General features: G+C 37.6%; 1 long non-coding RNA gene across 1 annotated transcript; it reads right to left on the reverse strand.

Annotated features, from left to right (window-relative positions):
• Positions 1–22465: 22465 nt before the first annotated feature.
• Positions 22466–53789, reverse strand: LOC120526027. Its single transcript, XR_005633062.1, has 4 exons — positions 53666–53789; positions 24492–24654; positions 23020–23706; positions 22466–22573 (listed from the first exon to the last, which is right to left on the reverse strand). It is a non-coding gene; the product is annotated as an uncharacterized LOC120526027 (long non-coding RNA).
• Between the last annotated feature and the right edge of the window lie 18300 nt (positions 53790–72089).

Genomic DNA, 72089 nt, shown 5'->3' on the forward strand with positions numbered 1-72089 from the left:
TGCTGTCTCAGTGAACACAGAACAAAATCAGTCCTAAGCTTAGCTAATTCACATCTAATCTTGTTTTAGCCTCGTGCCTTCTTGATTTTCTCCGCTGGCCTTCTGATTGCCTGTTAATGGTGGTGCACTGACAATTAACGTCTTGCCCTGTCTCAGTTAATGATGGGCTGCTACACAGTCCTCTCAATTTAAAGAGACAGAGCACAAGGAAAAAGTATATCATCATGTAAACGTATTAAAAAGTAATTGCAGTCGTTAAGCTATTTTAGATTGAAATGAATGCCGCTGACGTCATTGTAAATGTTTTTCACCTCAAGAAAGGCCCTAAAATCCCTATATGGAAAGTAATGACAACAAGGGGTACATGTTAGAAAAATCATAACTGGAGCATAACTAAATTACTGCAACCCATTTCCCTATTACATAGATAATACAGAAGAGTGGATACTTGTCATTTATTATGTGCACAGCTTTTCCTAATACCTGCATTAGTCCAACAGTCACTAATGCGTATACAATAACCTAGTCAGAGGCTTAATAATATTCCTAAAGAATGTCTCATCATAGCCCAAACTTCACAGTAAAGCACATTCCCTATATAATACATACTGTATAGTGATATATCTCATAATTAGGTACACCAACCAAATCTTTTTACTAAAGATTGTTAACTGTATGTGAGAACATGAGAAACATAAGAAATTTGACAAACGAGAGGAGATCATTCAGTTTATCAAGCCCATTTGTTTAGCTAATAGCTAAGCTGTCCCAATATCTCATTCAGATTCCTGTGTGCGGAATTCATTTTGTAACATAACCCACTCTACTAAGTCCCTTGAACCTACTCATGACGTAGTCTAAGTCTAATACTTTAAAGTGATGTGTGTTATGGTTTAGCCAGGGTTTCCTACCTGGCTTTAATTTCTTTGATCAGTGTTTGACAATTATTTTTGGCGGTTTATTTTTGTAAACTTGCATATTATTCTGTTTCTTTCATTCTCCTTAAATTTTGTTTTACATCTATATCTTCTGTTATGTATTCTGTCATTTGGACATTGAGCCCAAGGGGGCAGAGCCTCTTAATGCTGCAGCTGTGGCTGATTGCCTAGGTTTATTTAAAGAACAAGTTCAGTGTTTTTCAAATGCAATTTGTTTCTTCACAAACATATGTTTATATACTAGCTGTGCAAGCTGTTGCTGTGCTGTAAAAAGCCTGGGCTCCTAGAAACCATGGATTCTGGCACTTCAATTAATAAATCACATCGGTTGTGCATTAGCATCTAAGCGAGGTTCTCTTTCCTTGGCGGTTTTGTTTTGCCGATGTGCTTGGCTCGCTTGTGTATTAGCAGCTAAACAATTTTCTCTTTTCTTGCCAGTTTCACTTTGTTGACATAGTTGCTTTCCTTGAGCTTAATGCTGTAGCCTCGCACTTCCAGGCCAGACAGACTCTCTTCCACATGTAGATGTTTATATATATATATATATATATATATATATATATATATATATATATATATATATATATATATATATATATATATATATATATATATAAACTGCTTAAAGATTAAAGGAAGACTTTGAAGACACATCAGTCCTCAATGGAAAAAAAAACATGCTGGATATCTATTCTGATATTTTTACTGTGTAATGTGTTAGGAACAGTGGACTGCTGACTGTTCCACCTTGGCCAAAGGAGCAGATACCGGTCCTACTGGTTGGTTAAGGAGCTTCTGTGGGCCTGCCCTGCTCACCCAGGGGAACTGTCTGTCTCCTGGAATCTCCACCATGCCCTTGAGACTGTGCTGGGAGACACAGCAAACCTTCTGGCAATGGCACGCATTAATGTGCCATCCTAGAAAAGTTGGACTACCTGAGCAACCTCTGTAGGGTCCAAGTATTGCCTCATGCTACCAGTAGTGACACTGACCATAGCCAAATGCAAAACTAGTGAAAAAACAGACAGAAAAGATAAGGAGGGAAAAATGTCATTGGCCTCCACCTGTTAAACCATTCCTGTTTTGGGGGTCATTTCATTGTTGCCCCTCTAGTGCACCTGTTGTTAATTTCATTAACACCAAAGCAGCTGAAACTGATTAACAACCCCCTCTGCTACTTAACTGACCAGATTAATATCCTGGACGTTTCATTGACTTGATGCTATACTCTGATTAAAAAGTGTTTCTTTAATTTTTTTAGCAGTATATATATATATATATATATATATATATATATATATATATATATATATATATTACTAGCCAACCAGGCGTACCATACGGCACATAATCAAGAAAAGCAACATTGTAACGATGCACGTGACTGAAAACTGGCAGACCGCCATCGTGCCTTGTCCTGCCAGACGTAGGGATGGGGGTGCATGCCGCGCAGTTGCGGAGTGTGGAACGGGAGGAGAGGAGAAGGACGTCCATTCAGCTCCCTCCGTCATGCTAGTCTGCTGATTTCTTGTTCAGTATGCACTGCCTGCTCATGCGCCCACCTCCAACTCGTCACTGGAGTCGTTGTCGTCTTTACACAGTCTAGATGCACCTGCAACCCGAATGGGGTTCAACGGCTTACCTATGCCTCTCTGCACCGGGTAAACACGCGCTCAAAATCATGCATGATTATTTATTGAATGCTAAACAGTTCTGGAAAGACACGGTTTTCTAAAACGGGTTGGTGTGAGAATACAACAGTAAGTGAATGAAAAGATGGAACTCTGGAGAGAGCAAAATACAACACAATAGTGAACCCGCGGCATAGCAAACATCGCATAATTTTTTATTGATGGTTGAACACTTTTGGAAAGTCACAGTTGTCTAAAAAGGGAGGGTTTGAGGATACAACAGAAAGTGAATGAAAAGATGGAACTCTGGAGAGAGCAACATATAATTGTCCGTGAGTGAAGAAGATGCATGTTTGTCGCGGATGCGAATTGCTGTATGTAGCGTGTAAAACAGTTTGCTATGGTGCATGCGGTCGTACGACGTAACCGAAAACTCGGTTTTTAAAGACTGCTTACTTCATTGTGTTTTAACCTCAGTTGTAAAGGATTGTTTTAAGGATCCATTTGGATACCCCTCGCAAACCGTTTTACATGCTGCATATGGCGACTCACCTCCGTGAGAAACATACCCCTATGAACAGTCAAGGTGGCTCGGAGGTACATGAGGCTTCTACGACAGACGAATATAAATGACGCCGTTCTTTCTGTGTCATTGCATCCGAGTTGGTGGCCGTGGCTCTGCGAGTTGTCGTATCCAATGGTCTTGGAGTTGGTGGGCGTGGCTCCTCCCTGCATGCGCCATAGGTGTCTTACTTGTTGGCGGCTTAGTGAATCCGCTTTCCATGGGTGTCTTGCCTTAGTGAATTATATATATAGATATATATACAGTGCAGGCCAAAAGTTTGGACACACCTCCTCATTCAATGTGTTTTCTTTATTTTCATGACCATTTACAGCACTCCATCACTCTCCTTCTTGGTCCAATAGCCCTTACACAGCCTGGAGGTGTGTTTGGGGTCATTGTCCTGTTGAAAAATAAATGATCGTCCAACTAACCTAACTTCTGCATAACACAACTGCTGGTCCCAACCCCATTGATAAAGCAAGAAATTCCACTAAATAACCCTGATAAGGCACACCTGTGAAGTGAAAACCATTTCAGGTGACTACCTGTTGAAGCTCATCGAGAGAATGCCAAGAGTGTGAAAAGCAGTGATCAGAGCAAAGGGTGGCTATTTTGAAAAAACTAGATTATAAAACATGTTTTCAGTTATTTCACCTTTTTGGTTAAGTACATAACTCCACATATGTTCATTCATAGTTTTGATACCTTCAGTGAGAATCTACCAATGTAAATGGTCATGAAAATAAAGAAAACACATTGAATGAGGAGGTGTGTCCAAACTTTTGGCCTGTACTGTATATATATATATATATATATATATATATATATATATATATATTTCCTCCCACAGTCCAAAGACATGCAGGTTAGGTGCATTGTCAATTCTAAATTGTCCGTAGTGTGTGCTTGATGTGTGGGTGTGTGTGTGAGTGTGCCCTGTGGTGGGCTGGCACCCTGCCCGGGTTTGTTTCCTGTCTTGTGCCCCGTGTCAGCTGGGATTGGCTCCAGCAGACCCCCATGACCCGGATATAGCAGGTTGGATAATGAATGGATGGATATATATATATATATATATAATCGCTTTCTATGTCTAGCCATGACATTTTTTTAGTTTAACCTTGAAATCACAGATGACATGTGTGTTAGTGGATTGTCACTGTGTACAGTTAACATAAAGCAGTTTCATTCTCAATAGGTACCCTTGCAAGTTTAGGAAAACAGGACACTGCTGCAAATTGAATTTTTATATTGGCCTGTATACGCACAACATACTGAAATTGAAAATAGTACCTCATCAGTTGGTTAATTGCTTCCAGCTAAATGGGCATGATGGACTTGAAATATTCCTGACCTGTCAGCTAGTTACTTCGAGTATATGCCTTGTGAGAGATAGGGGGCGCTAGTGTCCCCTTGAACCCTCAGACCACATGTCAGACACCAGATAAAAGTCCAAGAAATTAATTTAATAATTCTATAATGTGCACAAAGCACCTCCACCTCCACTATACACAATAAACAATCAATAATACAATCAAATACAATAATCCTCCACTCCCAGACGATTCGTCACCCTTCCTCCCAACTCAGCACTCTCTGCTGTGGCTTCCCAGAGTCCTTTTAAAGTCCATGACCCGGAAGTATTTCTTCTCCGGGTCAATACCACATCTTCTTTCGTCAAGTGCCCTGGAAGTACTGCGGGCTTCCATCCTCATGACCCTGAAGTACTTCTGGGGTGGCGTAATCTTTAAAGTCCCCGGATTCTTGGTGAGCTCCCCCTGGTGGCACCCACAGCACCCAACAAGGCTAAAGAGACGGACTCCATGTCCCATGCTGCCCTGCGGGAATCCGAGGAGCCATTTCCATTCAGGGGAGCTGCCATCTAGAGTCCCTGGGTATATAATGCCCTGCTTTCTTCTGTAGAGGGATGTCCCGGCCGGACTGAAACACCGGCTGTCCATCACAGCCTGCTAGCAGAAACAACATCGTGGGCAAAAAAAATCCTGCTGGACAATTTGCCTAGTCTTCAAGCAGTGCTAGACAAGCCATGTTGTGTTAAAGCATTAGTCTATGAATAGATTGTGAGACATATTTATAGACCTCGACACTTGTGTTTTTACTTAATGCAATTGCTGACAAAAAGTGATTGCAATGGTTTTTAATCCTGAGACGTGACAACAGGTAGCTTACATAAAATGAAGGAAAAAAAAAAGTTTTTCATTGCAAATATTCAGCATTAGCTTTCTTAGGAGGCAGCTGAGAGAGTATATGTCATTTTCATCACTTTGAAGGTTTAATATGTTTGTCACGTCAAAGCAGATTATAATAACAGCTCGGTGATATGAATTATTGTGCACATGAGTCATCAGTTGACTGGTTTGGCTGCATTTCCCTGCCTAATCAAGGGGGTTGTCATTACCCAGTTTCTCCAAAACGTTCTGTACAGATGGGGCAGAGCTAATGTGAAAATAAGCAAGTCTCCCATCAAGTCTTCTTTTGCATGGAAAGTTGCATATGCACATTTCAAGTTTTTATAAAATGGACCCCTAGACGAGATACCAGTCTATCATTGTACACATTTTGTTTTTATTCTAATCTGCTCAAATCTGTTTTGTTTTTCTTGGTATAGGTCCCTCTGTACTCATTTTGCTCACTAATCAACCATCTCCAAATGTAACCTTTATTTAGATAATATACAAACAGTATAAAGAGTTGTGTTCACAGCACTGAAACCCAGAGCACCATAATACCACATAAAGAACTATTAGCATTAATGGCCGAGTCAGACTGAATGTTGCCTGCTCAATAGTCTCTCCTTCCTCCACCTTTCCCTTATCATTCCAAAACACCAAGTAATCAAGCCTTTTCAACAAAGACATTTTGATTCAAAACATCATCCTAATTTCCTTAATTAATCAACTGTTCTTTATAGGATCATTCTTAAAAATTCTTCATTTTGTTAGAAACATCCTTTTCCATGTTGTAGACACACATCATAGGAGCTATTTATTCATTCTCATTCCTTTTTCTGTGTTTTTTGCATCACAACGATAACAGATAGCCCTACAAACATGTTTTCCTCCAGTGAATCTCTTATGCTTCTTTTCATGTCTTCAACCACAGAAACCACTTTATCATGACCTGTGACCTTAACTGATTCTGCCCTCTTCCTGGTTTCTTCCAGACAGCAACAAGTCAAATCCCAGCTGTCTGCATTTCATCACTACACTAAACACAAAACTAAATTCTGACCTTGTCAGTGAATGACTAGAAGCGCTGTGGTCCCTCATCCTAGTTGAAATCCATATGTACATTATTAAAATATAACAATAATGATGGAGATGTTTAATTTTTATTTTCGTATGCAATCATATACAAATCTTTGTTCTAGGTTTATCAAATGTTTAGCATCTCCTTACTTCAGCACATGCAGTAAAACTAAATTTTTGTGTAATTAATTTTTTCAGGTAGTATGTTTAAAGAATAATCTGTATGCTTGGCATCTTAATGACATTGTCCTGCTTTTCTCCTCGTGCTGAGCAGATATGGTGTTAAAATGATTCAAGGTTAAGGGGTTAATAACTTAGAAGTAACATTTAAGCTTTATTTTCAAAGCTCCCTGCTGTGTGAACAAACCGTGCTTCAGTCACTGGATATAAAAGACTGTTAGCCACAAGATCTTGCTGTCAGATACTTGCTGAGCAGCTGACATCCAGTGGGGAGAGGAGTCATTTCCCCTCTTTGTGCAGCTCAGCTGTCACACTGGATAACAAATGGGTCCCCACTACAAAAAGGATGCAAGGTCTTAAATGAACCATCCAAAATTTAAAAAAAAAAAATCAGTTAATGATGTAAAAGTACAGATTGTAAATACATTTATTAAAAGCAAAAAAATGAAGTAAAGTTTACAAGGCATGCTTTCTCACAATTAAACTATTGTTAAATCATGTTTTGTGTGTAATTAACATTTATACAAATTAAAATCATATATGCAGTGAGTCATATTTTTACTATGTCATGTGTAAGAAACACAAATTTTGCTCTTTTATAATTAACTCAGAAAAACACAAACAGGCAAAAGTTTATGGAAACAGATGATTGGTCCTTTACTATATGAGTCCTCTTGTGGAAGACCACCTGGACCCTCTGCACTTTGCCTAACGTAATTATCTATATACTCCACAACATTTATTCTTACCTGGACAAAGCTGGAATTATCAAGAGGATTATGTTTTTTGATTTCTCCAGTGCTTTCAATACAAGCCAGCCATGTCTATTGAGGTGTAAACTTAGAGATAAGCAGGTGGATGAGCCTATGGTGTCCTGGATAATGAACTATCTGTCAGGCAGGCCACAGTGTGTGACAATCAAGGACCGTGTTTCTGATTTGGATGTGAGCAACACAGGAGCACCACGAGGAACTGTCCCGTCGCCTTTGCTCTTCACTCTGTACACATCAAACTATAAATATAAGACCAGGTCTTGTCACTTGCAGAAATTCTCTGATGATATTGCACTTATGGAGTGTATTGATAAATTGCATCTGCATTTGCATTTCCAGATAAATTAAATACAATAATTTCTGCCAATTTTAATCTCACAGCCTCTAAACCTAATGTCCATTATAGCATATTTTACTCAAATATGGTACAAAAGAGAAAGGTAAATAGGCCCTACGCCCAAATGGCACACATACTTCCCAATATTCAGTAATAATTTCTTATTGATATCTTGTCACCTAAGTACTGTATCTGCCTGCTTGTGGCTTGGCATTTACATGTTACGTTATATGTTTGGTAGTTCTGCCCTCAAATCATTCCACAATCTCACTTTGGCACTTCTTCCTCTTATTTTTATCTTCTGTTTGCAACTGTTCTCCTCAGTGAGGGCGCACAAGGTCTCTCTTAAATTCCCTTATTTCTGTCTTTTAAGTTCCTCTTTCCCTATCAGAAAACATGTTTCAGTTCTCTACTTCTTGTTACATAAGTCCTTCTATAAACATTTTCTCCTAATCTGTCAAATTACCCAGGATTTTCCTTTATTTTCACCTCTTTGCTGCGGCACCATCTTAAAAAATTACAGTTTGGTAAAAGAGCTCTTATTAATTTACTAAATTTACGTAGGATTTACTCCTTACAAACTATGCTTAATGACACTTTGTCCTGTTCTTTTATGTCATCTTAGCTTCTTTTGGTGTTTCTGGCACATTAATGTATATGGACTGAAGTCTTTCTGGTCTGAAGCTTTGATCATTAGTTTCTTTCTCATAATGTCAGTCATAATTCTTTCTTTACATAAAATACTTTTCCTCCTGCACCTCCTCTTCCATACTTTCTCATACTCTTAGCTCATCTACTAGAGACATAGTAGCTCCTAAACTACTTTATGCTTCCTGATGGAAGACCCCTGGGTAAATCACTTGCTGGAACTGGCTGTACTCATTCCATAATTTTGATTCACTTGAAGTTATTTGCCTTATAAATTAACAATGCATACAGTGGTGCTGTCCAAAACTGCAATTTGTCTTTTTTCTATTTGCGAGTCTGTGGCTTCCTTGTTCCTTCCTTGTTCCTTGATACAATGTTGTGACGAGCTGGCATCATCAGTGTTCTTGGGGGTATGGCATGGGACTCGGGACAGTGGTGGGACAGGTGTGTGATGTGTGCCATTTTGATTTGTAATTGCTCAAATAGTTTTATAATTTCCTGTTGTTACGTATGATTTATTATTTGATTATTACATTGATAAAAATTTGATCACATAAAAACAAAGAATGATTTGAATTGTCAGTTCTAAAAGAGAAATATTGAAGCATATGTTTAGGAAACAGAAGCCTAACTTAGCAAATATAAAAGAAATTAAGCTAATATTGATACAATAATTTTAGTTTTCATTAAAAGAGTGGAAAACAAAATTTATAGCTTTATTAGAAACAATTGACCTATAGAGGATTTCATAACCCTTTGGAATAACAAAAGTGAAAGCCTTTCTGATCTGGGACAACTAACTGTATAGTAATTTGCTTTGGCACATGGAAGTGTCCATAACTGTGCTACCACAATAAGGTTGTTTGATGTTGCTCAAATTATTGTTTGACACTTTTGACTTCTTATTCTATAACCAGAAGGAGACTCTTGTTAAAGCAGGAATGACACCAACAAGAAGTAAAGAAAGGGAAAGAGTTAGCTTTCATTGCTTTCAGGATTTCAGCCTAATAACAGATGACAAAGGGTTAGTTACATTTCATATATTCAGTATATAGTCTAACAAAGGTTGAACATACCTAATTTGAAATACCTGGGACCAGATGTATAAATTTTGTAGCATTTGCATATACGTAATTGGGGATGGGGCCCAAATCTAAACAAAAAAATGTTTGTTTCATATACACATAATACACATAGCCTAGATGTAATTATATACTATTTTTTTTATAATTTTGTTCATGAAACAATGGTAGTGCACAGTAGCAACAGCAGAATACCTTTATCAGCTCTTAAACAGCAGATAATGGCAGGCTTTAGTTCCCAACTACAATTCTGTGGTTTGATTAAAAGGTTACACTGCATAGAAAATAATCAAAAAACACTGTTAATAGTGCACATAGGTCTGGCTGTGAATATGATTAATGACAAACTGGCACCAATGGATCATCAGAGCCTATGTTCCACGGAAGCTGGGTAGCTCAGCACTTGTGAATAATGCTGCTCACTCCCCTTCCCACGCAACAGTGTGGAAGTGCTGCACAGCTGTTATTGCACCTTACACCCTTTCGTAATATTCTTGAAGCTCCACCAGGGACCCAGCAGAGCTCTTCTTGCTGTTTGTGGGTAGATGCACCGCTTGAAATTCAAATGGAAATGAACAAAAATCAGTCAGAAACAGTAAGTACTAGCTCACATGTTGTTCACATCTGCTAATCAGTAAAAAAAAAAAAATGCAAGGAACAGAGCTCCACATAAGCACTCAAAAATGTGTATATTTTGGAACAACTGATTAGAGATGATCGATCTATATTTGTATCAGACAAAAAACAAAAAGACTAACAGATATTTTTTATTTTATGAACAGTTGATCTGGAATCTCTGATTAGCTTACATTATAATAAACTAACAGGCTGGCTGTCTATATTTTTATCAAAGAGATTCATAGGGCATCCCTTACATAAGCAGACAGATTATTTGAAGTTGGTGGGAACATGGAGCTTGGTACTCTGCCTTCCACAGTAGTTTAAGTATCCCTGGGAGTGTAAAAATGCCTTCTTCCTGCAATTGCAAGGCAAGCCCTGGAGTGTTACAAATTCTTTAATGTGAAGAGGCATGAAGTTATTACATTTTTGCTGAGAATTAATTTTTTTATATATCACATTTTATTGAATTTATTAAAAGCATGTAAAATTCCATACAAGCAAGTCAAACTTGAAAAAACTATTACCAAATCTGCCCCCACCCATGAGAAAGAGAGCAAGGCCAACAGCCAGAGTAAAACTTTAAGAGTAGAAAAACAGGGGGAGAAAATCATTTCCCACAATTTAAATCTTATTTTAAACAGTTATTGATTAGATCCTGCCCGGTTTTAAAAATTTTTTCACAGATCATCTAAGTGAGAACTAGATTTTTTCCAATTTAAAATAGTATATAACATCTGTTGCCCACAGATTTAAAAGAGGTGGATTAGGATTCTTCGAGTTGAGCAAGATAAGTCAATGTGCCAGTAGTGAAGTAAAAGCAGTTACAGTTTGTTTGTCCTTCTGCACTTTAAGTCCTTCTGGAAGTACACCAGATATAAATGGATTAGGAGGGATAGTGGCACCAAGGCTGTTTGAAAGGCATTTAAATAAATCCTTTAATAAATCCAGTTTGGTGTTGTGATATTACCGAAGGAAGCACTTTCTCAATCCTTCTAGCTTGAAATTTGGAGAGCATCTTAACATCATTATTCAGAAGTGAGATTGGTCTGTTTGATGCAGATTGTAATAAGTCCTTATTTTTCTTAGGAAAAAAGATAATTAATTATTGGCAAAAAGTTTGAGGCAGAATTTTATTGTCTCTGGCTTCTGTAAATGTTGCTAATGAACGTGGAGCTAATTTAATTAAAATGTTTTATAAAATGCGGCAGGGTGGCCATCAGGGCTTGCTGCTTTCCAACTCTGAAGTGAGTTTATAGCATCTAGTAATTCTGAGAGTGCCAGAAGCTTATCCATTTCCTTTGCACTGAGAGTATCTAGTTGTGGTATCTGTAATGAATCCAAAAACGCATTAGGATATGTCTTGTCTTTTTTAAACTAAGTAGAATATGAGGACTTATAGAAGTCTCTAAATGTGTGCATTATATTTTTATGGTCAATAATTTTTTCTCTGTCTGTGTTGGTAATTACTGGTATTGCATTGCGAACTTTCTGTTTGTGGATTTGTTGAGCAAAGATCTTATTAGCCTTCTCTCTGTGTTCATAGTAATGATGTTGTGATTTAAAAATGAGTTGTCCTGCTTCTTTTGTTGTCAAGAGTTTGAGTTCTGAATGCAAATCCTATCTTTTCCTATAAAGTGCCTCATTTGGAAACCTGGCGTGTTCTTGATCTATTCTGGTAATTTCACTGATTAAATCTGATGCCTTCTTGATTTTTGATTTATTTTTGTGGGAGAGATGTGGAATAAATTGTCCTCTTAAAAAGCCTTCAGAGTTTCCCAGAGTATTCCTGCAGAGACCTCTGAGTATAATTTGTCTCTAAAAAAAAAAATTAATTTGCTTGGATAAACTCTGTAGAGTTCTCGTCTGCTAATTAAAGTGGTTTAAGACGCCTGCTGTGAGATGAGTATGTGGGGCATAATGATTTGAGCTCCATGATGAAAGGGGCATGGTTGTAGATAACAATAGATTCGTACTTGCAAGATTTAATCGTGGGCAAGAAATTGTTATCTACTGTATAAAGAAATAATCAATTATTGAGTAACAGTGGAAGGAGAAGGAATATGCTCTTGAGTTTGGGCTTAGAAATCTCCAGGGGTCTGATAAATTGTGATCAATTGCAAACTCTGTAATTGTTTTTGCAGTGTTAGATGTCATCAACCCTGTGGCAGAGACCTATCCAGGTCTGGATTTAAAACAGAATTAAAGTCCCCAGCCATTATAGTTTTATGAGTGTTCACATTAGGATGGAAATATGTTTTGGATGAAGTCCCTGTCTTTCAACTTGGGTGCATAGATATTTATTAAAATCACTTTACAATTAAATAAATTACCCATGATGATCACATATCGCCATTCTGAAACAGATACTATACCTGATACTACAAATTAAATTGTTCTATGTATAAGAATTCCCACACATCTAGTTTTATTTGTATAGCTGGAGTGGAATATTTGTCCAGTCTAGTCTCAGTGCAACTGAAACTGATCCTTGCTTAATTAGTGGGTTTCCTGTAAAAGTACTATTTTAGCGTTTAGACCTGTTAGGTGAGAGAATACTTATTATATTATTCTGAAACCTTTTTTATAAGTGGAATGCTGTAGTTAACAGCATCAACATCTATATTTAAATCTTAAAAGTATTGTGATTGTATTATATAATGTACTAGAAAATACTATTTCTGTATCAGATCACAAATGCATTCAGATTAAAAATAAAATATGGATTGAGTTTATCATAAAGGACATGGCATAAATAAAATAGTGCCCAGTCTGCGATTTTGTTGAAGATCTGTTCACCTTATCTTTAATAATGCTTCTTTTTGTTTCTAATTCATGAACAACTTTCTTATAGAACCACTGACATAATACTGTATATTTTACTTTCCTATAAATCATTCATCTTTTTTGGTATTTACTTTCAAGGTGCTACTGGATAAGAAAGGTCAGAAACTAGATGGAATTATGGACTCTTTCAAAATGCAACGTCAGAGACAAAACTGAAATGTCCAAATATAGGTCTTTCCATAATCCTTTCCATCACAACTGCTTAGTAATTGGAGATAATTCTGAGAGACTAATGGGAACCAGACAACAGCCCTGACATATTAGTCAATCAGAGTATATCTCTCATGAACAGTAGCTCATACACTTCTATATTACTTACTGTTGGTTGGACATATGTGACAATTCCACTATATTCTATACAAATGTTAATGCCACTAATATTATTTTGGACACTTCATACCAAATACTTGGAAAAGCAAATCTCACATTTATGCTTCTGCGTGCCCTGACAATACTGCAGTGAAGAATGGAATATATTTGTAAATGGATGCCACTGCAGTACAACAGAAAAAAATCCAAATATTTGGCAGTGCTATGTATTAAAGATACCTAAACAGACAGGTGCTGCTTCTGTGCTCCTGTATTCCATTATTTAAAGCAGGAGTTCCCAAACTTTTTTCGGCCGCAGACCCCTTTACCAAAAACCTTTAAAACCGTCGACTCCCTAGTCACATGCAAAGGTTTTTCATGTCTGCACTTGCTTTGATACGTTCGTTAAGACAATGCACAGACATGTTTGTGCTACATGCATTTCATGCATTCTTACGTGTGACTTTTTTAATGACACATTTTACCTTTTCGTTCGCAAGTTTGGTATGTAATGTGTTTATATCAAAAAAGTGTTTTTTTTAAATTATTTTACTTCTTAATTTAGGTACCTATTGGAATCGGAAATATTTTGAAGTAACAAACAAATGGCAGTAGTAAGAGGGTCTATTTTTTCTGTCAACCCCTAGAAAGTTCAAATCAACCCCAGGGGGTCAATATCGACCACTTTGGGAACTCTTGATTTAAAGGGATTCTTAGTAACCTTATTGTCACTGTCAGGAATTAGATACACTTAAGACTGTTTTGTGTTTGATTTATTTATTTATTTTTATGCCTCTTAATTGTTTTAACCTTTGTTTCTTTACAGTGAGCCATTTATGTATTAAAGGCGTGTTTCCAATGTATGCACAAGGAGAACACTGCTTCTTTAGCAGATTTTTGGACATTGACAGCAAGGCATAACTTAACCCATCAGTGGAAAATTTGGGGTTTACGAGGGAAAAGATGAAAGCAAAACCTAGAGCTTATGGGACACAAGCACAGATATAAATGGGGTGCTTGGCTGAAAAAAGAAGACAAATTCAGTGCTCAGGGAAAACAAGTAATGCTTAGCAATTAATTAGTATAATCAAGAGCACTTTAGTTACCACATTTGTCCTGGAAAAACAGGGAATTTAGGAAAACTCTTTAACATAAAATAAATGTGGTATTTATAATTACATGTTGTTCAATTTAGTTATTGTATTTGTTTTTTTCCAAAGCTGATTGGATTGATTCCATCAAAGGTTTTGGCTAGGTTTTACAGCTGGTAGCCCTTTCTGACACTGACAATCTCTATCTATCCGGGCTTTGGACTGGCACCGGAGTAGTAGTTAGATTAGGCAGAAATGTCAATATTGAGATGGATGTGTGGAGTTACAAAAAAGGGCAGAATATGAAATGAGACAATCAGAGGTACAACAAAAGTTGGAGAGATGTCATAAAAGTGGATTGAAGTGGCATTGTCAGGTGATGAGGAGAGACAATGAATATTTGCATGAAAGAGTGATAAGAATAGAGGCCAAAGCGGAGGAGGATAGTTAAAGTAAAAGACGATTTATAAGAAAAGGGTTGGACTGGGGAGGTGGGACTTGACTGAGCTGTTTGGAGAAGGTTGATCAAGTACATTGACCCCACAAAGAAGTGGAAAAAGAAGAAGAATATTCAGTTTTTTCCCTTGCCATTCATTAGTTGACAAGTTTTGGTTTTCCTTTGAATTAGATGACTTTGTTTGAAAACTTCTGTTTGCTTTCATTGAATAAAGGAAACATATAAAAGTCTGTTGCTCAAGAAAATAAAAATAAAAATCTACCTACCATTGAGTAACTTTTTCTCCATCTTCTAGATCTAGAATTATACTGTATGTTCCTTATGTTTAAAGAAACACAATAACTTTGCAGTCTAAGAATAAAACCCAGCAGTAACATGGAGCTGGATAACCTCATGTGCCATTACAACATCATGTACCTCTGAATCTTTTAGTCAGAATAAAGGGCTCCAACTTTAATATGTACACTATATTGTTGTATGCCCAGTATTAAACATTACTTACTGTAATCAACTAAACAACATTTTTTTTGGTATGTGATTGAAGAAAATTAAATACAGCAGTGACAATGACAAGGACATTAACAACGTGGAAACTGAACCCTGACAGAAACTGGGCTAGACTTCAAACTCTGATTGCTGGAGCAGTAAAGCGGAGTGCTACACTTTGCTCTTTTAGTGCTCAATGCTAGTCAGTGAAAGTTTGGTTTGTTTGCTTTTTTACTTTTATAATATACCATTGCATTTTGCTATATCGGTGCTTGCATTTTTTATTGTTGAATGACAATCAGTATTTTGGTTTATTCATAGTCTGTCATAGCTACTGTACTTTGTGATAATTTTCACTTTGGAAGGAATTATGTGACAAATATATTCTTTTTTTCTATTGTTTACATTCCTACTACTGTAGCTTAAGAATGTTTTCTAAAATATAAAATGTTAAGTACATCCTAGGACCAATATAGCAATGTCAGTTCATCTGACCAGCGTGTCATTCGACTGTGAGAGGAAACTGGGTCACCTGGAGGAAAACTAAATGGACATGAATACTCCACACATGGAACACGTGTTAATTTCCAAATGTCTGTTCATTTATCAGTTGAATGGAAAAAAACAAACAAGATGGCTATCATATGCCATTGAACCACCAACCATTTCTCATGCTTTTGCTCAGATCTCTGCATATTTCTCACCTTAACCAAAGTTATCTTATGTTTGTTTTTTGCTTTTTAGAATATATTTGCAGAAAAATTCAAAACATTTAACATTGCTGCCAAAGTCTGCTACAAGTTGTGGTTATTTTTATTTTTAATATGGTTCAATTGAATGATACTGCTCAAACAAAGACCATATCCATTCAGTAACTGAATCCTTGTTAATAGTGAAGAAGCATCCCAAAGTAGCAAAAGAAGATAGACTGATCATTCATCTACATGTATTCAGGATGGCATTACACTAAAACAGCATCCTATAATATAACAAATCCTGTATCACATAGTCTTTCTAGGATGTTTCATAATGGGCTCATCATAGTTCTCTATTTGTTTGAAGACATAAACCTACAGAAGTATTTACAATTGTAAATAAAATAAGAGAGCTGCTGCTCATATAAAAGATATTACATTCCTAGTTCTAAGCACTTCTTTTAAGACACCTCTACTTCTTTGATTACTGCAGTCATTGGTGAAAACCACAAGTAGTACAGTATATCATTTTCTTAGCAGACTCAAGTATTACACCATCTATTAAATGGCTTAAGAAATTTGGCTTCTAAAATATAAAGCTAAATGCATGTTTGTACCGTATGACAAACCATTGAATACCGTTGAACCTAACCCTACCATATTCTCCAATTGTACGTGGATGGACCATAGGCTGCGTTCTGCTCCATAGTTTTCATCTTAAAAAATGTGATGAAATGTTTAGGGGTGTTCACATAATGTGAAAAACATTGACTGCGTTTGCCATGTCTATACGTCAATCTCATTAACTGCATGAAAGGACTTGGCTATCGGAAGACGAGTTTTGTTCAAGGAAACTAGTCAAAAATGTTCAATTTTCATTGACATATCTCATACAGACCACTGTACAAAGTTTTTAAAATAAATAATGAAACATGCTGTGCAACTTCAATTAAGGAATAATTGACTGTTTGGAGGTAACTTGAACTTGTATATTGTGTATATCTTCATCTTTACCCATCCAACAGCACTCCAGCTTTTGAATATAAATGAATTGATTGGTGGGAAAACCATGCATGCTGGCCACTCGTACATCAGCTACTTTGTTCCTGCATATTGTCATGATCCAGTGTTTCTCTGACACTGCAGTTTCTCACCTGCCCTCCATCATGGCCTGAAGTGAAGCCACTTTACATCTTGCCTGAAGAAGGGGCCTGAGTTGCCTCAAAAAGCTTGCATATTGTAATCTTTTTAGCTAGCCAGTTAAAGGTGTCATTTTGCTTGACTTTTCACTACTTAAAACTTTGAAAGAGTTTTTAAATTTCCATTAGGTAAATCTTTTAAATAGTTTATGTTTAAGGAATTTGAACTACAAATACTGTAGCACAGACCCTCCAACCCAACTAACAACAGGACACCAGTCAATGCCATTTCACATCATTTGAAATTTAATGTGCTGCCTATGAAATATTTTAAGTCACCAAATTCCTATTTTGGCAATCTTTTTAAATTGTGTGGCTTTATAAAAATACAAAGTACATAATTAATGTTGTCTACAAACACATTCAATTGCAATCTATTATCACTGTTATTTTTGATTATGACTCATTGTTACAAAAATAATTAACAAAAATGTGATAACTGACTCTTTGATAAATTAACAAAAAAAAAAAATTAAAGTGCTCCCACCTTCAGATCAGATAACAAAGTCCCTGAATCCACCTCAGTGTTACAAAATAAATGTATAGGTCTTAGCACATTTATGCAAAGTTTCTTCCCATGGTGAGTTTAGTCAGTGTAACTTTGGTTTGGGGCCAAAATATTTCCCCCCTGGAAATGAATATTTAATGACTAAAAATCTAGAACTTTTATTTCACCCTGGTCTGTACATTGTATCCCTGCTAATAATTTATAAAAACAGTTAAGCTATGGAACGCTTCTAAACTAACTTGTAGTCCTTAGCTTCTTTTTCTTCTGTTTACTGAATTAATCTCAGGCTTGGCTAGCTGAAAAATAAAGGGTGCACTTTACTATATCTAAAGAGGACCATTCTTAATTTCATACTAATTTATTTGGCTAAATATTTTTTAGCATATTGCATTCAGGGCAATTTAGTTTAATTGTTAAGAATCACTGTTTTGTTTAACATTTCAGAATTATGGTGTATTCTGATGGTGTGACAAAGCACATCTAGATGATTATAGCAACAATTTGTGTGTGACTCTAAAATAGCATGGTGGTCACAGTGGCTAGTGATACTGCCCGTCAGCTCCTCATTACCATTACCCATGTAATGCTACTCATATTACTTTGACTCACAGTCTGGGTTTTAAAAGACCTGTTTTTCCCTGTCCTTCTTCTTTTCATAAACACGCTGTTACTTTTAACAGACTGCTTCTATAGACTCAACAGTTGAGGACCATGATGGAAGTAAACAGGAATTTCTCAGTAATACTTACCATGGCTATTTTATGCCACTATACCTGAACCTGTGTTTTAAATGTAAAAAATCAAATTATACTTATTTAGAGCGTTTTATACAGTAGATAGATTGATAGATAGATAGAACTTTATTTGTCCCGAGGGGTAAATCTGGCTTTTTACAGAAGCTTTTTAAATAAATAAATATCAGTGAAAGGTGTATATTATAGTTGACACTAAATGGTTCCATATAAGTGAAAGTGTGTGTACACAAGTGATGGACTGGCACCCGATCTAGTGTTGAGTCCTGCGTTTCTCCTCACACTGGAGTAACTCAGCCTCCCAAAAATATTACAATGGAATCGTGGGTTTGATGATAGATGGATAGATGGACATAAGTGATCTTTAATTGTAATGAAAGTTATATGTGGATTTGTCTCTCTATTATATAAAAAAATCCTGTGATGAGACGAGACCTTTTAGCCTGGGACGAGACATGAATTTTTTCAGAGAGATACTTTCATGTCCCACAAGACGAGACTTTGTGCCAAGAGATTTAACCACACCCGGGGACAGAAATAAAAGACTAAGAGTAGATGACAAAGTAGAACGTTGTTGGCGCGAAACACATAAAGAGCAGGTTAGAGATAATGGAAGTACTAAAATTCAAAAAAATGATAGTAAAGATCACATTAGCACAAACAAATGGAAATTATTACTCAGTGAAATAACGGAACAGCGAAAAGAGATTGAATACATTGTTCAGATTTAAACTTTAAGTCGGAGACTTGTAGATCGTGTAATTTGTGTTGCCATTAGGTGTCTCTTCCTAATGAAGAGGCGTATCCGCAGAAATTAAAAGATTTGTTGATGGGTGAAAGTGAAATCCACATATGCGAGCGGCAGAGACACAAAGTGGCTGGTGTGTAGCTCAGGCCAGTGGGTGGCAAGTAAAGCGGGCAGGGGGCGAAGCCCCCTAGTTTATCTTAAAATTGACAGCTTTTAAATAAAGCCTGAACACCTGAAACACTGAAATGGCTGTGTGGGAGAGGAAGTAAGTAAATTCAATAACAGTACATTTGCTCTACAAGGACTCAACCATTTTAACCAGAAATCTTTGAGAGGGAACGTCTTCAGCCTATATCAAGACTACACCACCTTTAGCCATATTAATGGCAATGCAGCTTAGAAGCAATTGTGTACTAGACTATAATAGTGTGTTATACACTGTATTGAACTATGTCCTTATTATACCATTTTGGGCCACAAAATAATATTTTTTAAAGCAAATCTCTACATTAAATTTTTCCAAATAAAAGTGAACTACACATAGATCTTCAATATGAATTGAATGATGACTTTTGATATGGCCTCCTGTTCAGGTTTAATTTATATTTTTTATTCAGTATTATTGCTGTAGGCTCCAGTTACTATTGACACAGTAATTGAATTTCTAGCTTTACAAAATTTATGGAGGAAAATTGATTTTGTTTGTTTCCATACATTTTAACAATCATTCATATTTGAGCCCTAGGTTACCAAAGGTAGCTGGTATAGGTTTCTTCATTATGTGGCTAATGAAGTTTGGCAAAATGATCTGTTTCAGCAATAACCATGGTAGATGCGGGAATAAACTTGTCTTGAAGAATCTTTTGCTGTTTGGTGGAATTTCATGTTCCTAGTCATTGTCACTGAAGCAAACAGGATTCAGTATTATGAACAATCCCCTGTGCTCTTCCAGCTTCTGCCTAATCAGAGACTCTTTTTTCCCATTCTTTCCTGTGGTGCTTATTTGCTTTGGACTGCAATGGCATATTCCTAGCTTCTGTTCTTTTGAAAGAATTCCCTCAAAACACACATTACTATGATTTTTCCTCATTTCAGTATTATCTTCTGTAGTTATCACGGACAGATCTTACCAAAACCCTTCCTGCAAGTGTAGTTACTGACAGAGGCTTTCCTGGTCAATGATGTGCAGCTGTTGCTTTTTCCTGGTAGTATTTCTCAATAATTTTGTGCCCGAGACGAAAGGAAATGGTTAAATCTTTGCATATGACCTCTGAAATTGTTCAGAGTGTCCATTGCTATATATCACATATGCTCATCACTTATGAAATATTTGTATTTGAAACTGAACAAAAGGTCATGCCTGTTTAGTCATATGCCAAAAATCCAGTACTAGAATGCTAATTGTAAAATAGTGCTATAGTGTGCTGTAGATGATTAAAAGAACTTGCAGCAAGTTCCAGCCTAAGAGTGGGAAAACCATGAGACAATGAAGGGAGATCCCCGACATTTGTTTTTCTAGACAGGAATTACCAAATTATGTATAGACCAAGCTCCCGAACAGTAACAGTAACAGGGGTACTAGCATAATAAAATTAAGCATTATTTTTAAGGTTACATGGAACCATAAGTATTGTGTCTTAAGTGGTGACAGATTACAGCGTACCCCAGCAAGTTTCTAAGATTGCACACTTTATTGTAACCTTAATAGTTCATCTTCCTAGCCTCCACATGTCAGATAGTACTTGGGAGCAGAATGCAGAGGTTTTTGGGTACTGTTGGGTCTGTTGTTTATTGACATGGTTAGGATAGCAATTTCTTATTGTTTGGGAGGAGAGAGAATTGGATACTTTGAGGAGAAAGCAGAATAACAACCTGTCATGTTTGTGGGCACCTAATACCTACACTGATAGATCTGTATTAGTCTGATTGCTGTTATTGTTGTGTGTTTTTGTTTTATATTAACCCTATATGTCATATGTTATTATAAATAGCTTGTTTCAACTTGAAGATTTCATTGTCTCTTTAATTCAGTGCCAAGTTTAGATCATCTTGAAAGTTCTCACTAACAATTTAAAATACATTTTTATTATTTCTTTTTTAGAAATTCTTTACAAAACAAAATAAAAAACATAGCAAAGGAACTAACTAAAATATTCACTAAATAGCTTGCCAATAGAAATTCGCCAGGCAAATACGGTGGAGCACTTTAAAACACTGCTGAAAACACTTTACTTTAACATGGCTTTCTCATAGCTTCATTTTAGTTTAATCCTGATGCTCTGTATATTCAATTCATTATCATTATTATTCATGGCGGCTTCAAAATCCATACTAACCCCTACTTTCTCTTCTGTCCTTTTTCTGGTTTTCTATGGTGGCGATCTGCGCCACCACCACCTAATCAAAGCACTGTGATGTCCCTTCATTGATGGATTAAAGGCCAGAAGTCCACATGACCGTCATCATCAAGTTCTTCCATGTGAACCCTGAATACAATGAGGACTGATTGAGGTCATTTATGTTAGGTAGAATGCCTAGAGGTGGCTGGACGGTCTCATGGACTGGAACCCCTACAGATTTTATTTTTTTCTCCAGCCATCTGAAGTTTTTTTGTTTTTTCTGTCCTCCCTGGCCATTGGACCTTACTTTTATTCCATTTTAATTAGTGTTCCCTTATTTTAACTCTTTATTTATTTTGTCTTTTTTCTCTTTCTTCATCATGTAAAGCACTTTAAGCTACATCATTTGTAAGAAAATGTGATATATAAATAAATGTTGTTGTTATTGTAGTGATCTGTAGTGAGTACATTTAACAGTACTTGACGTACAGGCCTCTTTTGGACTGAAAATGTCTTTTCTTTCAAATTCTGAGAAATAACCTCTAAAACTAACATACAGACTAGTATCAGTACATACCAATTCTTTTTTTAATTTTATGAAATGCCCTTTACTTTTCACAATAATACATATAACTTTAAAAGACACTGACAGTTTTATTTCATTAAATTGTAAGAACATTTACAAGCCCAACAAAGCTCATCAATCCTGCTCACTTAATTTCCCCATTAAATATCTGAATAATTTCATGTTTTTTTGTTTCAGTGGCCTTTGTAAACAGCAGCACCATCAAAGTTCCATTGACAGAAGACTGAAACCAGTCCAAAGAGCTGTGCTTCTGCCCTGTAAATGGATAGATAGTACTTTGTTTGTCCCAGTTCTTCACTATTATCCCCTTAATTCCTATGGGTGAAGCCCTGTGCCCTTGAACCTGTGGCACAACCTTAACAATAGGGATCCTAGTAGTTCCCAGAGGTGCATAAAAACTTGAAAAAAACAACAATTAATGTCTTTTATTACCAAAAATTATTGTTCAAGTGCAAAACAATATACACAATAAAAGTTGACTGTCGTGAAATAAAGAAAAGCTTGTGTCCACAGCCACTCTGTTGAAAAATCAAAAACAACAATAAACATTTGAGGCGGAAAGCCAAGGTAATATTCACAATATATACAAGTTCTGCACATTGAATTTTGCAGGAGAAAGAAAAATAATAAAAGTTTTTTTCCTTAACCCAATGCAAGAAAACCTTTTTTCACAGCTCCTCACTCTTTACTCACAGACAGCATCCACTCTGTATCAATTTGGAGAGTTCTCTCTGTGTGCCTTCACGCTATCCATATTGCCACCTACTGACTCAACAAGTCAGATTTGGCCTGAAGACAGCTGACCTCTAACATCCACTTCACCCTTTTTATATGGCCATATGTTTCTTAGCTACCAAAAGTGGGTGATATTCCAGGGTGTCATGTAGCACAGGTAGCCATGTCTATGTGTCATTGGCCTCCCAATAACTTCTATATAACTTAGTATTACTTTTGCACACGATACCTGCAGCAGTGTTCCTGCACTCGTTGTACGGCTTCTTATTCCTCCAGCGGGCCCTGCTCTTTCATCTGTGTAAGCTGGCATTCTTTTTACGCGCATCTTGACTTCATTGCAGCTACTTCACCATGCCTGCCGTCTTGTGTTGTTGGCCACCCTGAAACTCTTTCTTCCGGGACTGGCAATTGGCATCACTTTTACCGGGCGTCCTCATGCAGCAACCAAAGAAAGAAAAAAGGCTAAGTGCACCATTGTATTTACATGGGAAAATGCTGACTATAAACATTCATGCTTTTGCCAACTGCCCTTAGTTTAGTGAGGTGCTAAGGCACTGCACCACATACCGATACATAAGTCGACACTGGCGGGATTGGCCAAACACTTCTTTTTTCCCGACATATGTCTCACCTTGAACCTATATGACTGAAGCAAAGGTGACATTGAGCATTGCAAGTGTTTATAAATGTCATCCTCTATATATGCTGCAGCGCTCTGTGGTCACTCTCCACCAGAAACTCATTCACTACAATTTTAAATTATCTATAGCCCATTTTATTACCAGTGCCTCCTTCTCTACCACTTCATAATTTTTTCCCTCGTAAAAAAATTGCAGTTGATAAACAGCACCAGCCTCCATTTTCTCCTTCCTCCTTGCAGAAGTATTGCCCCTAAATCTTCCCCTGATGCATCTACCTGCAAAATAAATGGATATTCAAAGTCTGGACAATGCAAGATTACATTTTTACCAAATACATTTTTCATCTGTTGGAATGCTCTCTCACAGAATGTTATTTATTTTATTCCTGTTGGTGCTGCTTTTATTAACAGGTTGGTCAGGGGAGCTGCCAATGTAGAAACGTCTGGGACGAACCTGCGGTACCACCCTACTAATCCTAGAAAGGTTTCTTTGTCGTGGGACAAGGATGACTGGTGATAGCTGCCACTTTGTTGACCTAGGGCTTGATCACAACACCCACAATGATGAAACCCATGTATTGCATTTCTTTCTTAGCTATCACTGTCTTATCTGGGTTTGCAACTAACCTGGCTGCTTTCAGACGATTACAAACATCTTTTAAGTATTCCAAATGCTCCTCCCATATCTTACTATAGATGACATCTATGTACACGCTTGCATATTGTTCGGCACCTTTTAGCACTTTCTCCATAAAGCACTGAAAACTGGCTGCAGCTCCATGTAGTAGAAAGGGTAGCACTATGAATCAATATATTCCTATTTCTTCAATTATAATATTATACAGCCAAAACGTAAGTCATCATCAGCCCAGCTTTTCCATAGGACAAAACTCATACATCCCGTGATTAGCAATTATTCTGACTACATTAATCTGTTTAGTTCTGTAGACCCCTTAAGAGAAAAGATTACTTATAACAGTTTAAACACAGATGTTTGAAAAATGGCAAAGTAGACTACTTATAAACTTGGCAACTTCTTGTTACCCTTGGTATCAAATTACCAGAAAGCTGTAATCCAAAACATATGCCAGTGGATCATCCTAAAATCAACTGGGAGTGGATGAACCTTCTGGGATGACTTATCATTCTTCAGTGCTGGAATAGAGTCTTTCTTGTATGATTGGTTCAATAATGCACATATCTTCTGCAAGAATCCAATAAAGGCTGTAAGGAAACAACAATAATATAGTTATGCAGTTCAATAATATCAACTCTAAAAATCAGAATATACAAAGTAGTGATGTGTGGTATACAGGTGCTGAAAAAGTGCCAAAATATCACATTTTTAAATGGTACTATTACTATAGCAATTTTGGTATGGAAGTAAATGGTTATGTAATGGCAACTTGCACGCTGCCATCACCTTCATATACCCCCCACCTGCCCCTTCAACCTTTGAAGCAATATTTGTATATTAACACCCCTTGCTCCACGTTAGACTGTGTGTATATGAGCACTAGCACAAACTCCTATATTATGTGTTTATCAGCACGCTCCTGCTCTGAAGGGGACCAGCTCCTTGTTATGATCTGCGTATACCAGTGCGCTCAATAGCGGCGATAGTATGGTAGTTGAGTTGCCTTTGACCACGGACAAGCAGTGTGCAGCAGAGCAGTAAGACGCATGTGTATGTGGGAAGGGAAGGGAGACAAAGCAGCTCAGAGCCAGGTTTGAGGTAGAATGGTGAGAGTTATCCATTATTTGCTTTGGTATCATTTTGATATTGGTACTGATATACGAAAGCTTGTACTGGTACTGAAGTCAAAATGTTAGTATTTATCCAAGACTAGTATATATATATACCTGTTACTAGAAAGGAAGAAGAACTTGATTTTTATCAACTTGAAAAATCTTTGGTAAAGCCCAAAGGATCACAGAAATTACAATGAATTAATTTATGTATACAGAAAGGGTCAAAGACAACTTTGCATTGAGACTGCTGCTTGTTCTGTGCTGAAGTGGAATGCCCAGCTCTTTCACTTATGGTGTCCAGATCATTGTCATCAGGTTGCCAATTTTTATTGGATAGTTAGATTCCAGCCATGACTGATAAGAGAATGTTGTCTTTCAAATGCCTGTGAATGCAACCAAAACAAGGAGTAGTATGTTTTTTACCTACTAAAAATTTCAAAGAGGATGTGGTGCCGACATTGGTTATGTTAGTCACAGGCCGCTGCTGTTTGGCTAGTGTACTTCTTAGGGAACTGGTGGAAAGGGTGGCATTAGCTTTTTAAGAAAATTGAAAGGATATGCACCCTTTGCATTAAGCTTGAGAATTGACACTTAAAAGTAGGGTTACCAGATACCTGCAAACTCATAAAGCAGGACAAAGCCATGATAAAGGAGGAGAATGAGAACATGTCTATACACAAAACACAGCGTGAACTGTGTGTTACAATGAGAACTTTAAAAACAACTAATTTGATAGGTAACAAAACGAGTCATCAAAATTAAAAGTTATAGCATAACTATGCAGTTTCATATTTTTCAGATGAGGTGACTTTTCGCAGCAGTTCATTGTTCCTGGCAACTTAGGCATGGAACTCCAGACAAAAAACATTCTTAAAATTGTACTTTGTAAGAAGAATTCCTCTGAAAGAGTCAACAGACAGTCTTATTTCTTTCTTTTATCCACTGTGTGTTGATCAAGGAAAATGCTTTTTCAATGTTGGCATTATGCCCAGGAATAAAAAAAGAAAAATTTGCAGATTTTAAGCAGCTCTGAGTAACAGCTTCATTTGCACAACTTTGAAAGTATGCAGTGTTTCTGTGTTTTTCGCTGGCAACATTTTCTAAACCAGTGGTACCCTTGTTTGCAACGGAGATGTAAGAATCACAAACCAAACATTTTTCTTCTTTTTTGGTGCGTCCTTCACCAATCATGTATACTTTGTTTTCATGTTGTCAGAGAATTTGCATTTCCACATATTAGTGTTACTGCTGGATGACATTTTTAAATAAAAGATTACCGCATATTCGTATAACAAGTATGTACAACACAAAATGGAAAAGTGGGTGTGATGTGTAGCCGTATTTTGTTTTTGATAAAACGTAGATGATTTATGTAAAACATAGAGATGACGGCATACAATTTCAGCCAATAACACGGTCAAGTCAGTGATTGATGAAAGTCAGCCATTTTCACCTTTTTAGGCAATGCCTGCCGGATGGAGGACACAATGCTGAAAATGAGGACGAGTCCTTCTTTTGCCAGACGTCTGGTAACCCTACACTAAAAGTCAATACCCTGGAAAAGTGGAATATATGTCAAAATGATTCCGTCTTACTGTACACCCAAGTGACAACAATCAATTTCCTATGAATATGGCAGAAAAGGTTGTGACAGAAATCAAGGATGGAACAGGGCAAGCCAAAGGAAAGGGGATCATTTATAGAAAGAAACCTCTAATTAGTAGACAACTGGTTGTGTTAGTTGTGAAAACAGAATTGTTCTATAAGGCAGCGTTTCTCAACCTTTAAGTATTTGCGACCCGAGTTTTTATAACAGTTTTAATCGCGCCCCCCCTAATGTTTTTTTGAAAGGAGCCCACTAATTCCAATTCGTTCTTTTTAAATTAATGATACAGTTGTGCTTGAACGTTTGTAAACCCTTTAGAATTTTCTATATTTCCTCATGACTATGACTTAAAACATCATCAGATTTTCCATCATGTCCTAAAAGTAGATAAAGAGAAACCAGTTAAACAGATGAGACAAAAATATTATACTTAGTCATTTATTTATTGAGGAAAATGATTGAATATTACATATTTGTGAGTGGCAAAAGTATATGAACCTCTAGAATTAGCAGTTAGTTTGAAGGTAAAATTAGAGTCAGGTGTTTTAAATCAATGAGGTGACAATCAGGTGCGAATGGGCGCCCTGTGTTATTTAAAGAACAGGGATCAAATTCTGCTCTTCACAAAACATGTTTGTGGAAGTGTATCATGACAAGAACAAAGGAGATTTCTGATGACCTCAGAAAATGAGTTGTTGATGCACATCAGGCTGGAAAAGGTTACAAAACCATCTCTAAAGGGTCTGGACTCCACCAATCCACAGTCAGACAGATTGTGTACAAATGGAGGAAATTCAAGACCATTGTTACCCTCCACAGGAGTGGTCGACCAACAAAGATCACTCTAAGAGCAAAACGTGTAATAGTCGGCGAGGTCACAAAGGACCCCAAGGTATCTTCTAAGCAACTGAAGGCATCTCTCATATTGGCTAATGTCCATGTTCATGAGTCCACCATCAGGAGAAAACTCAACAACAATATTTTGCATGGCAAGGTTGCAAGGAGAAAGCCACTGCTTTCCAAAAAAAACATTGCTGCTCGTCTGCAGTTTGCTAAAGATCACGTAGACAAACCAGAAGGCTATTGGAAAAATGTTTTGTGGATGGATGAGACCAAAATAGAACTTTTTGGTTTAAATGAAAAGTGTTATGTTTGGAGAAAGGAAAACACTGCATTCCAGCATAAGAACCTTATCCCATCTGTGAAACATGGTGGTGGTAGTATCATGGTTGGGGCCTGTTTTGCTGCATCTGAGCCAGGACGGCTTGCCTTCATTGATGGAACAATGAATTCTGAATTATATCAGAGAATTCTAAAGGAAAATGTCAGGACATCTGTCCATGAACTGAATCTCAAAAAAAGCAGCAAGACAACGACCCTAAGCACACAAGTTGTTCTACAAAAGAATGGTTAAAGAAGAATAAAGTTAATGTTTTGCAATGGCCAAGTCAAAGTCCTGACCTTAATCCAATCGAAATGTTGTGGAAGGACCTGAAGCGAGCAGTTAATGTGAAGAAACCCACCAACATCCCAGAGTTGAAGTTGTTCTGTATGTAGGAATAGGCTAAAATTCCTCAAAGCCAGTATGCAGGAATGATCAAAAGTTACCGGAAATGTTTAGTTGCAGTTATTGCTGCAAAGGGTGGTCACACCAGATACTGAAAGCAAAGGTTCACATACTTTTGCCACTCACAAATATGTAATATTCAATCATTTTGCTTAATAAATAAATGACCAAGTATAATATTTTTGTTTCATTTGTTTAACTGGTTTCTCTTTATCTACTTTTAGGACTTGAGTGAAAATCTGATGATGTTTTAAGTCATATTTATGCAGAAATATAGAAAATTCTAAAGGGTTCACAAACTTTCAAGCACAACTGTATATCATAGATGCATATTTTATTATACCTACTTAACTTTTATTGACATTTATCTAACTCTATATTTATTTTTCTAGTACCAGAATGTAGTTTAAGTTAATTTGTTTTGGTTTCAATAGATGCATTTTTCATATTTTCGATTCTTGTTTTCTTTTTTTCACATTTTCGCGCCCCCATTTTTGTTACTTCACGCCCCCCTTGGGGGGCCCGCCACAGATTGAGAACCACTGCTATAATGCAAAAACCATATCTGATCAACATTATTGTCAGTATTTTGTTGTTTATTTTATGCTAAGGTAAAAAATAAAATTCATTCTGAGGGATTAAAGTTAGAATCCTTAAACAACCCTTGTGATTCGGATGCCATAATATTAATTAAAGTAAAAATAATACATTTCTGGAAGGTGTATAATATTAAAACTAAACAGCCAACATGTTAGCTTCTTATTCTATATACTCATTAACTGTCCCCCATGGCTCCTCCCATGTAGTAGTGAAATAGAACAAACTTTAAAAATCAATAAAAAAAAAAAAATGTATTCTGGACAAGCGGAAGGTAGGTACCCTCCAACGTCAAACGTTGGCACTGTACCTGATCGTGTTCAGCTCTGACGGGAGAGTGTCTCCCATGTGGGGAGAAAAGCACGTGGTCGTGATATCTCTACCAATCTGCAGCTACCCTCTAAAACAGACATCTCTCAAAAACATCAAACATTACTCCTTAACACCATCTAGATGATATTGTCTGCTGAACAAATTGGTTTTGCTAGCTAAGCAGAGGCAAGGTACGCTACAACACGTTGAAAGAGGTAGACCAACTCGAATAGATGCTGGCACTTCCCCCTTCCCACAGCCCGCAGCCTCTCTCTCAGATTCATGCAAATAAATCGGTACCGCAAACAAACTATGATACTTAGCGCGATGAGAGAAGTCGCAAAATCAACCAGAATGTTCAAGCAAATTATAATAAACAGCTTGATCTAAATCTGTTAAGTAGTTCTGTCGTGAAAAGTGGATAGTCATAAATACAGACAGACAGACGTTTTATTTCATATATCTCTCTATATATAAAAAAAAATCCTGGAATGGAAAAGCAAGGCACTGATACGTGATCTTCTCAGAAGTTCTCGGAAGACATTTAAAAAAACCGCAAGACAAAAAAGACTGGCCACGGAGCGTCTCGCAGGGACTGTAAACATGAGACTTGGTGCCAAGAGATTGTGCCAGGGCAGTCTCGTGGGGACGTGGAACATAAAATTCTTGCAAGACATGCCCTTCTTATCAAATAAGAGCACGGACAGCCAGCAAAACATTCAGTCATGTAAAGTCACGTGGCACACACAGATCCTGTGCTCTCAGCAAAGAAGAAAGAGCAGTGCAGAGAAAAGAGACCCAAGGCGCGATACACATGCAGAGAAAGGTATAGAATATGAAAGCAGTAAAATTCCAAAGTATTGTAGCATCGCAGCCAAGTTGAAGCTTTTTTTGTTTTAAGTGACTGTCAGGTCCAATCGAGGGAGGGCAGAGTACAGCACAGAAGACTGATAGCTGGGGGCTAATTGATGCGGTAAGGGGGAGGCGAGACCCGTGGGAGAAGGGGTTGGAGAGGATGCTAGAAAGTTCTGTTTGGGGTTACGCAGTCTGCGATTGTTAAAGTAGAACTTTTGTGACACTAATACGTCATTCGCTAAAGTATTAGAAAAAAAGATAGTACAGATCACATTGACGCAAATAAAAGGAAATTAGTTTAAGTCAGAGAATTTCAAAAACGGGGTTTAACTCACATGCATTTATTGGTTACTTTGCAAAAAAAATTATTAACTGCTGATGATGTGGATTGTTTTGTCTGTGCAGAAATTCCAAACAGAGAAACTTATCCTAAATTATGGTACAAAGTCATTAAACATAAGTCTCACAGACCTCATTTAAAAGATTCAGCATATTAGGACACGAAAGATTCCAAATATTGTTTTTACAGAAGTTCTGAAATAAAAGTGAAACTAATGAAATAGCAACAATTTAAAGAAAAAAAAATCTTAAAAGTGTGCATCCGGAAAACCAAACACAGGGGTTGGTGAGCGAAGTGAGCAGGGGGCAAAGCCCCCTATTATATTAATACTGTATATATATATATACTAGACATTAAGCCCGTTACAATAACAGGTGCTAGAACAGTAGTGCATAAACATTAGTAGTAACAGTCTATATTAAATGGCAAGGGACCTTGACTTCATTCTGTTTCTTGCCTTTTTTTTGTCAAAAATATTTTTGCAAGAAGCCTAAAGTAAAATAATAATATAAAAATAAAATAGAAACGTATATGACAACACAGTAAGTATAATTAATATTGCCTTAGTGTAAAACTTTGTAACAATCTGTAAGACACAATATCTGAAGAAGATATTTAGGTAAAATTTTATATTTTTTACCTCATGAAATTTTTCTATACAATTTCATTATAGACAACATTTCTTGTAAATATTCTGTCTGAGTTTGGCAACAGTTTGCCTTGTTCAGGACCATGTACAACCTTGACAACAACATCTGGAAAACTTCTAACTCTTGATAATGCAACATATAACTGACAGTAGCTGAATACTGGTTCTGGCAAGTAAATGCCAACTACTTCTAAGGTTTGCTCTTCTGAGTCTTTCTCTTTTAGCGTTTTTATCACGCTCATTTTCTTTTTCTTCAATCGATCTATTTGCTTGTATTTTTCTTTGTCTTTCAGCCTTTCTTTTGTTGATGTTTACTTGTTGAGCTGACCGTTCTTCCAGGAGATGTTGCTTATATAGGATTTGATTGTCTGTGTCTTTTGTCCTACTTGACGCGTCCTTTTTTTGGGTGGCATGTTGTTAGTAGATACATCCGTAATATTTTCTCTTACAGTAATATTGGCTTGTATGTGGCTGTAATATGCGTCACTGTATTGTGTGTCTTTAATTTTCTCTCGCAGTAATACTGGTTTGTATTTCTGTAAAATGCCTGTAATTTTCTCTGACAGTAATACTGGCTTTGTTGCCTGTAATATAACTTTAATTTTCTGTCACAATATTGGGCAATCAGCAGAGTGTCCCCAGCAACTGATTTAATGTGTGGAGTGTAGCTGATAATCGTGCCCGTGGCGTCTCCCCAGCAAGTACTGTTTAGTTCCCCAGCAAGTATTTTAATCTGTGCTGCCGTGCAGCTGATTATTGTATGTGTGGCGTCTCCCCAGCAATGGATTTTATGTGCGCGGCCGCGACTACCAAATCAGCACTCTCCCCAGCAATGTTGTCCTTTATTTCTTATCATACGTGGCCGTGGCAAGGCCATTCACTGTGTGCCCAGCTTCCAGTGTGTGTGCTTTATTTACTTATCATGCGCGGCAGCGGCTAGGCCATTGACTGTGTGCCCAGCTTCCAGTGTGTGTGCATCCAGGGTGCCGTGCGCATGGGCGGGTCACGGTGTAATGCACGGCGCGGCCCACGCATGCGCGATTCACCAGAAGACACACACACACGGACACCTGGTCGCACACTGGGGTTTTATTAAAGAGGATATATATATATATTGTGGAGGACTTTCGGCTTCCCATGCCGGTCCTCACCCCCAGGCCGCCAGGAGGAGCTCTCCCGACAGCAGGATCGTGCCCCGAGGTCTAGCAGGGCCTCATGGACTTTGTAGTGTTTATACATAGCCCTGCTGGATACCTTGGGGACCACCAGGAGTCGCTGTGGGGGGGCTTATGGGCTCTATGATGCCATATGACCCGGGAGTACGTCACAGTCACGTGACGGGAAGAAATGTCGTGCTCCCGAGTTGAAGTGGTGGATTGATTGCCCTGACCCGGAAGGAATAAGGAACTGTGGACTGCTGGGACAGGAACACCTCCGGGTCAGGGGCTATAAAAGGACGAAGGCTCAGTCCAGATGCTGAGCTGAGCTGGGAGGTAGAGGAGCAAGTGTCTGGGCGAGGAGGAGAGTTTATTGTTAGAGAGATTATTGTGTTTATTGTACTAATTTATGAGTAGTGTGGAGGGTGCTTGGTGCACTGTGAAAAAGGAAAATAAAAAGTCTGGGACTTTTATCCGGTGTCTGGAGTTGTACCTGAGGATTCAAGGGAGCACTAGCGCCCCCTACTGCCACAATATATATAGATGTCCATGCTAAATTTTATATCATGTAGTTTTCTACTATAAAAGTTACCTTTTTTCATTTCTTTTTAATTCTCTCATCCTATGATCCTGAATTAAATTAAGCAGATTTCAGAATGTAATATTACAGTATTAAAGCATTTATCCCCTTGCATATTTTCATTGTTTATTTTGTTAAATTGTAGTATCTCAATGTATCAAATGGGAACTTTTGTTAATGGCCAAGTCAAAACATCAATGTAAAAGTTAAAACCAAATTTAGCAGATCTTCCTTAGTTATCCATTCATCCATTCTGGACCCACATAATGCAATTCAGGATTCTCTTGGGCACAGGTACATGCTAAACTTTGATGGCCATTGCACAACATACTCAAACATACACTCATAAACAAAAACCAGTCTTATTGATTAAATTTATAGTCAACAGTTATCCTAACATACTTGCCTTTGTGAAGTGGTAAGAACACATGCACAGATACTAAAAGAACATGCACAATTCACACAGACAGTGACCAGGAAAATTAAACATGTATAATATTCACCTGAATTCTTGAAAAAATTTAACAGAAAGTGACTGACTGATTTACCCTTTTACTACAACACATCTAATTTGGCCCTGTTTCAGTTAATCATCATATAATTAGATGAAAGGAGCTTTAGAAATCACATAATTAGATGAAATGAGCTCATCTGTGTACAGTTAAAGTGTTTCACTTGAGTTCACATTAATATCTCTGGAAAGTCCCACAGTTGCAGCTCCTGAAAAAAAGCTACATCATGATAAACAAAAAAATGACTAATCAAATCTTAATTTTCTTTAGAAGAAAAATCTCCCAAAACACACTAATGTCCTTCATCAGAAAATTTTATAAAATACAACTGACAATCCATGTAGATTATTTTTCCACTATGTCTTTCTACCTGGGCCAAAACATCATTAAAATGAAATGGCATACAGAAGTCAAAATTCACATTAGGGTCATAACCTGATAGAAAATAACAAAGCTCATGATATATTATGTAGCAAGAACTGAGGTAAGAGAACAGAGCAGTAAGTCATAACCCTTAATGGGTACAAATAACTAGAGTCCACTATTATGAGATATAAATTGTAATCAGAGGGCAGAAAAATATGTAATAACCAGCAAATTCAAGAAATGATGCAAACTTTTTTCTTTGACAAATCCAAATTTTGGATGTATAATTACATATATGGCTGATTTTTTAAAAATGTCATTTGACATTTTGGAAACCATCCCTCAATGATGAGCAACCATTCTCCTACATGGTGGCATCCATATGGAAAACAAGATAATGCTGAGGGAAAATGTGAATCATTTTTAACCATGCTAAAAACAAACTAGAAGATGGATATAACCATTAGATTCCTTGGCCTCAAAAATCATGAAAACCATTCTCATTTAATTTTTAGAGGCAAAGGAACACTTGGGGAAAAATTAAACTTATAAGTCAGACCATGATAAAAATTTTGTGAGATTCAAAACCATAACAGCACCCTAAATTGCGTCTTTGTTTTCATAGCTGAGTCATTCCAAAAAAAAACCCCTTAATATTTCCACCACAGAACGTTGATATAGTGGTAACATGATGACATGAGGGCGGCAAGGTGGCGCAGTGGGTAGCGTTGCTGCCTCGCAGTTAGGAGACCCAGGTTCGCTTTGCATGTTATCCCCGTGTCTGTGTGGGTTTTCTCCGGGTACTCTGGTTTCCTCCCACAGTCCAAAGATTTGTGGGTTATGTGCATTTGTGATTCTAAATTGTCCCTAATGTGGGTGCGCGTGTGTGTGCCCTGCCCGGGCTTTGTTTCCTGCTTTGCACCCTGTGTTGACTGTGATTGGCTCCAGCAGACCCCCGTGACCCTGTAGTTAGGATATAGCGGGTTGGATAATGGATGGATGATGACATGATGTTTAAAGCACCAGAATAATGGCTGTTGCAAGTGATACCATTACTACCAAAAATACGGCTATGCTAATGCATATAAAAGCCACATCTCGACATCACCGCACAGTAAATAACATTCAGAAATGAAACTAAGTGTATCACAGAGATGTCTAGTGCATTTCTCACACATACAGTTACTGGACTTATCCAGGTGTAATTTCAGTAAAGTGACTCAGTCAAGTCAAAACAGCTGAGGAACCTGTGCAGAGCAGAGACAAAAGCATCCCAGATGAACGGTCCTAGTCTGACAAGCTAAATGAATTTAACATCTTTAGCTCTGAGCAGAGAAGGCGGCATGAGGGCCTATCCTAGGTTTTAAAAATTCTCAAAGATATTGACAAAGCTGGTCCAGTAGAATTCTTTCATTTAAGTAGTGATTCATGTATATGATGACGCTCTACATAATCTTAGTAAATCGGAGGCAGTCGGTGGCATGCTCCTGTGAAGCAAGTCACATAATATGACATGCCCAGCGACAATCCAACTAGTCTGCAACTTGCTTGGACAAAATCAAATAGGTTGAAAAAGTAATCTACTGTAGTTGTAGAGAGACAGGCTATGTGTGCATGAGACCTGACAAGCAATAATTGGTCATCTGGAAGTAAAATATATAGAATGCAATGAAGAGGAATAAGGAATATGTGTGTTTTAGACTTCACAAACAGAAGAGAGGCTTGGCTTTCTGATGTCTCGTGTTTTATGAACCACAACAAAATATAGAAAAGAAAAAACAAGGGCTGAGCCAGTGGCTGAACTTGCCATATCTGATAATCCTTTATATAGCCCTGGCTCTGTCAGACAGTATGTTATTGGCTGTCACAAAAATGGGCAAGCATGGTTGTGCTGGAAGGTCCGCAAAATTTGATATGCTCAGCAATTTTTAATTGCGTAAACTGACATAGTCCTATGACGAGATCAGTGACTGCTGTTGGCAAATCCGACATACCCCATGACTGGAAGTCACATAATATGACATTTTGGGAAAGTGCATTTAAGTGCATTTAAGACAGAAGCTAGGAAAACTACTTCACACAAAGGGTTATGGGGAATCTCAAGCAAATATAGTGTAAACAGTGACCTTAAGAACTTTTTAAAGGTATCTGAATGAGAAATTGAAATAACTTAGCTATCAGTTAGCCAAATAAACTTGATAGAATAAATTGACTCCACTTCTTTTAATCATACTTCTTATGTTCTAATTCTCAACTGAAGTGAATTATTAGAGAGTCAGTATATTTTTAATCATTCTACTTTTTCTTTATTTTAATGCTATGTATCTCTTTCATATTAATGAAATATACTGCTCAAAAAATTAAAGGAACACTTTTTAATCAGAGTATAGCATCAAGTCAATGAAACTTCTGGAATATTGATCTGGTCAGTTAAGTAGCAGAGGGGGTTGTTAATCTGTTTCAGCTGCTTTGGTGTTGTCTGCATAACAACAGGTGTTCTAGAGGGGCAACAATAAGACGACCCCCCAAAACAGGAATGGTTTACCAGGTGGAGGCCACTGATATTTTTCCCTCCTCATCTTTTCTGACTGCTTTTTCACTAGTTTTGCATTTGGCTATGGTCAGTGTCACTGCTGGCAGCATGAGGCGATACCTGGACCCTACAGAGGTTGCACAAGTAGTCCAACATCTCCAGGATGGCACATCAATACGTGCCATTGCCAGAAGGTTTGCTGTATTTTCCAGCAGAGTCTCAAGGACATAGAGGAGATTCCAGGAGACAAGCAGTTACTCTAGGAGAGCTGGACAGGGCGGTAGAAGGTCCTTAACCCATCAGCAGGACCGCTCTCTGCTCCTTTGGGCAAGGAGGAACAGGATGAGCACTGCCAGAGTCCTACAAAATGTCCTCCTGCAGGCCAGTGGTGTTATTGTCTCTGACCAAACAATCAGAAACAGACTTTATGAGGGTGGCCTGATGGCCTGACATCCTCTAGTGGGCCCTGTGCTCACTGCCCGGCATCGTGGAGCTGAATTGGCATTTGCCATAGAATACCAGAATTTGCATGTCAACCACTGGCGGCTTGTGCTTTTCACAGATGAGAGCAGGTTCACCCTGAACACATGTGGCAGACATGAACAGGTCTGGAAAAGCCTTGGAGAATGCTGCCTGTAACATTGTTCAGTATGACCTGTTTGGTGGTGGGTCAGTGAGGGTCTGGGGAGACATATCCATGGAGGGACGCACAGACCTCTACAGGCTAGACAACAGCACCTCGACTGACATTAAGTATTGGGATGAAATCCTTGGACCCACTGTCAGACCCTGTGCTGGTGCAGTGGGTCCTGGGTTCCTCCTGGTGCTTGACAATGCCCGGCCTGATGTGGAAAGAGTATGCAGGCAGTTCCTTGAGAATGAAGGAATTGATACCATTGACTGGCCCCCACACTCACCTGACCTAAATCTAATAGAACACCTCTGGGACATTATGTTTCGGTCCATCCAATGCTGCAAGGTTGCACCTCAGACTGTCCATGAGTTCAGTGATGCCCTGGTCCAGATCTGGGAGGAGATCCCCAGGATACCATCCATCATCTCATTAGGAGCATGCCCCGACGTTGTCAGTACATTGGGGGCCATACAAACTACTGAGTTCGATTTGGAGTTGCTGAAGTGAAATTTTGGCAAAATGGACTAACCTGTCGCTTCATTTTTTCACTTTGATTTTCGGGGTGTCTTTGAATTCAGCCCTCTGTAGGTTGATAATTTTCATTTCCATCAAATGATATGGCGTTGTTTCGTTCCTAACACATTACCCAGTCCACATCATTATACATATCCAGCATGATTTTTTTTCCTATTGAGATCTGATGTGTTTTCAAAGTGTTCATTTAATTTTTTTGAGCAGTTTATGATTATATATATTTTTTTTATAGATTTTGAGCTTTTGTAATGAGGAAATAAGTCTTTTAAGGGTATAATTTTTGAAATGCGAGGCATGATAGCACTGTTGTTAGCACTGCTGTCTTAATGTTGCAAAATCTTGAATTTCTATAATGAAAACCTATGAGGATGTGTAAATCCTTATATTGCCCTAATTACATGCAATAAATGAATGGATTAATAATGAGCCAATGAATGAATCTTTAAAAAGGTTTCCCTTAAAGCTGTACACCTGAGTATAATGTACACTTAATGGGAAAAAAATACTCGGTGTCTCCCCTTAATTCTTCACTAGGGAGCCTGCATGTGTGGCTGCATGGAAATGTTAGTCAAGCTCAGCTCAGATTAGGCTGGCATTGTATCTGGAATAAGCAGCTGCAGTCATGAATACAAGGCAGAATGTCTCAAGTACAACAAATAATTCATCAGTGGAGTAATCACACCTTGGCCCTCTCCTTCTTCTTATTTGGAAAGAAATCTTCTCTTTGTGTCTTTGAATTGCATAACCTGTGAAGCACTGTTTACTCCTGTAATCTCATTCTTTCCCTTCATAGTACATTCTGCATTGGCACTTTTCCCAGTAAGCTTATTTTCTGCCTAATTATTTAATTTGTACTTAACTTAATTCATATTTATTTATTTAAATAATGTTGTTACGCTTGCACTTTGTTTATTTTTGCTTACTCATTGCTATAAATATTTTAGCATTTAAAAAGCCGTGAAGTATCTGGCCTTGACAAACACTATACAAATGAAAAGTGATTAAACCTGTGGACATATTCATACTATAATTCTGCCTGTAAGAGTCTGCTATAATGTGTTTATTTTCAAAGTATTTATTAATCAACAAAGAAAAATAAATATAAAAAATAAAATAAAAAATCTAAGAATAGTCTGTCATTTACTAATCTCTGAAGTAAATGCAAACAAAAACCTACAAAGTAACATATACAGCATACAGCTAAATAAAAAATAAAAATGCACACAGAAACATCATTTAAATATATATTAATTAGTGCTTATTGCTACACCCACACTACATCAAATGTCTATAGTTTGAATCTCAGCCATGGGCACTGTCTATGTTAAGTTTTTACATTCTCTGCTTTATGTCTATGGGTTTTATCTCTATGGTTTTTCTGCCATTATCCCAAGCACACGCATGTTAGAGTGGTTGACTCTAACTTGGCCCTATAAGAATGGAAATGCACGCGTGAATGAGTGCTTTCTATAAGAAACTGGCCACATATCCACAGGCTGACCAGACAGTCCTGTTTTATGCCTAGTGTCACGTTTTATTCGTAACACCATTTCTTTATATAGCACATTTTCATCCAACAGTGCTTTACAAGATGAAAAAGAGAAAATTAGAAGAAAATAAAAACAATTACGATAAGACAATAATTTTAAAGAATAAGTAACAATAAAACAAGGTAAAGTCAGATGGCTGGGAGAACAGAAAAAAAAACTGGAGAAAAAACAAAATCTGCAGAGGTTACAAGGCCGGCCTCCATTGGACGTTGCACCTAGCATAGTCAAGTCAAGTCGGGGAGCATGCACTGATACACCAACTACACGATGAAACAACTTGGGATCCCAGTTGGAAACCCACCAGGCAGACACGCGGTCCAGTCCCACCCTCCGGAACTCACCTTCTATCTGCCGCAGCCAAGTGTTACATGAGTGACCCCTTAGCTTGGTCCAGCCACTTGGGTCTCCAACAATGAGGATCCTACTGGCTGGATTGCCCTCAGGGAAATGCGCCACATGGCCGTAGTGCTGTAACTGACGCTTCCTCACAATGCAGGTAATGTGCCTCATTCGGGACTCCATGAGCAACCGCTTATTCTTCACAAAGTCAAACCAATGATACCCAAGGATTTTCCGGAGAAACACAATACCAAAGGAGTCCAGTCTTCGTCTCAGGTCACTGGATTGCATCCATGTGTCGCAACCATATAGCAAGACAGGAAGCACCAAGACTCTAAAGACTTGGATCTTCGTCCTTTTACATAGATATCAAGAGTGCTACACACCCCTTTCCAGTAACCTCATGACCCCCCATGCTGTCCCAATCCGTCTACTGACTTCATAGGAAGAGTCACCAGAGACATGAATGTCACAAGTCAAGATCCGTGAATCTTTCTTCACCAACAGATGCCCCACAGTCGCTGGACCCCACAACCTTTCCCAACACCCAGTCCATACAAGCATTGAACAGAGTAGGAGCAAGGACATACCCCTGACGAACCCCAGAATCAACTGCGAAAAACACAGAGGTTCTGCCACCACTCTGCACAGCACTCACAGTACCAGTGTACAGGCCGGCCATGATATCCAGCAAACTCGAGGGGATCCTGTGAACCCTCTTACCTAGCATAAATGTTCCTAAATCAGTCCTTTTTGTTTTCATGCTTCACATGATAGGATATCGAAATGTAACCAAATGTCCTTCTGAATTGGGGGGATCTACTCTTCAATCACATACACATTTTTACAAGGTGTACAAAAATTCCATGGGAGACCTCCCACAACCTCCCTTTCAATCCCTTGCACATATTAACGACACTTGGGGGAGGAATGTTTAAAAATGTCTCATTTTTGAACCATGAAAATCTGGTCAACCTACTTATCCAGGACCAATTGAAAGCTGAAAGATATTTTAGTGTTTTCCTAGGTTTCCATCAGTTTTCTAAAATGTGTATCCAACACAGATTCCTGAGAAACTAGAGCTCATACCTGTAGCCCCGGGTTCAAGACGGAGACCATTGCATTCATGCATTCCTCTTACGTTTTTTTTTTTGGGACATGAGAAGGCCTCAGTATGACTCCATTAAATACACTGCAGTGCATCCCAAAGACATTTGTACGCACAGGCATGAGGAATCATCCAGTATTATCAGTCTGTACTTTCCTGATAGTAATTGTAGTTCCTGTGTTGGAGGCCATTTTTTGATTGTCCTCCTCATATTATAACCCTTCTTACTGATATGACATATATGCCATATTTTAATTTAGACCAGGGGTGTCAAACTCCGGGCCTGGAGGGCTACAGTGGCCGTAGGTTTTCAATCCTAACTCTTTTCCTATTCAGCAAGCAGTTTTCACTGCTAATTATCTCCTTTACCCCACATTTTAATAGCCCTGTTTTTAAGGATTCAGTCCTTGATTAGCTTTTTCATTAAATGGCAGCCAAACTGAAATGAACCAACGGATGACCAGCTAAATTGGAACGTCAAACTCCAGCCAATTTCACTCCAACCAATCTCTTAATGAGAAGTTGATTCTTGAGGTTAATTAAAGCCGTTATTAAATATCATGACTTCTTGCTGTTCTCACTTTGTCACAGCAGACTGCTGATTTTCTGCTTTTTCTAAGACCACCGTCAAGATGTTTTGTTGACCTAAGCAGACCAACATGACCGAGACCTTCACCTTTCTTTATTTTCAGGTTAGCTGGTCATGTGGTGGCTTGTTTTGTGTCTCACTATTATTTGGCTGCTCATTAAGGAAAAAAAAACTAAGGGGTCTGAGTCACATCAATTAAAACTAAGGCAAAACAAGTTAATCAGCAGCAAAAACAGCTCACTACTTAAGAAGACGGTTAGAATGAAAATCTGCAGCTATTGCGGCCCACCAGGACTAGAGTTGAACACCATTGATTTAGACCAATGGTAGCCCATATGCAAAATTTCATGAAAATCTGTTAAGGCATTTTTATGTGATTGGTGAAGAAAGAGACAAGCAAACAACTTACCATTTTTTACAATGTATATACTGTAGATAATGCATGTAAAAAGTATATACTATTCCTTACTGGGCTTGTAAGTGGAATTGTGCTTTAAAAGAATAAATTGTATTGAATGTATTCATATGCAGAGAGCACAAATTAATTTTTTCTTTCATTTTTTTTTACAGTTTAATTCAAAAAGAATGTTTTGATACTATCAAGTGATTCCAGATTCTTTGTGAGGTTAGTGTATTTATACCTTTCAACAATATGGCTGGTTTACTGCACTGCTCAAAGCAAGCTGGAGAGCGAGCAGGTCAGCAGTTGCCAGTGTTGACACTTTGAGACCCTTATCTAACATCTCACCTCCCCAAGGCATTTAGAAGAGCCCTCCGATTACTAGTGTGTGGGGTTTTAATGTCTCATACCCAATTTGTCATACTCTTTTTTTTATGCTTCAAACTGTAGTCAAATTACAAAAATATAGTAAGTATAAAAAAACATACAAAGTGTCAAAAAACTCATTTCTGTTATTACTAATACTTTTTTCCAAATCAACACCTTTCTGAATTGTGGCCTTAATGTGCATTTTTGCACAAACATGCTAATTATAGTTCTTCTGCCTAGTGCAGTTAATTGTTTCAATGGCTTTTGCTAATTTAATTTCTAGGATTATGCTTTGTGGGTGTTTATTTAAGCAATAAATGTAACACAAGGCACTTACCTATTTAAATGATGTTCAACTTTAATTCTGAAGATGCGAGTCTGGGTAAAACAAAATGAATTCCACTTCTTCCTCTTCTAATATGTTAATTAATCTAATAGCTGCATACTGAAGTTATATATTAAGTGCCAACAACAGGCTTTATGAACTGGGTAGGTGAGATGTTAAGTGTTGATTATGTTTTAACATGTATTAATCTTCTGGAATGCTATACTGATTGCTGTTTTGATTGAATTGTATTTTGCTTTTTGTAATGTGATTTTAAGCTTGATAAAATTTTATTAAAAAAAACAACAATACAATTTATTTGCAGTCCTTTTTTATTTTTAAAACAATGTTTAGTTTTGGGGCGGCACGGTGGCGCAGTGGGTAGCGCTGCTGACTCACAGTAAGGAGACCCGGGTTCGCTCCCTGCATGGAGTTTGCATGTTCTCCCCGTGTCTATGTGGGTTTCCTCCCACAGTCCAAAGACATGCAGGTTAGGTGCATTGGCGATCCTAAATTGTCCCTAGTGTGGGTGTGTGTGTGTGCATGCCCTGCGGTGGGCTGGCGCTCTGCCCAGGGTTTGTCTCCTGCCTTTTGCCTTGTGCTGGCTGGGATTGGCTCCAGCAGACCCCATGACCCTGTGTTAGGATATAGCGGGTTGGATAATGGATGGCTGGACGGATGTTTAGTTTTGGACCTGATCTTGCAGTAATCTGGTGGGTCTGAAGAAACATCAAGAATTCAAGTTGTCACAATTTTTTTTGTTTTTTGCTCCCTGTTTGGATGAAGTTTGCTTCTGTCACTTCTTTTTTAACCTTTGAGCCTTCCATTTGCCTCATTTGTCTGTGCTTCCTCTTTCTCTGACTGCTTCACCCTCGTATTTCCTTCTGCCCCAACTTCCTATACTGTACACCACATTCTTCAGTGGATCAACATTATAAAAGGATAACAAAGGAATTCTAACATAAGAAAGCTGCAGATCTGAGGGAACTACTGAATCTGTCTTGCCTATTTATTAATCCAACAGCTAAATTGACATTATATCTATTTGGCCCTTAAAAATAGCAGAGTCTCAACTTAAAGAAGGTAGCTGAACTTTTTGTTTCTGCAGTCTGTGAAAAAAGTACTTCTTGCTTTCTATCTTACAAATAGGTTCCTTTTATGTTCTGTGTTGTCCTTGACCCTATACAATAATAGAAATACAGAAAGCAGATATGAATTTAAAAAATGGTAAATGTTCACTGTTATGAAGCCACAATATTATTATTATTTTTTAAAATTAATTTTATTGTAATCATTCCATACAAATCAATCAATTTTTACAAAAAGCAGGTCAACCCCCATCCCTGAGAAAGAGAGCATGGCCAATGGGGTAAAGCTTAAGGCTTGTAAACATACCTAAATTGATAAGTTTGATAAACCGATAGAGATGAATGGAGTAGAAAAAGAAATGCGGAAATAATTGCTTCCTCTGTGCTTTAAAAGCTTATTCTAAGATATTATTGATTAGATCCTGCCATGTTTTGAAAAAAATCTGTACAGATCCTCTAACTGACTATTTAATTTTTTCCAGTTTCAGATAGTATAAAACATCAGTTTCCCACTGACTTAAAAGAGGAGAGTTAGGATTCTTCTAGTTTAGCAAGATAAAAGATTGCGTGCCAAAAGTGTAGTGAATGCAATCACAGTTTGTTAGTCCTTCTCCACTTTAAACCCATCTGGAAGAACCCAAAACACAGTTGTTAATGGGTTAGGAGGGATTGTGAGACCAAGGCTGTCTGAAAGGCACTTAAAAATGTTGTTCCAAAATGATGTTAATTTGGTGCAGGACCAGAACATGTGACCTAGTGAGGCTGGGACTTGAGTACAGCGTTCGCAGGTTGGATCTTGCCTTAGAAACATTTTGGAGAGTTTTAGGTGAGACAGATATGCTCGATATATAATTTTTGAGTTGAATAATTGTATGCTTTGCCCATATGGAGCTCGAGTGAATTCTCTGCATAGCTATTTTCCACTCTTTTTCTGGTATATTGATTAAGAGATCTTTTTCCCAGTGTCCTCTTGAATCTTTGAATGGGAGGGACTATAAAATTTTATATATTGCAGAGATGGTGTCTAAGTCCTTGAAATTGAGCAATATTTTTTCCAGCATGGATGAGGGTGCAAGAAGAGGAAAATCGTGCAGGTTCTGTTTAACAAAATTCCTAATTTAAAGATAGTGAAAGAAATGTGTAGTTGGAATGTTAAATTTGGAATGTAATTGTTCATAGGATGCAAAGATGTTGTCTATATAAAGATCTCTAAGCAAGTTAATTCCAAATTTTTTCCAGATATTAAGAACTGCATATGTTTGCGAGGGTTGAAAGAGGTGGTTCTCTTGCAGAGGTGCCACAGATAAAAGCTTCTTCATCTTAAAATGCTTTCTACATTGGTTCCAGATTCTAAGTGAGTGAAACACAATTGGGTTATCAGTATATTGCCAATAACTTGCATTTATTGGGGCACAAAGCAGGGAATATAAAGAAGTACTGTAGGATTTTACTTCTATTGCAGACCAGGCCTGAGTATGTTAATCTATTTGTGACCAGGTTTTTATAGCTTGTATGTTTGCTGCCCAGTAATAAAACTGAAAGTTAGGTAGATCCATTCAACCTTCTGCCTTAGGTCTTTGTAAGGTCGCTCTTTGGATACGTGAATATTTTGAGTTCCAAATAAATGAGTTTATTGTTGAATCTAATTGCTTAAAAAATGATTTATTGATGTATATTGGAATGTTTTGAAATAAAAAAAGATTCTCCCAGCTAGAGTGAGAGAAAGGGTTGACCATCTATACATGTCTTGCTTCATTTTTTCCATTTTGTTGATAAAGAGCTTTATGTTTACTTGTGATGTTTACCCTGAGGTATTTAAACTGTTCTGCAATTATAAAAGGTAGAGTGTCTAATCTAATATTATATGTTTGAGAATTCACTGGAAAAAGTACACTTTTATTCAGATTAATTCTGAGACCAGAGATCCTTTGAAATTTTGTAAGTGCTGTTAAGACTGCAGGCACAGAATTTTGTGGGTCTGATATATACAGTACCATATCATCTGCATATGGAGAAATTTTCTGTTCCAGTCCTTCTCTGATATAGCAATATTAAGGACAGTGAGCAGGTTAAGATACTAGGAACTTGTGGCTGCAGCACTAATACTGAGTTGGGAATAACTAGGCTTCTATCTACCTTCTGTATTCTCATAGATCCTTGAGCATGGGAAAGGCGCTATATAAATAAAATGTATTATTATTATTATCCTTCAGAAAATCCCTAAATATGCCATGCATTTCCATGCACACTATGATCCCTACACTCTATTACCTTCAAGTCGTCACTTTGAGAATTAAGTACATTATAATTTCATACTGCAGGAAGGATGAAAATAGCATCAAATGGGATACAAATCCATGAAGGCTATTGTGAAATGTTGAAGTGCACCTCCAGAACAGGTTGTTATAATCTATAGGTTGTGAAGGTGGTGTCCGTCACTAATGTGCAGTTCAGTAGTTCCCATGCTCCATTTTTCCTCCTGCATAGCGCTGCCACCTGCATGCTGTTATGCTCTTAAATCCAAGCTGTCTCCCTGTTAAAATGTAAACCTATGGCAAAGAAACACAGCTGCCCTGCAGAAACTTCCTCTTAAATAGTATTTCAAGAGAAACAAGCACACTCTTACCCTTCCACTTTGCAGGATCAGCTGAAGGCTTATAGGCTTACCATGAAACATGTTTCTCACGCAAGGTTTTAAAAGACCAACCTTGGACTGCATCTTCTTCAGTCACTGATTCCGAGCCGTTGAACCCTCTTGATGAGGAGAACTTTGTGTTCTTTTGACCTGGAGAGGGGTGCTGGATTGCCACATTTGAGAGCTGCAACCTGTGGGCTTTTCTACTGCTGACAATCTCCTTCTGAAAAAGGTCTTGTGTTTGTACCTGCCAGTTCAGCAATAAAGATTTTGTTCCTTGGGAACTTGATCCCTTTTCTAGTCTCCTGTGTAAGTCTGTGACCCAAGCTTGACAATTGGTACCAGAAGCTTGACAAGATACATTGTATACAAAGTATATTTAAAATCTCAGTGGCATGGCTGTCAGACATTTGTGTTTCTGCTTCACAGTTCCATAGTTATGGGTTCAACCCTAGCCCATACTCTTTATAGAGGTTTACAAGCTCTCTGTCAAGTTTTCCAGGTACTCAGGTTTGTCTACACCCTGTTGGTGGCTCTAAACTGGTCCTACATTCAGTTGTGGCCCTGAATGTGTCCTGTGATGAACTAGTACCTGCTTAAACTTTGGGCCTGTCATGTGCTCAATGGAGCTGGAATACGCTTTTTTTTCCCTGACCCTATATTCAAATAAGCAATTTTTTAAAAATGGATGACTGTGTTTTCAGTAACCATTGCTATCACTAGTGACAATGTTAGATTAGATTAGGTTAGATTAGATAAACTTCCTAAGGGTAAATTCAGATGCATTTAACAGCAGAAACACAAAAAACAAGGATCTCACAGACTCACAGGACAATACAGCCAATCAATCAATTGATAAATACAAAAATTTAAATAAATAAATAAATGTATATTGTACAGATATTTCTAAATGAGAAATAAAAATAAATAACTAAATGCATATTATGCAGATATTTCCAAATAAGCCTAAAGAGTGAGTTGGGAATGGCCTGATAGCAGTGGACAGAAAAGACACCCAGAGGCACCTCTTAACACACTGTGGTACAATGAGCTTGTGGCTAAAAGTCAGTGCCTCCTGGGGCGGATTTTTCATCATGACGTCCAATTTTGCCACCATCCTCTTTTCCACAACAACTTCCAATGTGTCCAGGGTTCGTCTTTTGATGGAGAAGGCTTTCCTGACAAGTTTTTTCAGGCATTGTGCTTCTTTTGATCCTGAGAAGACTGCAGCATTGAAGCACACACTGGATACTATGGACTGATATATTTCCAGCAGCTTGCTGCACACATCAAAAGACCTGCGTCTGCTTAAGAAGTACTGCGTCTGCTCTGGCCCTTTTTGTAAAGTCCAACTGTGGTGTCAGACCTTAGGTGAGGATAACAGTTTGCTAAGGAGTTGGCGTAATCAATTTAAATGTGAAAGATTTTGTTGCAAGTTAGGAATTTGGTGTTGTATCATGAGTAGTAGGATTTTCAAAGTAGGGGCTTTCTGTAGTGCATCAATTAGTCACCTATTGGTATGTAAGAAGATCTTAACTAAAACTTTGTGTTACATAGCAATACTGTATGTGACAAATAGATGCACTACAGCATACTGTTAAAGCTTTTGTTCTAAAGTGTTAAGGCGATTAACATAATAGAAATTGATAGCTAAGAAAGTATATGGAATTACAACACACATTGAGCAAATTTTATTCTGCCTCCAGTAACTATCTCTATGCGCTGTTGGGTTGCTAATATGGGTAATGGCTTTGTTACAAAGGTCATACTTGTATATGTACACTGTTAAATGACTAGAACAAAAAAGAAAACTATATTTAAATAAAATGTTCATATTTTTAATAAACTGATTTTTAGAAGGTACACTTTCTTGAATTATTTCTTTAGTATGGTGCTTTCAAGTACTTATGAAAAGCCTTCTGTTTATTGAGCATAAATCCTGTCCAGCTGAGCTGAAGGTCATTATTCACTTGAGAAGCTCTCTTTGGGCTGCATCATCTCTTCTAATGCATGCAACTGGTCTTTGAAGGACTCATTGAACTGTGTGTTTTATTGAACTCAGATACTCAGTCTATGTGATTTCTTGTGCACTTCTCACTTAATGTAAGTTTCCAGGTTCCACTCATCTCCTTGTGTCTTCCCGTATCTCAGCCTGCATCCCTGGAGGTCAGGTTTCTGTCAAGGACATCTTTATAATTTACATAAAATCATATTGAACAGAGAAGCCAGCAGGTGCATATCACATAAATTATACTGACAGTGTCCTTTAAAGTTTAAGGTATGACCAGCACACCGACATCTCTATGAAGCATACATCTTAAAAGGGAGATATAGCACCTTAGTGGTGCTCAGATGGTACTAGGTGTGCCGCAAACGTTACATGGGTTAAAACTCTGTGGCCAGTGTCTAATTTCATTGAGCTTTTTTGAATTTAAGTTTAGCAGATACGTAATGCGTCTTTTGCCTTCAATAAGCATAAGAAATATAAGTAGTGATCAAGCACTGATCCAGGCACTTAATAGAATTATTGTCTTACCCTCTCCTTGGTCAGAGCAATAAGCATTATGAGACTTTGATAAACACACAAGGTAAACAGCAGTGTGCCTTGCAGATGATCAGGTGATCCATCATCATATTTTCCAGATGAGACTGTTCAATTCAAATTGTGTTTTTTAATTCACATAGAAGATACTGGGCAAAGTATTACTGAGAAACAGAAACGTAAATAGTAAATTACTTTTTGTACAACAAAATATCTTCAGTACTTGTGGTATCTTAGTGCACTTTTAATTCCTAAAAGGTAACAAGGCATTTTCCTCAAATCCTTGCAGAGGCTTTTTTTTGTTTTGTTTTGTTTTTGTTTTTTTTACAAAATTTAGATATGTTAATTTTCATTTTGATCAGCTCATTAAAAATGTCACTTAGTGCAGTAGCAGGAAAACACAAAACCTACTCAAAAACAAAGTTCATAGTCTTTAGGAAACTGGTAACAACAAAAATGTGTAACTAAATGTGTTTTTCTACAAATTATTGTTTTATCTACCTAATTAATAAGAATATTAGAATGTTTGAACAATAGAAGAATTTTGACTAGAATAGGCCATTCAACCCGAGAAAGCATGTCAATCCTACTCACCTAATTTTTCCAAAGTGAATATCAAGCTAATTTTTATAGGTTTTAAAAGTACAGTATGCCTATCCATCACACTACTTTGAAACTCATTCCATGTGTCTATGATTCTTGGTATCAAGAAAAACTTTCTAATGTTAGTACAGAATTTGCCATTAACACATTTCCTCCTCATCCTCATGTTCTTGTTGTAAAACTCATTTCATAGTAATAGCTGGAATCCACTGTACTAATCCCTTTCATAAAATTTCCAAAATGTCTAAAATGTCTCAAGCTCAGTCTAGGTTCAGCTTCTCCAAACATTCCCCATAACTTATACCATGCAGTCCTGGAATCAGCCTAGCCAGTCTTCTTGAGACTTTCTCCACTGCTGTAGTGTCCTGTCTATTGCATGGAGACCAAAATCGTGCACAAATTATACAATAAATAGGCTTTGTTACTACTGTTGATGAAGGTAGCTTGTAAATAGACATTTGTCTACAGTGTTCTTTCAGAACTATTAATGAGTTTGGACTATCAGCTTCATTGAAGAAAACCCATGAGTTGAGCAAATTGTCTGCTACCTTTCACAAAGTGATCCTGGATGGTAATGTAAAATGGAGCCTGTACAAAGGAGAAAGGCAATTTCAAAAGCTCATTCTTCAAACAAATGTGCCCCACTGATAGTCTCTGTTTATTGTTATTCAGTCTTACCTGGGGGTAATTCCATGACACATGCTTATGAAATCGAGACTTAGCTCAGTAAACATTGCTTGAATAAGTCGGCTACATGAACACAAAGTGTTTCCCATTAACTCAAGATTAGTTTGGGCAATCCACAATTATGCATGCAATCTTGAGATCTGAACAGCCCAGGATGTTGCTAATATCTCTATATATAATCTTCATTTGGATCTTGATCTTGTTTGTCCATGAATGAATTAGAAGAAGAAGCACTAGATGGCAGTAGAGAGACAGCTAAAACATAGGCATTGCATTAAGAATCTCCTCCAGGCTTATACTACTGAAGACTGTAGTACTCCAGTCACACCTCAAAACACAGACATTCAAACTAAACAAATTGTTGTGATTTAAATTAAATAAAGAGATCTTCATTTAGATCTTGATCTTTGTTTGTCCGCGAATTCCACGCATGCGTAGACCACCTTCCAGTTTAGTACGTTGTTGTTACTCACGGATTTTAACAATGTGCCAGAATAACGAAAGGGGTGGTGGACAGTGTTACGCTGGTTATCTCCTAAGGCCTGGTTAGAGAATGAGATTGGCAAAGATAAAAGGTATGTGCCTATGTAACATATGAATGAAAGAAAGACAGTGGGTAAAATGAATGACAACGCAACAGCACATTTCGGAAATTATTATTGTTACGTTGTAGCCGGCGAGTGCTGCGCGTCTCACAGTTGTACCGTGGCTTGCTCACATGTCAGTAAAGTGATCCGTATTTATGCTTTAAAGAGCCTGGATACCTATGTGTCCCCCTTTTATAACCATTGCTCCGTGTACACTGTGTGCACAATTATTAGGCAAGTGAGTATTTTGACCATATCATCATTTTTAATGCGTATATAACTCCAAGCTGTATTAACTTGAATGCTTATTGGATTTAAGCACGTCAGGTGATGTGTATTTGTGTAATGAGGGAGGGTGTGGCCTAAGGAGATCAACACCCTATATCAAGGTGTGCAGAATTATTAGGCAGCTAGTTTTCCTCGGGCAAAATGGGCCAAAAAAGAGATTTAACTGACTCTGAAAAGTCAAAAATTGTAAAAAGTCTTTCAGAGGGATGCAGCACTTTTGGAATTGCTAAGATATTGGTGTGTGATCACAGAACCATCAAACATTTTGTTGCAAATAGTCAACAGGGTCGCAAGAAACGTGTTGAGAACAAAAGACGCAAATTAGCTGCCAAAGATTTGAGAAGAATCAAACGTGAAGCTACCAGGAACCCATTATCCTCCAGTACTTTCATATTCCAGAGCTGCAACCTACCTGGAGTGCCCAGAAGTACAAGGTGTTCAGTGCTCAAAGACATGGCCAAGGTAAGGAGGGCTGAAACCCAACCACCACTGAACAAGAAACATAAGTTGAAACGTCAAAACTGGGCCAAGAAATATCTGAAGACAGATTTTTTTCAAAGGTTTTATGGACCGATGAGATGAGAGTGACTCTTGATGGACCAGATGGATGGACCTGTGGATCAGTAATGGGCACAGAGCTCCACTCCAACGTGGAGGTGGGGTACTGGTATGAGCTGGTATTTTTAAAGATGAGCTAGTTGGACCTTTTGCATTGAAGATGAACTCAAAATCAACTCCCAAACCTACTGCCAGTTTTTCAAGACACTTTCTTCAAACAGTGATACAGGAAGAAGACCATGATTTTTATGCAGGCCAATGCTCCATCACTTGCATCGAAGTTCTCCACTGCGTGGCCAGCCAGTAAAGGCCTTAAAGATGAAGGAATAATGACAAGGCCCCCCTTCCTCATCTGACCTAAACCCTATCGAGAACTTGTGGGCACTTCTTAAACGCTAGATTTACGGGGGAGAAAAACAATACACCTCTCTGAAGAGTGTCTGGGAGGCTGTAGTCACTGCTCCACAAAAAGCTGATCGTCAACAGATCAAGAAACTGACAGACTCCATGAATGGAAAGGCTTATGACTGTTATTGGAAAGAAGGGTGGCTATATTGGTCATTGATTGATTGATTTATTTTTTTTGAAATGTCAGAGATGTTTATTTGTAAATTTTGAGGCGTTTGTTTATTATTCTTTCTATAACAGATGAAAATAAACAAGTGAGATGGGAAAATTTTCATTTTTCCTTTAGTTGCATAATAAATCTGCACACTAATAGTTGCCTAATAATTGTGCGCACATATGTATTCCCCTGATGATGTTCACACTCACATTTCCGTTGCGAAACATTCAGGTTTCAGGTTTATTAACATTTTGGATTGACTGATAGCACTGTGTTTGTTCCATATTAAAATTAATCCTCAAAAAGACAACTTGCCTAATAATTCTGCACTCCCTGTATATTGCTTTACTCTTTGGATTGCCACAAAGCAACCTGCGAGATTGGAGAAAGGTTGAGAAGACATCATGAGAGGAAATGACAGCGCTGTGAAAACGAGACGGACTGTGAACGGACAGAAGCAGAAATGCTCCTACACCACCACATAATTACTATTCGGACAGTGATTCCGAGTAGGCTGTTCCTATTGAATCAATGCCCAAGGATTTTCTTTTGTAATTTGGTTTCCATTATAAAAAATTATAATGCTGTGCGACAAAGGGCCCAGTTCACAATTATTATTATTACCTTTCTACATATTTTACTGGCATATTCTCAGACTAAAACATTTTAAATAAATTACTAGTGAACTAAACAATATGAAATATTATAAAAATAATAAAGAGGTCAAGTCTATTTAATTATTCATATATGCAATTGAATCCATTCAATGTATGTTACTATTGTTTTACAATGTACATATAAATACTGTCATGACATATCAGAAATGACAAGGGGCTTTTTTCTGTTCATTAATTTGATTAGTGGTTTATAAGTTCTTCGTATTAAATGAGGACAAGAGGACGCTAAGTTAGATAGAAGGTCTTAAAGTGTGGTTCCTGTGCATTACATTGCTATAGACATCTATGTCCTGCTGTATTGGTTACAAATTTGCTGACTTAGGATTGGTACATTTTTGATACTTAATGATTTTAACATTATGGTACACCACCTTTTAACTTAATTTATTTTATTGTTTTATTGTATCATTTACTTCAGCATAGAGGAATGCAGTATGGTTTTTAAAAATTTGACATGCTGCATATTTTCCACATGAACACACACAAAACACATTGTGCACACTACTAAGTTTTCTCCACAGTACAGGAAAAGTTGCTGCCGCCACCAATAGCCACTAGTTATGGTTGCCTAGCAACCACCATATCCTAGCTGAGAATAGGCTCACGATTTTTTTTCTTTAGAGATCTTTATTTTAATAACAAATATGAGGCAGGTGCATGCAAAATTATGCATTAAAACGTTTCCAGGCAGAAACTAGACATCTTTCATCTCTTTGTGAGTAGTACAAATTTCACTGGAAATGAAATGCAATTTATCTTGATAATTTATTGGAGAAACAAAAACACTGGAGTTTCACTGCAAATTCAATTTTGTGAAAAACTATTTTGCTCATCACTACCTGTTTCTGTCCCTGAGCCCACTAGATGAGCTCAGGCTGCCATTTTATTCTCACTAGCTGTCTTTTAGAAAGTACACCAGTTTTATCAAAATTCAGTGTCCTCAGGTATGCCTCCTAAACATGTCTCACCACTAGTAGAGATCCCTGGGCTATTAGAAACATACAGCCTTGTCTTTAATGTAAAATCTAAGACAAAAAACAGACAGTTAACGATGAACTCCACTCTTTCGCTAAGTCCCCCTAAGTCTAAGTTTGAGGGCCTCTTTTGAGTCTCTATTAGAAAAATGGACCCTAACATTTAAGAACTGGCATTAAAACAATAGGGATATCAGGATACATCTTGTAAGATATCTAAAAATTAAATGTTAGGTCAAAGCTGATCTTGAGCTTTGGAGCTATCATGTTAAGAAGTTAAGTCAAAGTTAAGGATTTTTTTTCATTGCTCAGACATAAGCTATCATTTAACTCATTATTTCTGAAGAGTAGACCTACCTGTGTAGATTATTCTTTCTGTCCTGACTTTGCTTTCCACTTCTTTCTCAAGTTTGCTTGTTTTTCTTTTCTTTCTTTATTCCTTCCTCTAGCACTCAAAATACAAAGTACAATAGTGAAAGCGAGAAAGATTTCAAGAAGCCAAACAATGCAAGTTCTCTGTAAACAACAAACCACAAAACCGGTTGACACCCAAAAGAATCAATTCCTCAATCAAATGTAAATGAGTAAGACTCGGTTTGTCATCTGTATAAAAGTGTTAATTCCATTCAGTTTCATATGTCATAGTCTTTGCATAGATTTGCACAGATGAAAGAAAGTGCAGCACAGCAGAGGAAATTAACTTACTACGCCTCAGCCTTTATAATTTCCTAACAGATAATTCCATTTCCATTCAGTTACTTCCTGAAGTGCACAGGAGTAAAGTGGTACAAGTAAAAGGAGCCCCATACCTGTGCAGCCTGTTATTAACTCATAGTGTTCATGCTATAAGTAATTATTAAAAATATAATTGATCAAATTAAATGTTAGTAAATTACATAAAACAAAGCACTTAATATCACATACTTGTTCATGATGCTGGAACTTCCTTCCATGCATATGACAATGTTACAGGTTGAAATTATGAAATAAATTTTGAGCACCCACCATGCTGAACTCACTTGAGCAGCTATTAAGGACAACTCATTTATTGAAAATTTTGCAATATTCTGTTTATATTTGGCAAGAAGCTGTGATTTTCAGACAGACAGATGGTGAGTGCATCTTGCTTTCTCCACAGAGCCCTTCCTCTGCACCTGTTCATTAAGGTTTGAACAGTTCAATATTCAGAGTCACCTTATACTGTTTTTTTATTTAAATATACTATACTTATACTTTAATTACAGCATAATTACTGGCCTACATACTTTGCGATTACTTTGTAAGTTGAGTAGAGGTATCGGTAATTATTCATTTTTCATTTTAAGCCTTACTTGATTCTGTGCTTAACTTAGACCAGTTTTCAACTCACAGAATGAGTACACAGAAAAAAATGCCTTACTACACTGTAAGTATACTGTAATAAAAGACAATGTAATGCTGTCATGGAATGGCTGAGTCTCCACATTTACTTCCAGAATTATAATGCATTTAGAAATATAAATGAATGTTAAAAGATAGTTCCTCTTTACTTTTTTATAAATATGAATATAATAATATTTTGATCAACTCTGAGCTGGATTATGCATGATTAAATATTGTTCTTTCCTTACCCTATGACTAAGTACATTACTGATCTTTCCATCTCCAAGAAGAATCATTTGCCTTTCTGAAATATTTCAACATCTTAAAAGTATTTTTTTCAAATATTGTGTTTCATAAACAATATGATAGACCTAAAGCTATGTTCATTTCTTGTACAAACAGACCTAAAAACTGTTTGAACAGCAGAGAAAATAGTGTTGATATTTTTTGGTACAATACAAAGGAATCACTGAGCAACATGTAGCAGGTGGAACTTGTAGCAGGTTTTCACAGGGACTCGTACAAATAAAGCAGCCATCCACAAAGTCCATGGATTGTTTGAACAGAAATGGGAGGTTTTCTTTTAACTTACAAGACAGCTGTGAGTACAAGTGTTTATTTATTTACGCCATAGTCAAATGGCCAGGTAGTGTTTATGATGCCCATATTTTCGCAAATTCCATGTTGAACACACATTTGCAAAAAAAGGGTGATGGACATTAATCTAAATGACATTCCATTTGTTATGTATGGCTGGTTCATGCTCTTGTCAGTGGATTTTTGTGTTTTAATATGGATGGAAATTTTTAAAAAATGGTGCCCATTTGGATGGGATTTTTTTAAAAACAAAGGAGGGAAACTCCTGTTTTAAAAAATACCTAGTTATATGTGGACAAGGCCTTACTGTGTCCTATAAACTTTGCAAGATGACATAATATATAGAACATAGTGAAATAATGTAAGCTGTAATAAGTCAAACATATGTGTGAGAAATGTTTTGGTGACACAGGGTTCTCCATTTAATGATTGGTTGTTGTGGAAAGGGAAACCTGAAAGTAAAAATGACACTAGCATGTCTTGTTCCTTGGCTGGTCCAATACCAATGTTGAGTTGGCTGAGCAGTGAGGTTTTATGGTTGACAGACTGGGAGAAGTTGGAGTGAAGGCAGACATAGATAGATAGATAGATAGATACTTTATTAATCCCAAGGGGAAATTCACATAATCCAGCAGCAGTATACTGATACAAAGAAACAATATTAAATTAAATAGTAATAAAAATGAAAAAAATTAAAATAAAATTAATGTTAGCATTTACTCCCCCAGGTGGAATTGAAGAGTCGCATAGTGTGGGGGAGGAACGATCTCTTTAGTCTGTCAGTGGAGCAGGACAGTGACAAAAGTCTGTCACTGAAGCTACTCCTCTGTCTGGAGATGACACTGTTAAGTTAATCATTCTTAGGAATACATAGCATTTCTTTCTGGACCTTGTTTTTTTTTGACAGATGGTGAATAGGTAGAGCATGTAAGCTGTTATACAACCTCAGAATACTTGCACTGTATTCTTTTTAAATCAGTCCTGTCAGGGATGCCAGGGGCGATGACCAGGCCGGGACCACTTGAAGGACCGGAAGAGGGTGTACACCCACCTCGGACCACGTGGGGACCGCCACCCTGGTTGCTTTGGGGGCCACGGGTAGAGGGCTTGGAAGCCCAACCTTGTAGGGGCCCGTGGTCACCGCCAGGGGGCACCCCAATGCCTTGGGAACCCTGGACCCAGGGCCGGATTTTCCTATAGGCTAACTATGCTTCAGCCTAGGGCCTCAAGATCAAGAGGGGCCTACATTCAAATTGTTAGCAATTTGAACAAACTTAAAAATGGGAGGTGAAAGGGCCTCATAAGTGGAATAGCCTCTTTTCATCTAAATCCGGCCCTGCCTGGACCTCAGCACTTCCACCACACCAGGAAGTGCTGGGGGGAAGAGGAGCAGGGACACACCGGAGTGCTTCCGGGAGTACAGCTGGCACTTCCGCCACACTGGGGCGTGTCGGCGGGAGATTGCCGGGAAGCACCTGGAGCACATCCGGGTGTGGATAAAAGGGCCGCCTCCCTTCATTCGAGGCTGGAAAAGGGTGGAAGTAGGACGAAGCAGGAGAAGAGAGAGTGGAGGCGGCCCGAAGAAAGGCAAAGTGTGTGAGAAGCCTGGACTTTGGGGACTTGTGGGGTTGTGTGTGCACTGATTAACTTTGTAAATATACTGTAAATAAACGTGTGGTGGTGGAATTACAACATGTCTGTCTGTCTGTGCCCGGGTCTCGTTCACAGTCCCAGTATTGTATGTGTCAAGGTGTAAACATTTTCAAGGGATAATTTACCCAGGAGTTGTGGTTAAAATCTCCACCTGTGAGGGAAATCAGTCTGACATATATAAATCCACAGAATGCTACACATGTGGCTTTACTTTAGTCCAAGAAAAGAACAACAATCTGTGGTCTACAGGGCCACTGCAAGGAGTTTCCAGTGTTGCAATGAAATGGTGATCAGAATGGGGGCACAGAGATTGGGAGAGAGATTCAGATATGTGCTCCATGCTGCTTCATGACAACAGATACTTCCCAAATGTGAGCATTTGATGGCTTTTGCTGTGTATCTTCTTATATAATATGCTACCGTGGCTGTCTGTTTGTCTGTCCAGGATTTTAAATCACCTGCAGCTCGCAAACTGTTTGATCTATTGTCCTGAAATTTGTCTCACATATGCTATGTGACATCTAATATCCACTTGCGGGGTGAAGATTGACCTCAAATGTTATTCCTCTTTTTATTTTTATTTTATTGTATTGTAGAATCAACTCACTGCAGCGGCCAGCAGGGCGGCCGAACAGCGCATGCGTATGGGTGTCGCTCTCATCCCTATCACCTTCGCCGTCAATTCCTCTAGCTCTTCATATCTTAAATCATTCTTGAGGCATATTGAAGACTTAAGTACCAGCTTAAGTGAAAAATTAAGGAAGACGTACTAAGTATTTGCAACAGAAACACTGACTTAATCAGTTTTAATGCGAAAAGATGACGACAAAAGAAGAGAAAGTGGACCGCTAGAGTGGAGAAAAGAAGAGCTGCTCAGGAAGCAGAAAGTGAATCAACCTCTGAGCAAATGAATGCTAAACATACAGAGAAAGAATATGAAAACTATGAATGCTCAAGTTATGTATATTCATGGCACATTGTTATGCAGTACACTGTTACTGGTTTAGTTATACTTCTCTTCTATCTTAACTTATTATACTTGTTACAGTGTCTTCAGTGAATACTTCTTATGAATTGAGTTTAATGTTGCTGTCATGGCATAATCTAAATGACTAGCTATTTTTTCATTTTTTTGTTGGTAGGATTTTTACTTCTAATTTACATTTTACTTTTCAGTTTAGAGTAATGAATATCCGTATCCTCTTCCATTATATGAAGTGCTAAGGCCAAAGATCTACCCTGCCTTCACACACCAATACTTTCTCATTTTAAAGTCACCAATTCAATAACTCATATGTCTTTAGGATAAGGAGGAAAACTCAATGAAATTAACTTCAGCATGAGCAATTCCATATGGACAGAGAATGAACAGAGATTCAAATCTCCTGGAGCCTCCTGTATAACGCCGTGCATAGAACTCACACTATAACATGGCGTAAGCACAATAGCTGGAATGTGCGTACACACAGAAAAATCCAGATGCAGGAATCTGTGCATACACAAACTTCCATGTTCTTCCGCTACATAAATCCCGATCAGCGTGAAAAGTAACGCTCGTGCACGTGTGTGCTGTCCCGCCCCAACTCTCTCCCAGAATTACACCTCTTCGAATATGCAAATCAATATAAATAGCCCTTAAGCTCAGCCTTCTGTAAAAAGACAATGGGAAAAGCACAGGGGAAAATACAAGAATTTCAGCCATTACCAAGTGGAGGCAAGGAAAACCGTACTATTTGTTGGTTTAAACAGTGGTATAATCAACAAAAAGAAGTTGATCGACTGACATAGCGTGTCGGAGAAACTCGAAAGCTCAAGTTCACAAAGTCGCACAATGCACGAAATAAAAAATGTTGTCATATATCAATATAAGTCGCTGTGAAGAGGCGAGTCGTAGCCCACCATCTGAGTGTCATATGAAAGCTTATTAGGGTACAGAGAAAAAAAAATAGACACACAGTGGAAAAAAAGCACAAAATGTCAACTTTAATCTCATAGTTTATTTTGTCATTAAAGTAGAACATCATAAACTTCATCTTAAAATCGTTTAATTTACTAGTTTCTCAAATCCCATCGTAACAAAAGTAGCAACTTAAATGCTTTGTTTTGTATTTGATCTTCTATGTGCTCTATGTGTGTGAATCACTACGTGCTTCGGCGCTTTCTCTTTCTCCGACAGGACACAGAATCCATTACATTCGTAATATTACAGCTCTCTGAATAATTAAAATACTAAGATGTATACGTGATATATTTTTCATGATGATAGGAATGAAAGCATGTTATTAAACATGGGAACACGGTGGAGCAGTGATTGTGCGTGACCTTTGATGAAATTATTGCAGCAGTACTGTCTCTTTCAAACGTACTAACCTCCAATTCCTGTCCTTACTTTTCTTTCTCCAAACACCCAATCGCCACACAATCAGCTCTGTAATAGATTCTTCAAAACTTTTAAGGAACATTGAAATATCTTCATAGTACATGTTTAATTATTCTATCCATCTATCCTTCCAGTGTCACGCCAGCCCAGTAAGAATACAGCACGAGGTAGGATTAATCCGTGAACTAGTTAGCGCTGCAGCACCGTGTCTTCACATGTTTAATTATTAACAATACAGATTATTTAAATGAAGTTAAAGTTTTATCTGTATAATATAATCAACATATTTTGTTGCATTTCATCTTAAAAATAATATTGTCATCTTAAGTAAATATGCGCTTAATAAAGTGGTACAGGTTGTGCAATATTATAACTGTAATGCAAGTTTACAGTGAGGTGATTGTACTTATAGGTACAAACAGTTCTACAAGGAGCACTTGATGGACTGATTGACTGGTTTAAAGTTCTTGGGATGAAGCTGTTTCTGAACCGAGAGGTCCGTACGGGAAAGTCTCTGAAGCGTTTTGCCGTGGCTGAGGCAGCGTGTGCTTGATTCTGTATACTGACAATTCTCTTTCCAATCAACTGCTGTACTGCTGTGATTTACACTCAGATACAGTGATATAAATACTCTGAGTGGTGCAGTGAGAGTAAAAAGATGATCCACTGTGGCAACTCTTAACGGGAGCAGCTGAAAGAAGAAAAAGAAGGTGCAGTGAGAGTAACAACGCTAAAGCAGTTATGGTATTTGGAATGCTATGGCTATTCCCTGGACATTATATTGTTACAGGTTAATTACAATCAGATGCATTACACTAATAAACAATATGCGTTTAGTTTCAGTGTATTTATAAAGCCGCATCAGGAATGTGGATCTAAGAAAGAAAGTGTTACCACACAGGAACAGTAGCACTGCTTTGACACTGGGTGCCGCCAGTCTGCAAAACCGAGTGCAGAACTTGCGTATGACAGGGTATGAAGTACTGTGGAAAAGTGCGTGGCTTTATGCCAAGTTTAGGTTTTATACATCGCGATTTGAACGTGGAAACGTTCGTACGCAACATTTCTGTGCGTACGCACCGTTTATGCATGAGGCCCCTGGAGTTGTGAAACAGACCACTACACAACTTGGGAACACAAGTTCAAACTACTAAATTTGTATGCTTTTATCTCTTTTGCATCTGAATTAATAGACCCATTTCCAAAAACTTAATACATGGGAAACACACAGATCCCTGTGTGAGTGCAAGAGCCCATTTTTTGTTTGATATACCTCTAAGTAAATTTTGAGTTCATTGATAAAAAACATATTCTAATCAGTTCAGCCAGTGATATGGCTGGGATTTAGAAATAGATATCTGCAATTCCAGATAACCTCAAATGAAAAGTAGTTACAGTGAAATGTTATTTGTAATTATTGCACTCTCAGCTGTTTACAATACTGCAGTATTCTTCAAGTTCTCTAAAGTTTAGCTGTGCCCTCTAGACAAACGAGGAAGAGGAAAGGACAAGGGTGAAGATGAATCATCTGCCCACCAACAACACCATTAGAGACCAGAACATGATGTGAAAGTCCACACCATGTACATTAGCCTCCTGCCACGTAAAATATGTTGGAAATCAAACCACATTCTTTTGCTGTGTTCAGCTCAACATAATACCAAAGCATTGGTTAACATCAGCAGAAAAGATTATGAAAGACCAGTAACAATGTATAGCATGAAATGTGGAGAAAAAAAAAACTCTCTCATACCAGAAACTGAACTATGCCAGCCAGAGCCTACAATTTCTTTCAGGATAAACAAACTATGCTAGTTCAGTTTTTATTTACAGTGGTCAATTGCAAGGCACAGGGTGGCATGGAGGAACTGAAATGCAGTCCATGATACATATCCAAGGCCATTTGCTGTCTGTCCTGAGTTTGTACATTCTGCCAGGATATAGAGTGCTCCCCATAATGCTTGGGACAAAGACACATTTTTCCTCAATTTACCCCTCTGCTCCAAAGTTTAAAATTACAAATCAAACAATTCCAACTTGATCAAAGTGCACCGATACTTTACCCACTGTATGTTGATTTTATAAGGGTTCTGTTTTCTCATCCCACATCTGAGAGACATACAAGTTAGATCAATTGGCAAACCAAATATGCTTGGGTTCAGTGTGGGTGCAGTTGTGTGCATAACTGTGGCCTGAAGTGGTTTGGAGTCCCATGGGTGTTGTACCTGATGCTGCAGGGATAGGTTCCACTCTTCTGCAGTGTTGGATTAAAACAAATAAATTCAGAAAATAGATGGGAATAGTTTGGCAAGTCATGAGGAAAAAATGTAGCTCTCTAGATAACCCCACCTGTGTTTGACAGAAATCATTTAAAATATATTCATGTGTGATTTAAACCTTATGTTTACAGTGTGTGCAAGGGAAATACTCTTTTAAGGTGCATCTATATTTCAGTAACTGCTGTGTAACAATATCTTAACAGTTGATATCAGTAAGACTTACAAAAGCATCAGTCGCAATTTACAATAGGAGCTGTCTGTAGTACATCTTCCAGTTATTTATAGTTTATTTATATTTATATATGTAACAAGGCATTAACAAAGACCTTGTTTGTTTTTACATAGTTATAGACACAATCTAGCAAGCCCTTAAAGCCCATAATCTAAAGTGCCACCTCTATTTTGTTTTATAAAAGCTGTTAAAATAATTCACAGTAACACAAGATTAATTTTTACAATAATGCAAAGATTAGTCTTTTGCTTGGTATGTTAGCATAGAATTTGTGCTGCTTATGATAATGCTATCAGTGCTTTGCCAGAACACTTTATTTATTTCCTGCATTGCTTGGTTTTTGTCCCATCCCATTCTAAAAGTCAGACCCGAATTGCAAAGCTATCCACTCATTACTGAAGTCAAACAATTCTTATTTGATGCAGCAAAAATTGTTTTAATCTACAAGCTGTCCTAGCTAATTTAGGACAGTCGCCTGTGAATGTTACTCGCTGGATAAGCCCTCAGCTCTACCCCCTTAATTAGGAACCTAAGAACCTTATTAATTTTAGTCCATCTCCTCCAACAAAAAAATAATGCATTTACCAGTTCATGCATAATTCATGTTATGCAATAATACCAGATTATCCCAGGGCTGTTTCAAGGCCTTTCACGGGGGAAACAACAACATGAAGAATGCCTTTGAAGAAAATATCAAGGTAGCCTTTATTATGTATTTATTTATCAAGTTAGTTAAATTTATTATTTCATTAGATACACATCTTAAATGATTGCCGGAGCTAGACTGCTTATGACATTTTTAATGAAGAAAAAAGGCATCCATGCTTAAAATAAAGAAAGAAAAAATCACCAGAAATAGAAAAGCAAATTAGAGCTTCAATCAATGATTAGATTTTCACCCAGGAGGTGTCCCCAGGCTGTTTTGCTTGACCCACTTCTTGCAATCGAAAATGCCTGAGCTAATTTAAATCAGCCATTAAATTGATAGTAAGGCACTGAAACAAAAAAAGTAAGAAGGCAGTTAACACTGCAGTGGCACCTTACTTGATGACTACCCCTTGGATTAGTTCTACAATGCTTGGCAATCCACTCTTTCTGACATTTCCAACTGTAATTTGCATTTAGTACATCTATGGAACCTGTTGCTCATGGTTTCATGTCAAACATCCTGTCCACCACATTTATATATCATGGGATTGGTAATGCTCAGTCGGGCTTGTATGTATGTGTCACAAGCTCAACCCCAAAGCACAGTGGGCTAACTGGTTCTCTCATCTTATTGACACAGGAACTGTCAGCTATGTAACAACCCTGAAGCCTGGCATGAGCTTGTGAAATTTATAGTTCACACTGTCCTCCATGGGGATGCCTTGATTTTGTCAGTCTTGAACCTTTCAAAGTTTATTTGCATTTGAAAAAAAAGACGTTTTCTGAAATTAGAATACTGTACGCAGAAGCATTGTTTGAAGGATCTGCCTGTACAATGTTAAGTACATTTTCTGTAATATATTTTCCAAAACTAAATTTAAAATATATTTAAGAAACTGTTCCTGCTAGTCTTAGGTTTATGAGCAGTATTTTTATTACACAGTGAGCTACTTTGTGGATATTCATTTCAACAATGTATTCTCAATAATTAAAAAGTGCACCCAACTTTCCATTTTCCATTCGTGCTCTCTTCTGCCTGGCCTTGTTAGCAATAAGGTGCACCCAGATCACAGCCTTACTAAATTATAGGACCTACGTGTGCACACATATGTCAGACATCAAGAAGTCGATGTCAAAACTATATGCCATGCCCCCGCTTGCAAATATGAAGTCATTTTATATCACGGAGCGCAGAGAGAAGAAGAGCTTCAAAGTGAAGAACCTTATACAGCACATTTAGATCAGCACTATTGGGGTCTGTTTTAAAGGGTGAATTTACTGTATGCCAAAAGGTTTAAGATAAAACACAGGATATGCGACCATGATAAGCCTTTCAACAGCTAATTGAAGTGACCATTGCTGATACCATAAAAGGACCAGTTCAAGATGGAAATCCTGCAAAAATGGATTAGATGAAATCAGTAGGCACTTTAGGAAAACTAGGAAAGACTGGAAGAAACTGTCCATTCATGTAACCACTTTTAAACCTGTTTATTCCTGTTCAGTATGCTGGTAGAACTGGGCATTAGTTAGGAACCAATCTTGGACAGGGTGCCAGTCATCACAAGGCACACTTGTTCAGTATTAATGTATTTTTTGTTTTATAGTTGTTTTTGTTAATTGTGAATTATTATTTTTCATATTTTATATTATTTATATCATTTTAGTAGTTATGTACTATGACCCTAAATGTCCTTATGTTCCAGAAATTTTGTGGGTGTAGCCAAAAGCGGTTGGGCCACCATGATCTCACCAGCTGCTGAGTCCTCCTTTGACCGTTATAAAGGAAGGATCAAAGATCACTCAGTGGAGAACCATCATGCTTTTGTTATGTGGAGTTGCTTTGTGTGAATCGTCTTCTTTTCATTTGTATTCCTGAATTTTTGTGACCATTTTTACTGTGGACCTGGATTTCAATAACGTATTGGGACTTGTTTGCTTCAGGTTTGCATTTAGGCAATACCCTTTTCTCGCCTTTTGCTGTTTTGAGCTTATTCTTGCTTTTATCTTATTTTATTAAGAAATCATTTTTCTTTTTTAAAGAATTGTTGTTTCTTCTCTTTATAAGCCTGCAGTTGTTTTACATTTCTTCCCTCTTGTTGGGTTTTTGGAGAGCTATTAAGTGCTTTTTCTGTGTAGGCTCGCCATGCCAAGAAGCTGACCTGTAACGTGGAGATTAAGCCTAGAAGGAACAGAGAAAGGTGTACAGACTAAACAGAAAGAGTGTCCAAGCCAGTCCAAACCTCACACTCAGGAAACATGGAACACTAACCCTACCCCACCAGGGAGCAGAATTCAAAATGGACAAAACACTAGCATACTGAAGAAATCCTTGGAGTTGGAAGTGGAATGCCATCCACCCATGTACTGTAATTGCTGTAGAAGTCAATTAAAATTGTCTGGTCATGGTGAGAAAGGTATCATGTTTGAGAGCAGGGTTGTTTAAGAATGAAATGTAACTACACTCACTGATACAGAGCCATGCATTTTGTTAGTCTGTGGTAGGAAATCACAGAATAAGAGAAACTAGTAAAGAAATTAGTAAAGCATGCAGATTCTGCATAGAAAATGCCTCAAGCTAGACTCAAATGTAAGTCTAAGAACTGTAAGTGAATATTAATATCGTGTAATAAAATAGACCTTCATGACATTTTCAGATGTACTGTCTATTCTTCTTCTTTCAGCTTCTCCTGTCAGGGGTTGCCACATTTGATTTTCAGATGTAATGTCTATTATCCAGTACATATAGCTCAATCTGGACACATGGTGACCTGTGATAGTGACCTTATGAACCTACTGTATATAGAATAGGCTTAAGCAGGTTTGACAGTGTTATGTTATGTGCCAAGACCTCAGTAATTGCCATGCTTTAAAACATAGTAAATAGACTACAGTGGATTACTTTTTTGATTATTTTTTTCTGATTTGGCATTGTAAAATATATTGCACAAATACAGTACATTATTCCTGAAGGGAGCTTATTATCCTTACTTTAGCTCTTTTCATATTGCTTTCACAACCCTCTTACAGGCCTGTGGCAAGGATAGCTGCATTTTGAATCATTTTCTACAAAAGCTAAAATGAGATTATCTAAATCACTCACCCCCAAAAGTCTTCCAATCTGTAAGATGCACAATGCAACTCATTTGAACAGCTTGAAATAGGTAACAAAAATCAGAGATTTCCAAGCACGAGAGCTGCACAACTACCAGCTGTATTAGCTGATACAGAGAAGGCGTTCACAGCCCACATTAATTTACATTACTAAGATCAACCAATTCTATGCAGGTTAATCCAGTAGGCAAGAGAGAAAATGTTCCTTTAGGGAATTTGAAATTATGTTTCAGTATGAATCTTGATGCCACTTCCAGCATTAGCATTAGTTTAGTCTCAAATAATATAAACAATTGCAGTGTTCATAATAGATGTGTCTTTTTCCCCTATGCATTAGAGAGTGTATGAATATCATTTAATAACTCCTTGATACATTTAGTGCAGTGCTGTTTAAAAAGAGCTAGACATTTTTGCTCATGACTGATTTCTTGTTAAAATAAAGCATAAACCTTAATTACGAACATGGCACTCCATAAATGCTGACTGTTTGTGAACTAGGAGAACTGTTTTGATTGTAGATGTTGACCAGCTATTTCATCTTTTTTTTTTTCTTTAGAGAAGTAACTAGTGTAGATGGTAAGCAAAGTGATAAGAAATTATAAAAGCAGAAGTGATATCACTGTGGCATGACACTAGGGTAGAGGCAGTTGACTACAGATAGTGTTAAAGATCCACAACAGGAATGGGGTTCATCTACACATGTGAATAGCTGGAAACCACATGAGCTTAAGAGATCATGACGCAATAAAAGAAAGACTTCAACACTTCATCATGATGATAGAACTTAGAACATATCTAGAGAGTATTACCACCTACAATTGCAATCCTCTCCAATGCATTAATGTAATTTAACAAGTCAATGTATTACATTTTTAGGACTTCTATTACAATGTTAACTACCAGACTGTGAGTTTCCATGACAAAGAATGAGAAATGCTGAAGTAAACTACATCACAACATTATGGAGGGCATTGACAACTGCAACATCCGAATGAATTAACTAGCAGTAGCAAGCTTGAGAAGGAGAATACAGTTATGTAATCAAGGATAGCAAATAAAGACATTTTTACTTCCTATTTAACATAACACTGGCAATGATGAACTTACCAACCACTCATTTCATGATCCAGGTAGAAATGGTTCTTTAAATTGCATTGAGCGTCTTTTGTTGTGGAAAAACTTTACACAATCTTTACAGAAGCCAGTCATGGTGCCCAGATAAGAATACAGAACAATTTATTTGCATAGAGTTATGCATGAACGTCTCAGTACATTGAGTGAGCAATCAATTAAAAATGTGTCTGCTTTTATACTTTTTTTCTGAATACATTACCTCATCTAATACATCATGTCATCTAACTCTTAATATACAGAACTGTATTACCTCCTCCAATCCACTAATGCCACCAGTAATTTTTGACTCTCTTTAATTCTCCCATTATTCTGAACACCGATTAAGAGGGGTGTTTTGCAGATTGTCCTATTGATCTTAGCACTGCTTCATAGAATGGGTGTATGGGCTTTCCCATCAGTTTTTCCGTGCTTTCTGGAGGAGTGTTTGTTACTCATTTACCTCATTCTAACCTTAGAAAATTATATTCGTAGCTTTTCTAAGGTGAGTCAAAGGCCACTTGTGCTTTCAGCTTTAAGATACATTTAGTTAACCCTTGAGTTGCAGCCAATCTTTTTCCTTGTGTTTAATAATTAATTCTGTTATGGCTTCAAATATATACTCATAATAAAACGTAAAAGGTTATTATTTATTACCTAAAAATTCTATATTATCGGTCTCAAGAACCTAACCAATGTCTCCAACTGGACCTTGCTCTTGCATTGCTTATGCATAAAAGGCTGGTTGGTGTTTGGGACACTTGTCTCAACCGACATCATTGAAGCACTGGCGGCCAACGTCATGGTTTCCTCCTTTGTCGACTAATCTTTTACAAGCAGTGTCACACACATGCGCATGGGAAGTAGCTAAATGGCTTGAATAAAAGTAATTTTGAGCCAGACCAGAAGGTGGTGGAGTGCACGGAGTCTTTTTCTCACTTCTCTACAGACCAGTTAAGGGAAGTCCCGCCTGGCCCTGATGATGGCACTTCTGTTTCCGACCCTGATGACATCACTTACAGTTTTAGTCACTTTGATGAAGTCACTTCCTGTACCTGTCTATAAAACTGTTATTTTGTTCATATCAAGTCAGTTCTGTTCTGGACTCAAACATATACACAACTCTTCGCTATTTTGCAGCCAGGAAAATAATATACGGGTGGCTGCCACAAGCCTTTTTTGTGGCTTCTTTTGTTGAGTTTGTGACAGCAGGTAAAGATACCCGAATACTAAGTGTTTCTGTTCATGTTTGTGTCACAAATGTTTGTGGTTTGACATGATTTGTTACCTTCTGATTGGTCAAGAGGCAAACTGAGATGCTTAAAAATCTGGCAGAGTATGACTGAAATTGGGTTAGACCATTGCTGGTCCTCAAACAAGAGAAAATGTGTGTTTTTATTTTTTGTTTTGACTTGATTTTATTTGCAACTGTAAAAAACTGAAGAACTACCAATTTCGTACAGCTTGTTACTCTTTCTTCCAGCAACACCACAAAATTCAGTAGGAACTATAGGAGAAAGATAGAGTCAGAACACTGAAAAAAAATTTTATCTAAACCAAATGAAATGTATTTAAATCGGTTTTCCTTATTCTTAGAATTATTGACTTATCCAAAAATTAATTTTTACGATTGTTTAGCTTACTTTAAGAAATCTTGTCAAGTAAATTTTCTTTACCCCTTTGGCCGATTTGTTTGCTAAATGCAAGCAAAACAACTCCCATTTAAAGTTTTTTTGTTGGTTTTTGTATATTCGTTTTTTTGCAGTGAAGTATGTATAGTCAGCCTGCCCCAGCTTCAATTCACTTTATTTTTTTTTGTAAAGCATTTTTCACTGAATCAAGGTCCAGAGTTCTGTGACAAGTTCACAGTTAAATACATATGTAAACTTTACAAATTAATACATAATGAGAACATTTAAAGGTGGAGATTAATTTAAATAGACAGGAAACAAAGTAGTTCAAAACTGATTAACATAAATGGAGCTCAGCAGTGTCTGTCCATGAATTAATTGTTGAAGTATTGCCAGATGACAACAAAGGACAGGTAAACAAAAACTCAAGTCAGAATCATCCCTGGAGAAAATAAATCTCTGGAGGTGCCACAATCAGTTCTAACAGACAAAGCCAGACATAGTTATAGTTGTGGAGAACTAGACCAATTGGCCACCCTTGCCTCTTGGTCACTGTACAGTCGACACTATGTTGGGCCATCTAATCAGATAACAGCATCTTTATGTCTGTTGACAGAATCTTTATATCTTTACACAGGAGGGGAAAATGACTGCTGCTGGTGTGCCTCTTACTTGTGTTGCGTAATAATTACCTACCTTGAAAATTGCTCTTTCACATATACCATAATGACATGCAGGTAGTTAGATGCTTCCAGAAAATATTGCCAATAGGCGCCCCCTTGTGATACCAACACAACTAGTACAGATTGAAACAAAAGACACACCAACTTTCAGACTACATTGTCAAGGGTTTTCTTCCCCTTTTTTGCAACCCCAACCAAAATAATTTTCCCACACCAGTGTTTTAACACAAATGTGAGATGAAATCAGGTGACAAAACATTTAAATTAGGCCATGAGACAGCTTCCCAGTGGTAGATTGTGCTGTGAATATTTTACAGACTTGCACCTCTGTTTTTGGTCTAATGCATTAAATACAACACAAACTGAATCATACTCAGCAGTAGTTAAGCATTTTCAGTGTAGCAAATGCAAAGATAACCATTCTCAGACATGTTTATGAGAACTGTAGACCTTGAATAAAACTAAAGAAGGAAATTGTTATGATCTGTAATTTCCGTTTCTTTCCACTCTCCCTACAGTCCTCACATTTTCATGGACAATTATGCAGCCCCAACTGTTTCACATGCTGTTTCTACTGGCACTCCCCTATTCAAGTGCTTTAACATTTGCCAGGAGACATTAGCCAGCAACATTTATTTTACAGGATGGTCCACAATGGCACACAAACCATTTCTGAAATCCAGAAAGGCAACCTCTCAGAACATAGCCAAATGGTTGCAGAGTAACACAACCCATAGGCAACCCAAATTTTTCAGTAATGTTTTCCTTTCATTTCTTTGTCTTTACCTTCAGCTGATATACCAGTAGATTCCTCTTCACGTATTTCAGTCAATTACTGATACATTAACTTTCAAACACTGGGATGGCCTGCCAGGATGAGGATACAAGCAGATCTTCTAAGGTAGTTAAACATTGTCCTGAGTAATGAAATGGTGGGGATGTGATGGTCAGATAGGCATTGCTAGTTGCAGTGTGCGAAGGTATTGCTGGGAAGTCATGTACCTCAGTTGGATATGACAACCAGACATTAAATATGAAAATTTTAAATTGAAAGATAAAAGCAGGGTTTTAGAAGTAGAAGTTCACTAAACCATATTGGAAAAGCTTTAAAAGAAAAAAATGAGATGGAAGCAGAGCTCATCTTGGCCAAGATGGAATAAATTAAACTAAAAACAAGAAGTCAGAGCACCAAGTAACGAAATGAAAGCAAGAAACATGAGTTGCACTTGGGGAGAATTAAATGTGTCATACTAGCAAACTCTAAAGTGTAATGAAAAAGCCAAGAGTGTAGAGAAGTGGTTTCCAGTTCCAATTGTTGAAGATCTCTGAACTGAAGTCAGTGTGCCATTTTACCTCTAATTGAACTCATTGGTCTTTTTTTCCTATTATTCTGTGTTTAGAAAAAAAAAAACAGTGCTGATCGTGACACTAGTTAGAACCAAAAATCCCACAGGGGGTCCCCTAGGACTGGGACCGGAAACCACTGTGGAGGATTTAAGTATATAAAAAAAAAAGCAAGAACCCTGGAATGGCCATAGTAAACAATCTAAGCAGCACACTGTAGTTCACGCCTCAGCTAAAGCTGTTCCATTGAAATATTGGCAACTCTAAACTTTACCAATTTCCTCATTAGAGTTAACCTATAGATAATATAACACACTGCGGTGGGCTGGTACCCTGCCCGGGGTCGCTTACAGGGACCTCCCTGTGTGGAGTTTGCATGTTCTCCCCGTGTCTGTGTGGGTTTCCTCCCACAATCCAAAGACATGCAGGTTAGATGCATTGGCAATCCTAAATTGTCCCTAGTGTGTGGGTGTGTGTGTGTGTGCCCCGCGGTGGGCTGGCACCCTGCCCGGGGTTTGTCTCCTGCCTTGTCCAGACGCCCATTACCCTGTAGTTAGGATATAGCGGGTTGGATAATGGATGGATGGATAATATAACACAACATTGGGAATGGAACTGTCAATTAAAATGTTAGGTAAAGAATGGAATCAGATACTCCTAATTAGTTTGTGTCAAATGCGGTCTAATTCAACTCCAAATTTTACATTGTACTCATAAGTTTTCAATGCTGAAAAAGGAAGCACAGGCAGATCTTCAGGACCAGAAGACACACTCATCAAAGATTATTTCTCTCCCTGAACTCCTGCATTTTTATTTTTTTGATAAAAACAGTAGACGATGGTAATGGAGCAGAGTGACACAAAAATGGTTTTATATTAAAATATAGAGAGCAGCACAAAATCTCCAAGCAGTGTCTCAGTACAGCTATCAAAAGAAGCCATTTGAATTGCCTACAATTAGCAATTTAAAATTATCTGTATGCAAGTCAGTGTAGGTTTACTTGAGGGGGTCCTACCACGGATTGGCACCTTATTCTCATTTTGTTCCTGAATCGTGTTTCATGGGATTGGCTCTGTCTCCCTGCTACCCAAAGGCTGCATCAAGTGTGGTAGAAATCAACGTCTTAATTAAAGAAAGAAACTTATCCTGTAACAAGACAAGTCCGAAAAAATGTTTTAGTCAGTAATTAGGCAAGAGAGAAGCTTGTCCATCTGTGTCATTTATTTCACCAGCAGCACCAAGCTGAGGAGGGAGCATCTCTTAAAGCAGTCTGTTACAGCATGTAGAGAATGGTCACATATTAAAGGCATAGGCCTATTTTAGAAGGAGCTGAATTTACATAATAGTGTCAATCAATGCATACATTTACTCTGGTTGGTTCGTTGGTTTATACCTAAATGACTTATATAAAAAGTAGTCTATTTTATTATATTCTTCTTCTTTTTATACCCTTTTGGTTGATCCACCTCCCTTGAAATTTCTGTGTATATAACAACTGTCCAGTCTTGTTGAATACAGGTCATCTGGTCTCTTAATCATCTTTCAGTGCACTTTGCGTATTACATTTTTGCCTCTTGTTGTTCACTTGACCTTGATCTGGTTTCCTGATATGCCTGAACAAGTTTCTGACATATATTAACCCGTTTCCTATTAGGTGAATGCTATATTTGAATACTGAGAGCATATCAAAACACTTTACCCTAAATGACTATGTGAGCCCTAAGTCTAATTTTTCTTCCACCCAAGCA

This window comes from Polypterus senegalus, chromosome 3, assembly GCF_016835505.1.
Source record: "Polypterus senegalus isolate Bchr_013 chromosome 3, ASM1683550v1, whole genome shotgun sequence".
In the NCBI taxonomy this organism is placed as follows: Eukaryota; Metazoa; Chordata; class Cladistia; order Polypteriformes; family Polypteridae; genus Polypterus; species Polypterus senegalus.